Genomic DNA, 51,177 nt, shown 5'->3' with positions numbered 1-51,177 from the left:
ACCCCACATGGGCTCCAGACCCTCGTGGCGTCTCTGCCCCTCGGTTTCACCTGGGAGAAGTTTCCCCTCTCAATTTTCCTGTTGTTAACCCATCTTCCTGATGCATCAGGTAACTCCTTGACCACCTTATGGGTGTATTAATCCCCCCCTTCTACTTAAGAAACCCAGTGTCGCTGAAGTGTGATGAGGCTGAGAACACGGTGCTTAAGTGGGCAGGGGAAGGGATTTAGGGCTTATGGGGTTCTGTCAGGCCACATCAAGGCTTTCTGGTCGAGGGCTCAGCATTATGTAAATGCGACTTGCAGGTGGTGTCAGTCAGGATATTTACCCTTTTCTGCCTTCAGAAGGGAACTTCAGTTTAGGAGGTGGCTGGTTTTCTCCAGGCAGGGCACACGGAGCGGCGCCGGGATGTGCAGCGTTTGTCAGACTTGGTAAAACTCAGAAGCAGTGCAGGAAAACTAAGGAACGCGTTACTGAGTATTTGATATGTTTGAAGTAAGGAAACTGAAATGAAAAAAAAAACAACTCGAAATACATAGAAGTATTCTAAACTACATATCGGTCTATCTAGCGTCTGTAGGTCCTTGTACGTCTTGCTATTCGTATAAAGCATGTGTTTTGATATTAACCAGAAATAAAAGGCTTGCATATACTTTGTATCTGAGGATCTTCCCCGTAGAAATAAGTGGTTGCTTTTTTTCTGCAGGACCTGGGATTTTATGTAACTTTTCTGAATACTCATGGTATTTCACAGCCTTTTATGTTAGCTTTACGTATGTGGACTGGAACAGAAACCACGGGGAAAAGTTGCTTGGATTTAACATAGTAAAAATATAATGCCTGTTGAGATATTATGTGAAATGTTGGCATTGGAGAGTTGAAAATGTGTTAGTATATCCAAACCTGCCAGATTACGATGGTTTAGTTGTCTGTGTGAGTAAATAGTAAGTGTTTTTTAAAAAAAATTGTGCTTAAAACTGTAAACATTTGAAAACAAATTTTCAGCAGTCCATAATACTGGAAGACTGGGGCATGGGTAGGTGTTACAGTAGTACTGAGAGGGGCTGTCTGAGGTTATAGATTCATATTTTGACAGGAAAGTTTTCTGTACTCATTGCAGTCTGACTAGCATGACAAAAGGCACGTTAGGACTACAAAGTTTTCCTCTTAAGTAAAGAGCAAAGCCTCAGAGATTAAGGGACTTGCCCAGGGTCGAACAGGTAGTCTCTGGATGAATTGGGACAGAACCTCGACCTCCTGAGTCCCAGCTCTGTGTCCTGATCACAGAATGGGTCAGGACTGGGTGCTGGTGAATAATTTCTCCTTCGCAGGCACAGAGAAGCTGCAAAGAGCCCTTCAGGGAGTCCATTAGGCTTTCATTTGTGTGGAAAATATTGAAAGGGATGGCTCCTGTTTAAACAAGAACTTTCACACCTGTAAATCTGATCTAGATGTCTGGAACTTTCTGCTCACAAATCAGCTTTATTCCTAATGTCTGCACTTACAGGTTGTTAAGAGAAAGTGGTCGTTTAGCAAGAAAATTACTTACAGGTATTTTTATTGCTGTCACTGAATTTTACGGTTGTTATCTGTCTAACTCATACTTGGTGACCAAGGATTTTACTTTTTCTGTCAGTTTTTTCTGTTGTGAGTTTGAGGTTTGTTTTTGATCCATTGAATTTTTTTTATTGACTCTTGATAAAAGGTCATCTCATCCAGGGAGAGGAAAGGGGTTTTGTGTTTAGTGGGGGGGTTCGGTGGCATTTGGTTTTTGTTTCCTTTGTGTGTTTCTCTTTTACACTGCAGTTGGGTTCAAATCAGTATAGGCAGGATTTATAACAAAATACAGGATTTTCTGATTCTTTTGGCAGGTATGTTCACTTTCTCTCAATGCTCCTTATGTTTTGTTTTGATTTGGAAACTACCATGCTATGTACTATGAAGAGGAGCAGGGATGTGCCTTTAGCACATGGATAATGAGATGACACTCGTCTCTGCAGATGTTCAAAAACGGCCTGTGCAGAAGCAAGGCTTGTGGCTTGTGGCACTTCTGTGGCTTTGGCAAAGGGCACAACACACAGCTGATACATGCCTGGGTACAGGAAAGACAGATGGAGGAAGGGAAGCTTTAGAAAAGAGGAGACAATAGCATATTTCAAGTAAATACTGCGAGTCAAAGAGAAATTGAAAGAAAGCCCAGAGACACAGGTGTGCTTTTTAAAAATTAGGTAACCACTAAGATGTGATGCTAATAAGGAAACAGGAAGAGAAAAAGTCTTCACTTCCCCAAATATTTCTTCCTGTTTTATTTTCTTCTTGTTGTCCGTGCTCATATATTGAAGATTAAATTTATATATGCAGTTAGTAGATCAAGTGGAAAGACAAGCTGAGTGTAGCATCATAAAGGATTCCTAATAATCGCAGCAGAAATCCATATAGTAAAGTTGCAGCTGCTTCCTTCATCACATCACCCTTTTCCTTTCAGTTTTGCTTTTCTGTGCTGCTTGCCCCACCCTCCTCTGCTGGGGTGCTCACATTGCTCAATGTTTTGCCTTTTGTGTCTTACGCTGTAATTCACTGCTAGTATGTATTTACTTGGTTACACTTCTTCTATAACCCTAAATTATATTACTTACACACTGGCTGTGAACTCTGAGGAGGACTGGCGTGGATAAGATGAAAGGAGATTAATGAGCTAGCCTGTTGCTTTCCTCCCATGGAAACTGCCGGCATCAGTGTCTCTCTCTGAAGCGTTGCTGTTGTGTGCTGGTGAACACTGGCTTATTTAGACTGCTATTGCTGTGAAGTTCTGATCCATCAGGTAAATTAGCTATTAAGCTCATTGGAGGGGTGGAAGCAGCCCTTTCTCACCAAATGCGTGAAAGTCAGCAGCGCGGAAAAAAAAAATCTGAACTTTTGTAACCGAAGGACTTGGGAAAACATCTCATTTAGATTTTTTTTTAAATGCTTTAAAGTAGGAAAAACATGAAGGAACACTTTCTTACTAGATTCTTTCTCTTTTTGATGCAAAGCTCAGGGCTTTGTTTGCAAGCAAACACACATAGAAATATATAAGGGATATTGTAAAATAGCTTTTTGTTACTTTAAAACTCTTTTATGTGTTCGTTCTTTTTATCAAAACGTGTTTTGCTTTTAACATTGCTTTTGTGAACAATGGCTGTATTATGCTGTTTAGTGAATTGTACTGGTTGTGTCTGCTTACCACATCCCTCAGAAGCTCAGAAAGAGTGGAGCTCCTCTCTCGTGGTTCATTTTCACTTATAGCTGCCTTGTGTCTTTATTACCTATCCCAAACGTTTCTGTAGGTGATCGGGTGTCATACAGACTGGCTAAGCAGTGGTCAAAAGGCACTGTTTTGACATGTGTAGTAGGAGTTGGTGGGTGAAGCCAGCCTGTTTCCTACAGGCAGCCCTTTTGCTGAAACAGAATTTCGTAGTACAGTCTGCACTGAGAAAAAGAGAAAGAAGATAGCCTTGGCTGTGTTATGTGTAGATCATAACTAAGGTTTATTGGCTCATTTTATTTTTTTTTTAAATAAAAAATAATTTTAAATCGTGTTCCGGTTAGGGTTTTACTTCTGCAGCAAGAACTCTATGTTCTGAAAAATGCAGTCCTGGCTCTTCTCCTGGACTGAGAATTGTAAGAAGAGTGGCTTGTTTTATAGATGTACTAGTCTTGTAAATGTGTGACTGTTTTCATGCCTCAAACTCCACTAAGTATGGGAAAATATGACTTGGAAAACTACAGGAGTAACTAGTTGTGTGCTCTTTTTATAGCATCTACTTGCAGAAAGGTTTGCCTTCCCCCCCACCACCCCGCAATACATTGTAATGTCTAGTGTGTCTAAAATCCTGGCAAAACATGCAGGATATAATTTAGAATGTGTAGCTTCATGTTAATAGTACAAATTGAACTTCTTACTGCTCAGGAGACTGCAATAGCTCTTGGCCTTAGGGAGATAGCTCTGATTTCCCCAAAGCACAGTCCACATGAGAAGCACGTGGTGATCTGTTGTAATGCTCCCCTTTGAAGAGTCTGTTGCATAAACAGTGAAGGTAATTCCATCTTCCTCCTCCAGAAGAAATCTCTACTGAAAATGCTAATGCAGTAGCTGTCAAGCAATGGCAAGGTGATATTAACAGCAGTGTGTCAGTAACTTCTGATTTCAAACTGCAGAAAAGGCTAAAATACCAGCACTGAAGTACATCTGCATGTTAAGCATGCAGAAAGTATTCCCATAGGAAAAGAGGGTTACTCTTCAAGAAAAGGAACTGCAAATTAAGCAGGTTAGATCATTAGTAGTAGTTAACTATGCTTATGGGCCTGTGAGGAATTCCAGAATAAACTGAACTGCTTTGGACTCAGTTGTGCTGTAGTGTCCTGGCTCAAGTGTGCCTATTATCAAATTAATTGAGAATGTTTTCTGTTGTTATAAATAAGCAGGCTTCCTGTTGAGGAGCTCAGACTTGATACAAATGTGTTGGAAAAACTAGATGCTCCGCTTGAGTAGAAAGATGCTCTGTCTTCTTATATGGTGCTTTGCACTGTATTGGTCATGTTCGTTTATAAGCACGGGTGGGCATGTGCCCTTTATATGGTATGAAATCTGCTCTCTTGGCAGCCTTCTAATGAAAAAAATCGTTCCAAGAGCAACCGAAATAGTCAGCGTCGTTTCTTGGGGGTTTGTCTTGTGTCAGCTCTTCCTCTTCTGCCAGTGGCAGGACACCATCCCTCTTCTACCTCCCAGACCTCTGTCTGCAGTTCCCACCCCAGCAGCCCCTAGCTCTCCGTCCTCAGTTTTCCTCTGTATCTGCTAAACCATTCCTGACGGCTCTGCAGTAGTTGGCATCTTTCCTTGGTCCCTAGTTACCAGCTGGTCAAAAAGAAGCACGGTGTGCTGACCAGTTTGCCCTTGCTCAGCTTGCTGCTGGGGCAGGCAGAAAATGAGCGCTGAGCTCAGAGCAGCTGGTTTCTAACACAGAGGGTGGGCTTGTCTCTTCTACCCATCCAGCAGCTTTGGTGAAACTTATTGGCCTGTACATAGTGTGAGACCTCCACCGAGATTCAAAACTTGGCTGAAGCTGGTCCATGGGCAGGATGGCTTTGGAATAGCGGAGGGAAGGGGCTTAGGGAGAGCAGGGAGCTGAGTCGAAGCAGGGACTGTGCTCATGTCGTTAGGCTTTTGTTGTAGCTGGGATCACCGGGTGCTGCAGGCTTCACAGATGTCTATAAAGCTTTTGTTCTTGGATTGAAAGGGCTTGAATGGTATCAGTACTTAAGATTATGAAAAATAACTTCTCTCTGACTTTTCTGCTCTCCAGTTTTTTCTCTGGTAACGAGTAGGAGCTTTCTGTTTGTCTTTTGGGTTAGAACAGTGAACTAAAAAGTCACTTTCATTTTTAATCAGGGGGTTTACATTACTTCATCACTTACTAGTCTCCCAGTTTTCCTGCAAGGTGCTACGGATTAAAGAATGATAATTTCAAGTGTATGTTTTCTGTAGATGTTACTTTGAGGTTATTAAGTCTCTGCGTGCTGTGCACTTCAGGTTCTGCTGTCTACTGAAATTTAAATAATTAGAACTTTGTTCTCTAGCAGCTCATTTTTTTACATCTTAATGTAGACGTGCTTTCTATAATCAAAGAATGTACAGTGTTACAAAGATCTGAGCTGAGTTCTTGTACACCTGTGGCAGGTGAAACAGTTGGATGGCACTGTACCGCTTTTTACTTTTGGAACTTGAAACTGGGAAAAGGGGAGTAAGAGAAATCCTAGTTGTCTGTCTAAAACTGTGCCTGTAAATGCTGAGAGTTCATGGTATTAATTTTTTGCACATTAAATACGTCAGTGTTTATCCAACTCTTTTTGTTTAACTGTTTCCTACAACTGCTAAGAGTTTCTGGTTTAACATTTGTTTTCCTTACAAGTGCTATAAACTATAGGTTCCTAAGTTTCCTGAAGCAGCTTTTATGGAGTTTTCAACTTGATTGTTAACTCCTCCTCACCTGGTGCATATTCTTTCTGTTACTGGACAAGAGTATCTGTTTTTCACTCATTACTATGTATGAAATGTGGTGAGAAACATTTGAGAAGTAACCATAGGTCACTTGTCTTTGTGAGCTGAACCTCCACCAAGATTAATCAGGTATAGAAGGGATGAGACTGCAACAAATACGTTTGTTCTTTTAGCCACTCCCCCAAAATTACTTCCTTCTGCTGTCACTTAAGTTGTTTTCGGTGGGATGTGCTTAATGCCTCCTGTTCTACCTCAAGAAAAAAAAAAGTTAGACTTTTCTCCCTCTTCTGCTCCCCTCCTCCTCATTCCTCACTGGAGTGCCTCCTATGTAACCTTTGACTGTCTTCTCTTACCTGTGCTAAAACCCAGGTTCCTTCTCGGCAGCATTTCAAATGTCTGCTTTTCCTTTTTTTCAAAAGACCGAATGACTCATCCATTCCTTATTCGTGCTCCCTTTTGACTATTAAAATTGCCTTCTGAGATTGTCAAAGGGAACCGGATCACGAGAACCGCGTGGTTTGCCTTTGCAGTTTCTGCAGCACTCTTTTGGATGCTCTGTGTAGTGCAGTGGTGTCTTAAATGTGAAGCACGAAACCATTTTAATCATATGATTTACAGAGAGATCAAGTGAGAGGTTGATGCAGCAATTTTTTTTGTTTGTGATATTTCAGTTGTGCATTCTGATGTGTGTTTGTCTCCAGAGCAGGGAATTCTTATGCATCTGTTGTGAAGTGCTAAGCAGGGAGACAGGCCAAAAAAAAAAAAAAAAGATTTAAAAAAGGCAAACAAGGCAAAAAATAAACAACTATTTGGGACAAAAAAGATTTAGAGATGGAAGTAATAATTCATCTGGAATTAGGCAAGCTGCTGCTGTAGAGAGAATGACACAAAATTTAGATTAAATCCAAGTAACTATGAGAGGAACAGACATGATTTGTTGTTTGAAGAGACCTAACTATACACTTATTTTATGAGCTGTTTTGCGTTTGTCTGTGGTAGACTTAAAATTTGTGTGAAGTGCTGTGGCTACTGCCTCATGTTAGCATGAATGCAAAAGGTCTATTATTGTACTAATCTTGACAAGCAGTCATTGCTTCTAGGTTTGTCAAGTTTGTATTTTACAAAGAGAGAAATGAAATATATTTCCACAATGTTGCAATTGATGGTACCCAAAGGCTTTCACATCTGTGGGTTTGTGACATGCAGACTTGCCTGGGCCTTGCAGAGGAGCCCAAAACAGACAAAAATTGAGTTCTGTTCTGTTTTGAAAGATCCCATCTAACTAAATGGAGGCACTTTTTTTTTTTTAAACAGTATTTGGGAAAGGATGCAATTTATACATTGCTTGTGTGTGTGTATTATTATCAGTTTAATCTACAGGTCCTTAAGTTTCACGTTGTTGGGTTTTTTTAATTTTTTTTTAAGCTTGAGGTCAGCCTAGTAATTACATCTAGAGATGTTACTTGTGTTGAGGGTAGGTACCTGCTGAGATAAAGAGAAAGCAGCAGCTGCTGCAGAGTGTAGGCCTGAACTTTTTAAATGACTTAGACAAAGGGAGTCTTAAAGACCATTGAGCACTAGATTCAGTCATTTTATCACTCTCTGACTTTTTTCTGTTGACTTTCTCAAACTTATAAAGATTCTATGTTTCTCCTTACTTCTCAGGATTGGACTAGATGACTTTTAGAGGTCCCTTCCAGCCCAACACACACTATGATTCCATGGTTCTCACACTTGCAGTGCAGCTTGGGAAACCCTATTGCCAAGGAACTGCTAGGAGTGGAAACAGCTCTGTGCTCCAGTAGGTCACCAGTAGAAGCAGATATTCTTGCAACTGTGTTATGATATGTGGTACCTTAGGAGGACGACAGCAAACGTTCTTACTTCTCTTAGTAGGTATCATGCCTGCATCACGCTCTGCTCGTTTCTTGCGAGGCCATTTGCCAGTTCTGCAGCGTCCAGTGCTTTCCCCTGGGAGCCCTGATGCATCCCTGAGGTGTAGGCAGCAGCAAGGTTTCCTCCTTTGGCACGTGTTGCATTAGGATTTAGAGTATTTCAGCTGACCTTTTCACAGAGTTCCGAGTTAATGCTTTCCAAGAACACGTGGTGAACTGTCGGCAGGCAGGTAAGCCCTGAGGATTTTATTTATGTACTGGAAGCAGTATTAACTGAATGAGAGCTATATGAATGATGGGCTATGCTCCTTTGTATGCTTGCTTCTCTTGTTTACTCTGGAGTACTTTTCAAGTTTTAGTATAGGTCTCTTGGAGTATAAAAAACCCTTCTGCAGTGGCTTGTGCAGTCTTTGTGTCATGACTTTTTCATGTTTCTAAGTGGTCTAGTAGTTAAATGAGACCTAGTGCAACAAACACATGTCCTTCTGATCTTGTTATTTAGCCAGAAGTTTCTGTCCTGTTATCTGTGATGTTTTTTCCCCTCTGCAGCACCTGGATCTTTTGTTATGTCCTGCGGAGTCACTGGTTATTTCTTCCTTTTTGCAAAGAAACTAGAGAAAGTAGCTTTAGCTAGAGTCAAGGTTTGTCCTGAAGTGTTTCAGTCCGAGTAAGCTTCAATGAGTGACATTTTGCAAGAAGCAGCAAAGCCTCCAGCATCAAAAGATGGCAGCGTTTGTTATCAACCAACTTGATGAGCCACATATGGACAGGTTCTCTAAATCACCATGAGAAGACTTTGAACCTTTATTCCATAAATATTTTAATAATAAAATTAATACAATACTAAATATTAATTAATATTTACAAGTCCAGTATGTTGAAGACATGAATTCCTCACCATTAGACTTCCCAGAACTAATAGTGTTTTTTAATATGTTCTTCAAAACAAAACTTCCTTAAAGAGCTTTATTCAAAAGCTCAGCTTACTAATACCTGAAGGGAGTTCATGTAAATTACAATACTGCTTGATATGTTGTTAATTTGTTTCTGGCAGAAAATTCTTCTCATCATAGGTAGTTCCATATTTAATCTCAGTTGCAAATACCAATGAAACCTGACTGACATTACCAAAAAAATGAACATAAAACTTCATTTGAGTAATGTAGTGACCTAAAGTGTGAGAGGAGGTCAGTTTGTTGGGCAGTTTGATTTCTCCCATTACCCAATGAACCTGGCAGCAGCAAAGTCCTGCTCTCGGAAGACAGAGCGCCTGATACTTTGTAATGAGATTTAAAAGGAGATTTTTATCCACAGAGTTTTTGCAAGGAGATTTTATCCTAATATTTGAGGAAACACTATTTGCAACTAGGGCCAGTAAGTGAGCAGACAACTAGTTTTGGAAGAGTCTAAAGCTAAATGTGAAGAAGGGTGCCCACTGAACAAAAACAGATCCCTGCTGTTTGGTGATGGTTTGTGTCTGCAGGTCACAGCAGCTGTGTCTGGAATTTCCCCACGAACTGACACCTCTTCTCTCCTGCCATCATACCTCACACCTCTGTAGAATAGCTAAGTATGGACTGTCACTCTATTTTCAGCTGTCTAGAGCAGTAATAAATGGATTTACAAGTAGCGTCCCAAGCCATAAGACTTTGACCTTAATAAGGCAGGTATTGACTGGCAGTCACAGCCATGCACTAGTGAAGAGTGGGATTTTTCTTTTTTTTTTTTTTTTTTTTTGGTTTGGTAAGGAAACTGTGACTCCTTAATTACCTGAAAAATTCTGTTACCAGAATGAATTGTATGTTGTTGGTTTTTGGTTGGGTGGGATTTTTTGTTTGGTTTGTTTTTCTACTTTAAATATTGATGGTTTCTAGTGTTACCTGCAGAACACCTAATCTTGTGCAGGGTGTGTAAGACAACTCCACGCAGCATATGATACTGGCGCCCTGTCAACACCAGCTGATTGCCCTGTTTGTCTCGACTTGCAAGTGTCCTAGTAGCATCTTAAGTACAGAACCACTGGAGTTATTCCTAACACAAAAAGCCCTTTCACATACCCAGATACTTGAGTGTAGTGTTACTATGAGCTTGATCTGGCCAGCCTGAGTGTAAATATCCCTCCTTCAAATGTAAATGTAATTAATTATTGTTGTGGACATAAGCTAGCTCCATTCAGATTCTTCTGAATTTCCAAGCCTTTCTGCCGACCCTGGTTTTTCCTATTCCCTGGTGTGCCTGAGAGAGCACAGCTCACTGACTCGTGCAAGTAAGAGCTCTCTTTGTCTTTCAAGAAGAAACCAGGCTTTCTTTTGGCTGTGTCTGATAGCTTAAAGGCAATATTGGAAACAATTTATGTGCAGCACTTACAAACTACTGAGCAATAAAGCTGTTATTGTTATGATAAAGTAGAATTTTTGGGAAAGAACTGAATGAAGAAAGTCATTCAAGTTATTCGTAATAATTTGAGTTACTAATTCTGAGTCATTACTCGAATTCATAATTCTAGTGAGCAGCTGAGGAAAGCATGTAGAAGTAATGCTAGGGTTTAAAATCCATCAAAATGCAAATAGAATGAGTAGTGGCAACAGTGATTAAATAGCTGAAGAAAATCAAATTACATTAGGTTTCTTTGGGCAAATATGGTAAATTGGAAGTGAATAGTGCTTCTCAGGGAATAGGGCTTTTCAAGCACAACAAACTTGATATGTTGCTGCAGCTGAATGCTAACTTCACATGCAAAAAAAGCCTCTAGTTATTTTGGCTGATATATCTCTTAGTACATTTTGGTTCTTAGTGCAAATACAAGCATGGGACTCTGAGATTAACACTTGGCAACACTTTCTCCTGCACGCTAACCAAGTGTAACTCTTGATTTTGAAATCATGTCAAACATGGAGGCACCCTCAATGACAAGACCATTTGGAGACCTTGGGTGTAACTTTCAAGAATATTTTGTAGAGGCAGAGGTGAGGAGCCAGCTGTAGAATTTGGGGAGTTCTGAAAGTCAGCTGCCTTCACAGCCATGTTTTTGAACTGTGGAAGCAGTAGCACAGAATTTACTGTTCCCAGAATATACAGCAGAAATCTTTACAATTTCATAGCTTAATTTGTCACTAAATGCAACTCAGTACCCAAGGAGTATCTTACATTGATTATGCTAATTTCTGCTGTAGCCCAGTTTGTATTTATGCATGTACTCTATGCATTGAGGCTGAAAAGACCACAGCTAAATAAAAAGCTCCTTTATTATTGTGATAAAAGCATGTTTTCTGGGCAGCAAGCCTCTGGCTGCTCTAAATTAGTTATAGTGAAAGAATTGTGTTAATATTGTTTTAATCATACAACAAATCGTAACAATGGCTGTTAATAAGTAACAGAAAAGGTCCACGCTGCAGCTTGAAATACTAATTAATTTCCCCTGTCCCTGTGATAATGCTTCTTTGAATCCTGAAGCAGTGGGAATGGCAGTCATCAACACAGAAAATGGGATGGCCACGAACAACAGAGCATCCCCCTCGCAGTGAGATGTCTCTTCCCTGGCTGCATTTTCTTCGTCCTTTCTCCTCCCGCCTCAGATTTCTCCCCCTCCACAGTGTCTTTGAAGGCATCATCTCATGATCGTTTGCGGCCGCGAAGTAGCTCACTCAAGTGCTGCTGCTGCTGTGCACGGTGCGTCTGAGGAGTTTGGGCTCTAGCTCATGGGCCTGAGCTCTGCTCTGAGGCATCAGTGGCCTCAGGAGGGGTTACTGTACGTAACCTAGCACAGCGAGAGGCCATTCACCCTTCGTCACTGCAATTCCGGGCTGGCTGTGGTAGCTCAAACCTGCATTCGTTTGTAGCTCAGACCTCACCTGAAGTGTCTGGGAAGGCAAGTGCTTGCTTTCGCTATCTTTGTCTGCCGCAGGGCTGTGAGTAGATGGCTAACAGGAGTAACTTCATACACCCCTGCAGCAAGACTTGCCCACCACAGGTCATGCCGGCGCAGTACGAAGGCCTGTGGAGCCACCTCTTCTGCCTCACTGTTCTATATAACATTACTTTCTGAATTACCTAGCACTGCATTGGGAGGAAACCTGTCTCCTATTCCTGGGCATGTGGAATGAAAAAATATAGCATTCTAGCACCATATGAAGGTAAAGCAATTCTAATTTTGTATGGCTCAAATTTCTGCAGTGGACATTTGCTCCAGCTGGTGGCAAGTCACGCGTGTGATTCCTGGGCCGTTGTAGCCTTTTGGCAGGGACCTGGCAGCATCTTTCTGCGTTGGCTTTTGGCTACGTGATGCTGTCAACTCAGTCATCTTGAGTCATTTGTCTAAAAACAACTCCCTGCTGCTTAGGGAGGAAAGCAGCTAGTGGGTGCCTACCAGCCAGGAAATGTGAAATAGCTCAATGTGGAAAGGTCAGATTTAAGAGAACAGCGGAGAGGTGCTGAGGTCTTCATGCTCTGGTGCTGCCCTCTAACAATGAGGATTTACTCATTGTCTGTCCCACTTGTGTCAGTAAGTAATGTTTCTACTGTCTTTTTGTGAGTGATTAGGGTCTGCATTTGCAAATGGGAATTTAAGTTATGTTTTCAATGCCATTCTCTGAATAAATGAAAAATTGGGATAATATCAGTGATGCCTGCCTTTGTAGATAGGCCCATGAGGAGTTTCTCTTGAGTTTCCTTACTGGTAACTTCTGGAACTACATATATGTGTGTGTATGCCAGTATGTGTGTGTGTGTATATATATATATATATATACACACATATTTTAACCCTTTTCCTTTAAAAATGAGAAAAGTTAAGGCTGTACATCTGGTGAAGGGATGCAATTACACATTTATCCCTCTTCCCACCCATGAAGAATGTCAGCCAAACTGTGAGTGTTACTCTTGAGATTGGTGGAAAGGCCATAATACCTGAAGTATGACTCCTGTTAGGAGCCATCATGGGAGAGGACAGAGGAAATGAACATAACACACCAGTAACAAGATCAGTTCTTTTCCTTTACTTCTACATTAGTTGCATTTTAATTTCTTGCTCTGCAAGGAGCAAGAAGTCAGCTTTGGTTGGAATATGCCTTTTAAGGGAGTAGGGAGATGTGTGGGTTTTGCAGAGCGGTGGGCTTTTTTTCTTCCAAGATTGAAGACAAATGTGTCATCTTTTAGCATTCCTCTTGCAAGGTCTTGGAAGATCACTCCACCTCTTTGCCTCAAAATAGAGAGATTCGGGTGGTTTTTTTCCTGTTATGCAGTGATTTGGAAGGTGCTTGAACATAGAATCCATAGAACAGTTTCAGCTGGAAGAGACCTTCAAGATCATTGAGTCCAACCTTTGTCCCAGCCCTATCAACACCACTAAACCATGTCCCTCAGCACAACATCCACCTGTCTCCTAAACACCTCCAGGGATGGTGACTCAATCACCTCCCTGGCCAGCCTGTTCCAATGGCTGACAACCCTTTCAGTATAGAAATTCTTCCTAATATCCAACCTGAACCTCCCCTGGCGTAACTTAAGGCCATTTACTCTTACCCTGTCACTCACTACTATGGAGAACAGACCACTCCCGCCTCTCTACAACCTCCCTTCAGGTATTTGTAGAGAGCGATGAGGTCTCCCCTCAGTCTCCTCCTCTTCAGGCTAAACAGCCCCAGATCCCTCAGCCTTTCCTCATACAACTTGTGTTCTAAGCCCTTTACCAGCTTGGGAGCCCAGCTCTGTGCCCTCTCCAGCACCTCAATGTCTCTCTTGTAGTGAAGGGCCCAAAACTGGACACAGCACTCAAGGTGAAGCCTCACCAAAGCTGAGCAGAGGGGAATGACCACCTCCCTGCTCCTCCTGACACCATTCCTGACACAGGCCAGGATGCCGTTGGCCTTCTTGGCCACCTGGGCACACTGCTGGCTCATGCTCAGCCGGCTGCCCATCAACACCCCCAGGTCCCTCTCTGCCTGGCAGCTCTCCAGCCACTCCTCCCCAAGCCTGTAGCAATCCGGAAAACAAGCCTGAAACTGAAAGCAGACCAGCTCCCTAAACAAATTTGTTTTCCCAAGATGTTCTGGGAGGTTATCTTGAAGCAGCTTAAAAGATTCTTCAAAACTTTCTGAAATTTGCACCCCATCAGTTCGGACTCCCAAGAGGAATGCTTCCAATGTATGACATGTGCCCTCCCAAATCTCATTTCTTACACAAATAATGATGTCCCTATGTCTGCACAATTTTTTCCTGTGATGTTCTGTAGGCTTCCTCCTCTTTCACTCTTGTGACATAGGTGAGGTCAAAGATAACCCACAACAATGTAAGGAAGAGTATCTGGGAGGTGTAAGGAACTAGTGGGGTCATGAAGGAAAAAGTATCTCTGCTGCCAGGGATGATGCTAGGTGTCCAGATGAAAACTGAGACAACTTTTGCCTCCATTAAAGTCATCAAGCATGAAGTTTTTGCTTGTCCCCTAAGCTGAGCAAGTTAAAAAGTGCATTTGAATCTAGCCTAATAAAAGGCTGTATTGTGTATTTTGGAGGTATTATTCTGTAGGAAGTGGAATCACATGCTTAGTTTTGTGCTTCATGTTGCAGTGACCCCAAAGCATTGGGAGGTCTGTTCTGTGAACCACTCTGCGGTGCGGGACCAGTTGGTGGAGCATGTTGGGTCTGTGTGTCCCTGGACAAGCTGCAGCAGCATGAAGCTCGGTGGAGGCCCATTTACCTCTTTTCACAGGCAGGCTCTGCTGAGCTCCTTCCGTAGGCAGGCCAGCTTTGGAAACCCTGAGGCAGCCAAGGTAAAGCTCTGCGCTGCAGTCAGGCTTCATCCAACCTCATCCAGTTTGGTGCTCTAGCACTGACGTGTTGAATCCTTTGAAATGATGAGGCCATGGCAGGAGCTCACCGTGTGCGTGAACACGAGTGCCAGCTTCTGAGCTCTTTGCGATGAAGTGAGCTGCAGCTTTCACTGTCTAGTAGTATTTTTACTCTTCCCTAGCAATATCGTGCTGGAATTTCTTAAGTCTTCTCAAGAAACTAGAAATCTAATATTAAGAACCCAATCCTAAGAACACTTTTGCTCTTATTTTTCCTCTTGTAGCTGATATATTTGGGGATATATTTTTAAATTGTTCAAAGAAGAGCTGTTTTACAGTGCCTACATTTCTGAAGTAGGGACAGGTTTGTGTTGACACAGTGCTGAAGGCACCAACTTGTGCCATTGTATCTAATCTGGTGTATAGTGCTGTTTCTTCCTGAGATGAACATATGAATCATATGCAGTGCTTATTTTGTTAAAAATATATCAATAAACAAAAAGGCAGTGCTGCTTTTTTTTCCCCCCTTCCAACCCCCGAAACAAGAAATCATGTTTTAGAAGTGTTTAAAGTGAAAATTGTATTAATTTAGCAGAAGCTGATGGCAGTATCTAAGTAGTTAGAAGCACTAGAGGAGAAAAGTAATAGTTTAAGTTGCAAGCTTAGCTCTACAGGCCAGGGGTGGTGAGCCACAACGGTAATACCATTTTCTGTGTTGTTTTTTTCCCCCGATGGGATAAAGCTGCTTGTTACAGCACTAAGACCTAGCAAATATTTAAAGGTCTGGTTTATGTAAAGATTAAATATTAACTTATGTAAAGGAAGGCTTTGCTCCTGTAAAACTGTTGATTTGTTATTTGCTAAGTGAATTTGGAAAAGCAGTAGGATTTCTGTTCATGTAGTCTCTCTGACAGTGGGAATAACAACTTTTTTGTATTTCTTGTCTAGGGAAATACATATTTGTCCAGCTGTGTGCAAAGGTGTTTACTTGAGATATATGAGGAGTGAAAGATAAAGTCTAATCTAAAGTACTTTTAGTGGGAGTTTTTTTGAAGCTGAACAAGCAACTCAGCAAGCTTGTTTTAATTTTCACCCTTTTTAATAATTTTATCTTCTCCTTCTGTTGCTGGAAAACTTTTAACTGGAGAAATAACACATTAGTAAAATTTCAAGCAGAACCACTCAGGATTTGCTTTTAAAACAATGCGGCAGCACGCAGTGGAGTAGTACTGGGACTGTATCGTGACACAGCTGGGCCTGTTCTTTCAGTTACATGCGTACTTGGCAGGTAATCGTGTGCTTCGGGGGTTTACTGTGCGGGTTGTGTCCCTGTTTCAGATGGAAACACGGGATGAGGATGTACAAATATGCATAACCGATGTGAAATTAAGCTATTTTTTAGGATTGACCTCCTTTAGCTTGAAGCCTAACTTGTTCTGTTCTAAACAGTAATTTCTTTTGTAGGTAGAAGGAACTGGGACCTTTTCCATTTACTTTGTAGAGGCTTCCTTGGACAGAGAGGGTACCAAGTGGATATTTTAAGAAAGTAGAATGGGGAGAAGCAAAAAATAAAAATACAAACAAAGAAACAAAAACCAAACACACACAAAACCAAACATATGTGTGAACAAAAGTAAGTCATCTGTACATTGAGACATCACCTCACTATGTCTTTTGTTGACTATAAAGTTGAAGACCTTTTCACTAGAGATACCTGCAGCTGGGAAACACACCACCTCTGTGACCAACGTAACCTTTCAGAAGGCAATCTGCAGTGCATACTGAAGCTCTAGTGTGCATCATGAAAAAGCTCTTTTGACCTGGCACATAGACTAGTGACTGTGGAAACGTCAGAGCTGGGAGAGGGGACAGTGTGGAGTGAGGTGAACTGCAGCAGGCACAGTGTGTGCTGTTAACCTTTTGCTCGTGCCGATGACCACAAGCTGTATAAGGTGAAGAGTCAAGTAAAGATCCAGTCCCCATTGAATTTCAGGAATTCAGTGTCTAAGGAAGAGGTCCAGCAAGAGGAGTGATAGGAACAAAGCAACCCAACAAGTGTAGGCAGCTCTCAGTACAGCATCTCACCTGAAATGATGAATGAAGTGTGAAGGTTTTGGAGAGAAGCCTGAGGGCAAGAGGGTGTACTACCAGTCAGGCAGTATACAAAGTACATCTGAACAATAGAATTTGCTGTTGGGATAAAAGGACATGAGGATATGACAGAGAAGGAAGTGGAGAGGTTTTAACTATGCCTGAAGAATTCAGGTCAGGGGGAAAAAAGTCAAAAATAGCATTTGACGGGAAGAGAGAAGTAGGGGAAGGGAAAACTGAGAGAGGGAGGTAGGCTACGTGTAAAACAGTTTAACAAAGACTTCTAGAAGAACTTCTTTTATTTAATTTTCTGCTTTGCAGCAGTACATCTGTTGGCCTAGTTGCTGACTGAGAAAACTTTGCTAGGTGCATATGCATGTGTAAATTACAATGTAATTAATGCCTGTGGAAAGGAATGTGCTTGCTTGGTTAGCACGAGGAACTGGATCTCTTCAGTTCTTCCACTGACTCACCAAGCTTCAGGGGCTGGCAGGAGCAGACTAACTCCTGTTTTACCTCAAAGTTCAGTAGAGAGACTCTACTAACACCTGAAACACACTTTGTAAAAAGTCACTTGTCTCATATATCTCGCTTCTAGCCAAACACTTGATTCAATGCAGATTTATTTACCATCTCTCTCTCTTTTCTCTTCCAGTTACTATTTCTTCAACTGCAGAAAAAGGTAACTTTTTATTATTTTTCTAACGTGAATAGTTTGATCGCACACAAGTCTTAAAGGACATAAATTTAAATGCACTTCTTTATGTGTAAGCTCTGTGTAGTGAGTAGATTAGTGCTAAGAAACAAGGTAGATATTGTGAGGTTGAGTCTGTTCAGCTTCTACTACCACAAGCTTAGGATGGTGACAAGACCTGTGAGTAATGATTTAGGTTTGCAAATGCTTTTAAATGGGTGCCTTCTAAGAGCAGAAAAAGGAGAAGAGAGAAGTGACTATAGCAGATCCACAAGTCCATTTTCTGTTTGTTCCTGAACACATCCTGTGACCTGAAACACTTCTGGAAGAGGAAGAATTGTTGTTCTGCTTGCTGTTTTCCAAACAGCTTACTAAATTCCTCAGAGCCCCATTCTTTAGGACTGTGCAAAACACAACCATTTTTAAGGTGGCTGCACATTATAATTTTAAATGTCCAAGTTATGTGGTTAAGGGCTTGTTTTGGCAAACTTAAGTTTTCATATTGGCTTTGGCAAGTATATGCCACGTAAAAAAACCCAAAAACTGACAAAAAAAATCCCAGCATTCTTGCTCTGCCACTTCTTAAAATTGCAATCAGAAACTAGTATAAAGGATGATTTGATTCCAGAAGTTCAAAATACAGGCGTTTTTGTTGGTTTGTGGTTTTTTTTCCAGTGAAAATACAAATTATTGATGGAATATTTGCTTGGGAGTTCATTTCAGCTTAAGGGGGGACATGAGTAGTAGATGAAGCATAGATTTACAATTTGACTATCCACAGAGGACTGTCTGTCTTCAGAGCGTGAGACCACTGGTAAGAAGTCTCTTTTTTGCAAAAGAGCATAGAATTTGGAGCTAATCTGGCAGTTTTCTCCTGGTGGGGCACATCCAGGAGAACACTGTGAAAGGAAGGAACCTTGATGGAATATGTCCTCTTTTGTCCTCTAATGAAGAGGTGAAAGATTGAGTAAATCTCCAAAATACACTGTAAGCACTTCAGGATGGGAGCTGTGTCTTACCCTAGATTTTTATATCATGTTGCACAGCTGAGCTTTGCCTAGACTTCACAAAATTCTGCAGTGCTTTGTTATTGACCAGTTTAAGAGGAAGTTTTACTTTCTAGTTTCTTCCAGAAAGGCAGGATCCATGTCTTGGTTAAGGAAGCCTGTCAGGGTGATGGTGTTGGTCTTGCATAGTCAGATTTCTGGCTTTAATACAAATGTGGTACCTGTCTGACTGAAGTAGGTGCTCTTAAATCTACCAGAGTGGAAAAAAGCTTGATTAAGTTGTGAGACAGACAGTATCATTGTAATGTGAGTGTTAGGCTTTTAATAGCTGTCACCTGAACACTTCTTGCACCTTCAGTTCTAAAGCATGTCATAGGTGTCCTGTGTGCACGAATTGCTTTGCCCTGGAGGTTGATCTTAAAATTGAATGTGAAGTCTTTTTTCATTTGAAATGAAAGCTATCATAAGTTTTCTGAAGTTCTTATGCGTTAACTCACAATAGCCAGGAAATACCATCAGAAGGCTCAAAAGGCCAAAGCACCAGTAACCCTGCTGTGTAAATCAGTAATATGCATCTCAGAAAATATATTTTTGTTCCATATTTGAATGTGCTGTGTTCAAATTCTTTTACTCCAGTACTTACTTACATCTTTTGATTCAATTAATGGTGATTTTTTTCCACCCCATTAAGGCTAACTGTTTGTAATGTCATATTGTTGTCTAGATTTGTATCCATTAGGACAGGGGAATAAAGTCAATTCTGAATCTTTTTTAACAGTATAATACACTTCTGTTATATATTACTACCTCTGTGTTATATGACTCTATTTTGAGAGTAGAATTAAGAATATTCATAAAAGGATATTAAGGGTAAATCTTAGGAGGGCTTAGCATATTTTAGAAGAATTCTAAGAGCATGTCTTAAGACATCATCCTCCTGAGGGCAAAAATTATGGTCTAATATGCGTCAGTGCCTTTAAAGAGAAGTGTTTTCACTTGGTCTGCAGCATAGTGCTAAGAATCCTGGATTTCCTTAGCTTAGCCAGGACTTCCTCTTGACTCTGAATCTGGCAGATATTGGGGTTTGAGGCTTTTGGCATAGTTTCCATCTAGCTTTTAATTACAAGAAAATGAGCTGAATGAGGTCGGTTTATATTTGTACTGGCAACTGACGCGAGGTGCTTCAGGGAGTAGTCTGAGGAGGAGATACAGCTCCCCAAAACTGGCAGATGGGCTGCCAAAGTAAAGCCGTCAAAAATTGCAACTTTCCTCCCTCCTATTTCTTGGGGAGCACTGGCAGAACAGATATCAGTAACTGCAGCAGGAGCTGAAGCCCAGGGCTGGGAGAAGAGACAGGAATGTGTTCAGTGCAGGGCCTGCCAGCCTGCCAGCAGCTTGCTCTTTCTGCTCTCGACTGAGTGGTGCCCATCACTGGAACAGCTGGGAGAGTCTTGCTCTTCCTTTAGTTGCCCCAGTTTGGCTATTGAGGACAGGCCCTTGGCTTTTAATGCTGGTGGCAGATGGCAAGGTCTCAGCTATTGCAAGAGCACTTTACCAGTTGCCTCTTTTTAGCAAGTACTGGTAGCACTGGCACAGACCTGCACTCTTGCTGCAGCCAGCCTCGGTGCCTGTTGTTCTGTGCACTCTTGGGGCATTTACAGCCTGTGGCGAGACTTGGAGGTTCTGCTGTTACTGTGTATGCACTAAAAATAAGCCCTGAAAATAATCTGAATTCTGGGGGTGATTTTTATAGACAGAATAGAACTGTTTACCATATGAGTTAGTTTTGCAGTGCCGTGCCCTCCTCTGCATCTCATTTCCTCTTTCCTTCTCTTCAGCTCCTCTCACCCCCATCTCGGCCAAAGCTCTGATCTGTGCAGCTGATTCCGCTCCAGTTTTGTGTCTGTTTCTCCTCTTTTCCAAATTGTTTTTCTCATGCTCTTAATTGCTTAACCGCATTATGTTTGCATGTGTATAGTATGTTTTTAATAAAAAACAGTTTCTAATTGTGTAGTGACTAGTACAATGATACGCAAGTTCTTTTCTATCAGGATGACAATTTAGAACGACTTTAGAAAAAGGTTTTGCTTCTTCTGTTTTCAGTTAACTCCACAGCTGAAAATTTGGCAAATCTGCCTGTAAGGCTGGAGGAGTCAGAGGCAAAGAAAAGCGTTAATTCTCTAAAGAAAGCTCAAATACAGTTTGTTTGGGGTTTTTACTGCAAAAAGCAATGAAAATTGTGAAAGATGATAAATTAAGACCACGGCTTCTGTGTCTGTGCACAAGCATTTTCTGAGCTGTTGGGAGCTCCCAAAGCCTGTTCTGCCATCTATGAAGTATGTCACACAGTTTCTTAAAGGTCTCTCTTTATGCTTGTAGGAGAGTAGATCCAGTTTCCTTCTTCCTGCAACTGAAGGTAGTGTAAGTGAAGATAATGTAAATATTTAGTATGGCTGATTTCTAGGGCTGGTTGTTCTGGCACAACTGATCTGTTTCCTCTGGAGAAGTGATAAAAGAAACTGCCAAGAGGAAACAAGATTGGAAGATGCTTCCTGGGTCATAAGATCTGCATCTCTGGTCTTTAAGGCAATTGTATCACACAGACCCATTCATAAATTGATTGAGCTCTTGACTAAAGCCGCTTAGGTGTTGCTGCCACTGTGACTGTAACAGCAGGACTCTTCCAGATAATATTGCTCTGATGCAGATAATGATGAAGATAATCAGACAAATTTTAGCTCATATTTTGGAGCATAGTCCTTTCCAAACTCCTGATTTGGACTTTTTACTGTCACTGATGACCAGTGCCTTCTGCAGTGGCCTAGTACTGTGCTGTTTCCATTAGAAATAGAAATTCAGTTTAATGCTGTAGGTCAATTATCAAATACTTTTTACTAGAAGCTAGAAAGGAATCATAGCATCTTCTTTATCCAAAAAGGTTAGTCTCTTACGTGCTACAGGTGAAGCAGTGTTCCCTTCTGGGGTTTTTTTGGTTTGTTTGTTTTTCTTTCCCTTCAAAGTCTGTTTTGGAATCATACATAAAAGTTATTCTTTCCATAAGGAATAGCGGCCCTCACATTTGGTGATATTTTTTGCTTATGTTTAATTTATTTATTTTTTAAATGAGCACTCCTAGAGTGAAAAGTCTAGCCAGGGAAAAGGGTTTAATATAGCATAATTTTATCAGGTGATTCATAGCATAGTAGATTAGCTCTCATTAAAGATCAGGGCTTTTATTTCTTGTTCTTTTCAGCTATATTCACCGACCTCTTATTTGTATTTTATTGCAGTTGTCTACCTTGTGGTTTTTCATCTGTCATTTGTCATGTTTGTATGGTCCTATTGGAAGACAATTTTCACATCTCCTGCATCCCCCTCTAATGAGGTAAATATAACATTGGAAAAATGTTGGTGCCTTTTTTATAAATAGCTGAACTGTTTTCAGTGATGAAACTTGTTAGCAGTACTGCATGATTCACCTTTCCCTTCTCATTATCTAAAATAGAACAGCATGACAGTGTATCATGAATGAATATGATCAAGTTACTTTTAAAATACTGTATATTTTGTGTAATGACATTTCCGTACATGAAATGTGCGTTTAAGTCATCACAAATGTGACAGTCATGTATGGTCTTTGCTATGAATTCAGCTTGCTTGAAACCTGGAATTGTTAAAACTGTCAAATACAGTGACAACATTTTTATATTTTCATTTTAGGTAGTTTTGACCTTTGTTTGAGGAAGAAAAAATAGTAATGCAGTGTATAGTCATAACCTGGAGGACGGAACCACATATTACTAAGATGAGGGTTCAGGGACAATTGAGAAGTAAATACGTAAAGGAGCTTTATATAGTGGCAAAAGAATGGATAATGACTGTGAGAAGTATTATTTTAAAAAAGAAAGAGTATTAATTGCAGTAAGCCAGAGAGGGATTACTTTGGTTTCTATTTTCTCTAGGGTGAGCGTAACACCAAATTTAAAATACTTTCCTGCCTTGGGTTTATAAAGCTTTTAAATTGGCGAAACAGTTTGAGGCTTTGGTTGCTCTATGGGGGTTGGAATTTTATTCTATTTTTGGCAAGACTGACTTTCAGTGCTAATGTCAGCCTTAAACATTTTTTAAAAGAGTGAAAAACCATGCTTCTAAGGAAAACCAAACACTGTTCTGCAGAGCTTAATTGCGTCTTAGAGATCTTTATCTTAAAGCTACAGAATAAAAAGTAAAAAAAAAAAAGAAGCTAAAGACTCTTCTGCTGTTTAGCTATGCAAAAAGAGAAGTACTGAACTGTTAAACCTAAAAATTCAAAGGGACTTGTCTTCAGGGTGGTTTGTTTTGGTTTTATCTGGAATGGTTCTGCAGGAAAATTAGAAAGCTAAGCAGTTTAGCTCATTAAAATGTGGTTGCAACTGTATTATTCCAGATTTTGTAAAGCTACATGAATTAGAACTGCTCATGTCTGGTAATTTTTACTGTCTACTTGGATTCTTCAGTAATAGAAAAGTTCTGATACTAGTTACCCTGTAGTTACAGCAGTGTTGTAACAAGCTTTTCATGTTCGGTGAGTAAAAGGGATACTTTGGGCATGTGGCATGTAATGAATATTTCCTATAACAAATGTGGAGGTAGATCAGATTTAATACAATTTTCTTCTACAGCTAGCTCTAAAAAGAAAAATAAAAACAGCCACCACCACCAAAAAAAATATGCAGAAAACCCACCAGTACTTTTCCTCTCGCTGAGTAAATCCCTTCTGTTTAAGTACCAGTGCGTAACTTATGCTGGTTATACTTAAAAACAAAGCCTGACTTGAGAATCTCCCCATTGTATGGGAGTATAAACGTGTATATTTTTAGTCATTCAAATTAGCCATTCTTGCAAAACAAATAGCATCCTGTGATCTTACTATTGAACTAAAAAAAGATTCTGCAGCTGCTGTTGTCTTGGTGTAATCCCTGTACATTTGTCATAAGAAAGAACAATCAACATGATACGAGATCCAGAAAGAGGAAGGAAACAAAGGGGCTCTTTCTGTTTTCAATAAGAACTGCTGGAACCTCATTGGAAATTCTGTTAGCTGTGTGGTAACAGGCAACTTCTGATGTCTTTGAACATATCCTGCCATTGTCCAAAGAGTCTGTGCTCTCATGGCACTGTTAATTTCTGAAATTAGAACAGAAAACCCAAAACCTTATCCAGGATTTTTGCAGTAATATTATGATGTTACTTGGATAAACTAAAGTTTTAGATCTTGTGGCTTAGTTCCTTTTTCTGTGGATTAGAGGTCTGCCATGGACATGTCTTCTAGAAGTAGTATTTCACGTGTAATAGAAACTCTGCTTGATTGCAGGTCATGGAGGCAGGTGTTGGGTCACCTAGCAGACTCCCAAGGACAGTAGGGAGGAAGGCATATGGCATCACTGTGTGCTGGCATGGTGCTTCACAGCTCTCTTAAACTTCTGGTGTTAGCATCTCCAGTTTTCATATTTGTGTAAAGATCTATCCTGGAGATTAAGATTAAAAAATGAGTTAAAACTCTTGGTGCTGACTGAAACATTCAGGTTCTTTAGTTTCACCCTTTGCATAGATTAATCCTAGTTTCTGATTATTTTAAAAGGGGATTGTGTTTCATGTTTCACCCTTGGATGCTGGGTAGGCTCAATAACTAGGATGATACTGGATGTAACAGGAGGTTTAACCAGATCCTGTGAGATAGGGGGCAACTTGTTTGCAGTCAGAGTTAGGAAATAACGTGGAGAAATTGCAGCAATGTCTTACTGCTTCCTCCTTTCTGTATGTGGAGTCTTTGTTGTTGCTTGCCAACTGACTAATCCCAAAGAGGGGAAAGTATGGGATGAGAGGAAAATTCATGTGAACTAATCATATATGTGTTCTTGGTAGGAAAATACAGTTATATTAAATCACACGAAGCCAAGTTTTGATCCAGCTGCACACACAGCATTTTCCACTCACTAACATGAATACTTTGTCTATGTGTGCTCATAAAAAGGGCTCTTGTAGTCCATGCAGGAAGCTCAAAGTTTAAAAGTCCTTCAGAACAGAAAAATACCAAAGGAAGTAATGAGTTCAGCCCCCACTCCATAGGGGCTTGTCAGCACACTGAGTTCTGCGGGGCTTAATGGTAAAGCTCAGAAATTCGGTGGGTACCAAACCACAAGTGCGTGAAAGCTCCCCAGGTTCTTCTGGTAAAGCTTTACATTGCACTGAGGCTTCAACGGGAACGTTCCTCATGCTGCACTCAGAATTGTAACTCTCTCAAACTGTACAGGCTTTGCTGACGTTGCTTTCAGTACAGCCTGTGGATTTTGAGACTAGTTCTGACTACACCCAAGTAAAAACTCCAGTTAAACTCTTTCAGCTTCTGTGCTAAAGCCGTGAAGCCACACATGCCCCTTTCTCCCCCGTGCTCTGGTTTGTACCCGTCCCTTAAGCCAGAGAGAGGCAGTGGGATAAGAGAACTTCAGTGCCCTATAGCAGCAGAGGATTGTTGCACCTTCTCATTCACAGATCACTTAATTTACGATTATCAGGAATTAAAGGAAAGGTTGTGCCTTCTTAAAAGTCCCCCAAGTCTCTGCCTGCCTTTGTGGCAAAGGGAAGATGCTATAGATAATGGAACAGAGATAAAGATAATTTTCTTTAAAATATTCCCAGGCCCATCACTGAGTTTTAAGGATCTCCTATAATTCCTGTAGTATTCTTTTTACTTTATGTGGGGCTTTTTGGGTCTGTGGGTGGAAGTTGTCCAAAGACATAGGATTAAGACACTCCGGGTGTCTTGTGCTTGACTAGAACACAAAGTAATGGTTAATCTCTTCCCTTCATTCCTTTTTCTCCTTCCCTCCTAGTTCTGTTTGTCAAAACCTGATAAAGAACAATATGAAAAAGAAGAAAGACCAGAATCCCAGCAGGAGATTTTGAGAAGAGCTGCTAAAGACTTGCCTATCTATACGACAACAGCATCAAGAGGTGAGATATATAGCTTAATTCAGTGAAATTAGTTTGATGTCACTGAATGAACAATTTATTAAGCACGTGTTATAAAGGCCATGACCTTGTTTTGTTATTTGTTTGGGCTGAGTGTTTTTTCATCCCCAAGAGGAACAGGTGTCCTTTGTCAGGGGATCTCAACATGTAGCCAGTATTTGAATGAAAAGAATGCCCTTCTAGCAAGCAGATGGATGCCAACATTTATCTCTAATTGCAGCTATAAAAATAAATGCATCAAAGAAATATAGCTAATACAGCTAGAAATAAAGAAAATTAAACTTTTTCTCAATTTTATAGTAATTTATATGCCCCTTTTAAACTTCTCTTTCTGAGCTATATCAGTTCAGCATGAAGAGAAATACCATATTTAAGGCTAGAATTTAAGAACGAATAAATGTTATTCCATTCTCATCTGTAATTCAGTACAAAGCTAATTATGGGCTATTTCCGCATTTGCCTTTAATATATATAGGCATTTTTATTCCAACTTAAATATGAGTGATCTGTGAAAATGCTGTCTTATACATATGTATATTCTTTTAAAATCTAGCTTTTATATGCATATATATATCTGTTTCTCTTTCTTGAAACTAGCAATGCTAAAGAGTTTTCCAAAACCATAAACTACTCAGAATAACCGTTAGCAAAGTTTACTGCTACTTTCCAAACAAAGTCTAAGGACACCTGGCTTTTCTGAGTACAAGCCTCGCTTTAAGGGAATCCCACTCTTAAGTTCCTGGAGTGGTCTGGGAAGCTCTTGCCAGCTCTTAGCAGTTCTGCTTAGCTGTAGGTGTTGGCTTTCCTCCTCCTTTCAAACCGTCTATGCTGGTATCTTATTTCCATTGAGAAGAGCCTGAAGGCTTGTTTAAAAATACCCAGGAAAGATGAGGAAGAGCTGAGTTACTGATCAAAGTCTGGTACATCACTATTTGAAGAGGTTATGGAGAAAGGTTGGCTTGCTGAAAGAATGTAGTTTCATAATGGGCTGCTTGAGTACCCTGTCCAGAGGTGGAAGAAAGCAAATGATAGGGCATCAGTGCCTGAGGATGAAGGATGGGAAGAGCAGGGAGCACAAGAGTTAAATGGAAATAGATTCAGTACAGTATTAACAGATATCTGTTTTAAATACTTTAATGTGTTGCATTTGTTGAAAAAGTCAGAAGTACGTATAGTATGAGAGGAGGCACAGAAAGGTCTGTGAGAACAGGTGTGGCAGGGGAGGGCAGGAAGCTCTTTGAGATTCAGTTCATGTTAAGGGGGAGAACCTGTGTAAAATTAAATGAGTTCTAATGACTTGACCCTTGCCACTTGAATGCAGCAATCAGATACTGTGATCGATGCCAGCTGATCAAACCTGACCGTTGCCACCACTGTTCTGCATGTGACATGTAAGTTACTGAATCTGAAATGATGGGTCGCTTCAGTGTGTTTGTGTCTGGAGGGTATCAGTCCTTGCCTAACAGCAATTTTTACTGTTTGTTCCTCTCTCAGACTCTCTGTACTTGAATTTCATAAAAGAGCAATCCAATCCAGTCGTTGTGCAAAGTGGCAGAATTTCTTAGGAAACCTGCCTGTAGCTTTGTAAAATAGTGCTTACATTAAAAATGTGTATATTAAAAAAACCCAGCAGTGATTGAAAATAAAAAAGGCAGGTCTGAGATACCAGCATCAGCAAATGCTTATTGCAGGACTTTTTTATTGTATCTTGCTTCAGCAGCCTTGAAACAGATGTGTGCTCCTGATAATGCTAAAAATCTTTATCTCAAAAATTGACAGTGGAATAATATCTTACCCATTTCAAAGACATCACTGCTATTCCCTAGCTTCATTCTGAAGTGTGTGTGAAATCTGTAGGGGCACTGAAGACTGAGGCTATGAGTGAGGCTTCAGGAGGCTGAGCTTGAGGAAATCTAGTTGACTGAAAAAACGAATACACATCATTTGTCTAAAATCACATTTATTAGCAAATACAGTGAATGTCTGTGTGTTTGAAAAGTGTAGTATCTGTCTTTATACTAAAACTGGATGCAAACGGCATGTTGACTCTTTGTATTACCCACTCTGCGGCTCTTTTCCTTGGTTAGCTTTAATAAACAAGCAAGCAACAAACAAAAAAAAGTAGCACCAACAGCCTTAAGGTAGACTTAGCTGAAGTGCAAACCCACAAAGATGATTAAGGGAGTGGAAAGGCGGAAGGAGCTGGGTCTCTTTAGCGTGGAGGAGAGGAGACTGAGGGGTGACCTCATTAATGTTTATAAATTTGTAAAGGGTGAGTGTCAGGAGGGTGGAGCCAGGCTCTTTTAAGTGATGTCCAGTAATAGGACAAGGGGCAACAGATACAAGCTGGAGCATAGAAGGTTCCACAAAATCATTAGGAAAAACTTTTTCACTGTGAGGGTGACACAGAGCTCTGGAACAGGCTGCCCAGGGAGGTTGTGGAGCCTCCTTCTCTGGAGACTTTCAAAACCCACCTGGACACGTTCCTGTGTGATCTACTGTAGGTGATCCTGCTCTGACGGGGGAGTTGGACTAGATGATCTTTTGAGGTCCCTTCCAACCCCTGACGTTCTGTGATTCTGTGAATACCAGGCTAACTACCTTATCCACACAACTCTGAAGGGTCCTTTGGATTTGTTTTCTCTCTATGTGCATGTAGAAGTGGTATGGCTTAATGAACTATTACATGGTGCTGTTCAGTAATGCTCCATGTGTTCATTTAAGAGACTCTTTCCATAATTCTTCTGAATCTTTCTCAGTCTTGTTGGGTGAAAGGATGACTGCTATAATGCAGAGAATTGGCATTATTGAGAAGGGCTTGAAAAAGATACAGTGGGGCAAAATACTTTAAAAAATAAAAAACAGTCCCCAAACCTGTAGAAGCTAAAAGCATGTGTCTTAGAAAGAAAATGCATTTTTTTGCTTTAATTTACTAGAAATTATCTCTTTCAGATGTGTGCTAAAAATGGACCACCACTGTCCATGGTAAGTTTATGAAAATAAAACACACCAAAAAAAAAATCACCATAATAATGATGAAGTAGATACTGCCTCAAAAATGCAACTTTGAAGAAAAACTTGATTTTTACACAACTTCTTAAGGCTTTATGTGTAAATAAATCCTGTTTCTAATGTGTGTGATGTCATAGAGTTGTAGGCCTGATAGCTCAAAATGCATTCAATTTCTCCTTACATAGGGAAACCCTCATGTTACCAAGACCTATGAGAAATGGCATTTCTTTTGTTGCATTTGGTATTTTTATCAGCTCTAGGTGATGCATAAGACATACTGTAGTGGTTTAATGCCAGCCAGCAACTGAGCACCACACAGCTACTCGCTCCCCACCTCAGTGGGACGGAGTAGAGAGTCAGATGGGTAAAAGCAAGAAAACTCATAGACTGAGAGAAAGACAGTTTAATAGAAAAAGCAAAAGCCACACATGCAAGCCAAACAAGGGATACACCTGTCACTTCCCACAGGTAGGCAGGTGTTCAGCCATCTCCAGCAAAGCGGGGCTCCGTCATGCGTAACCATGACTTCAGAAGACAAACACTGTCACTGCAAACATCGCCCCGTTCCTTCTTTCTCCTCCAGATTTATTTGCTGAGCAGGGTGTCATGTGGTCTGAGATATCCCTGGTCAGCTGGGCCTCCTCACAGCTCCTTGTCCACCCCCAGCCTGCTCACTGGTGGGGCGGTGTGAGGGGTAAAAAAGGCCTCGGTTCTGTGTAAGCGCTGCTCAGCAGTAATGGAAACATCTCTGTGTTACCACAGATCTTATTAATGTACATAAATAGCTGAGGAGTAGGTGTCAAGAGGAAGGGGACAATATCTTCTCAGTGGTGCCCAACAATAGAACAAGAAATAATGGGTTTAAGTTAGAACACAGGAAGTTCCACCTCAACATGGGGAGAAACTTCTTTACTGTGAGGGTGACAGAGCACTGTCCGGACCGGACCGGACGTGTTCCTGTGTGGCTGCCCTAGGGGATCCTGCTCTGGCAGCTGGGTTGGACTAGATGATCTCTAGAGGTCCCTTCTAGCCCCAAACATTCTATGATTCTACGATTACCAGCAGTGGTTTTGGCGCAAATCCAGAACGTAGCACCATACCGGCTAGTGTGAAGAAGCATTAACTCTACTCCAGCCGAAACCAGCACACTCACTCAGGCAGTTACTTCTCTGCAATTTGTATTCACTGGTAACCAGCAAAAATATTATCTGCTATCGCTGTAAAAGTACTGCTGTATGCAGTTGACTTAAAGGTGGCTTTGTAACGAAAGCAACATCCACTGAAATTGATGAAGAGGCTTGTATTTTATTCTGAGATGACTGCATTTAGTTCACAGTGTGTGAGAAGCTTCCTATACAGACTGTATGTGTCATGCACTTTGCTAGCTCGTGTCCTATCCTGTAGAACTTTGTGGGGGGAAAAATTTATGGGAGGGGCCCAGATCGTTTGGCCTGAGGAAAGATACTTCATTCAAAATGGTGACTTGAAATGCTTTCAGAACACTAATGCTGATATGTTTTGGACATATCATTGACATCATACACATGTTATGCTCTGTAAAAGCTGAATGTATTGGGTTTTGTTTTATTTGATTTTATTTTTTGTATATTGTAGTAACCTCTTTCTCTCTCCCCTCCTTCTAGGGTGAATAATTGTGTGGGATTTTCTAACTACAAATTCTTCCTCCTGTTTTTAATGTATTCCTTACTGTACTGTCTGTTTGTTGCTGCTACAGTCTTGCAGTACTTCATAAAATTTTGGACAGTAAGTTCTAAGGCTTTTTTTGGTTTGTTTATTCGTTTGTTTAATCCTGCATGTGTTACTGGAGGCTGCATCAGCATGTTGTCACTCACTGTTTACTCTGTTCCGTAGTTCATTACCATTAACAGCATCAATTGAAGTGACTGAAACAGGGGAACCTTCCAAATATAAATGAGTTAAATGTATTACACTGCCCAGGATGAGTAATTGGGGGAAGAAGTTTGGATGAAGACACTGCAATTTCTCCGCTCCATCAAAATCGAGCGGCACAGCTCAGAATTTTGTTGAGGCCGTTAGATACAGATGTAGATGTAAAAAGAACTGGCTATATCAATCAATCACGCATATGTCTATGTGTATACAGACATACCTAGATATAAAAATATTGTCAAATGTGAAACGTAAATAACAATTTTGTATATTCCTAGTCTTGTCTGTGGATAATCTGCTACCAGATAAGGCAGGTTAATTTCCTGGGTACTGATTGAACTCTGCTCTGGAGTCCCTACACAAGTGTGTCTGAACTTCAGACTAGTGGCTTTCATCGATCTGATGTGGGTAGAATGCTAAAATATGTACAGCGTTAATGATATGCATTCTCTTTGCAACTATTATCAGTTGTTAAATACGTGTGTCTTAGTAGATTTAGTAACATTTATGTGAAAGGCAACCGCCCCTGTACTTTGGTGTTATCTTCCTCCTGCCGGTTTTGTTGCGGTCACGTTCCAGGCTGAACAGAATGTCTTCTGGTGCTGTTCCCTTTCATCTCCGAAACCTTGTACTGCGCCTTCCTGTCTCTAGGCAGAAGAGCTAGTGTCAGAATTTCCTTAATCAATTTCCATTAACTAGCATGGGAAAAATCACTGTAAGTGAAAGACTCTCTGTCACATCTTTATAAGTAAATAACAGCACCTATTTCTTAGATGCTAGTTGCTGTCAGGGTAACAGAGAAGAGCAGTCATTATCTGTAGCTGTAGAAATAATCTTTACTGGAGCAAAAAGATGTTGCCACGTCAGGGTAAGAGAAGCTTGATCATGTATTCAGAATAGCTGTACTTTCAGACAGTTGGCATTAGACAGGTAAGATGAATGGTGTAAAACGTATGTTTGTTTGTGTTCATCTAAGCCTATGGGTCTGATCTGCCAAAGTACTGTGTCTTTCTTAGTCTGTCAGTTCTGTATAGTGGCCTGTCACCGGAGAACAAGGAGCTATGTGGGAATTGAGCTGTCAGTCTTGTGTGAGATGAAAGCCATAAATGTATTTATCAGTCAGAACTGTGGCTTGACAGATATTTCAGATGAAACGCTCCAATTCTGCTGTTCAGTCTTGCTTGACTGTAAATAGTTAAATTTTTAATTTGTGAATGTGCCACTCCCAAACATCTGCCTGGCTGCTTTCCAGTGCTTTGTATGCAATTTCTAATGGAACTGTAGATGCACTCTTTCATATTTACCAGTTGGTGCTTGATCAATAAAAATGAATTTGCTTTGTCACCTCACTTCATAAGGGTTAGTGCAACAAAATTCTGCAGGACATCTGACCACAATGAGGATTTAATACCGGCATTTGCAGCAAGGCTCTTCCAAAGCCCATTGGACACAGTACTGAAGTGGACCCTTGAGCAGAGAAAGCAAACTTAAGAAGGATTTTTAAATTTTATTTTATTTTTAATGCTTTCTGCAAGAATGGGCTACTTCTGAAATGTGACAATAGACAACATAGTTGTGTGCTTGTTGCTCTCACTTCCCATTGCTTCAAGGACAGATTCTGGTGATGCCGTGACCTCGCCAGTAGTTTAGGTCTCTGACTCACTCTTACTCATAATAAATCGCTCATTCCATAAAGCTAATATTTCTCTGGTCTTCTAATAGTCTGGCAGACTTACAGGAAGAAGAGGTGGCAGCACCATAATCATGCAGGCTTGCAAAATGTAGTGTGTCTCTAGAAAGAGAGTCCTGGAAGCTTCTCTCTGCATCTGTATCTACATGGGAGTGGAGTACCACTAATGTGTGCTGCCTGTAGACTCCTTCAGTACATTGCTAATGCTCAGCCTCAGGAAGTTACTGTTCTGAAGCGTTCTGTTGAGACTCTCTAGATCTTGTTTTCTCTCCCCTCCAAAAGCTCAACTATCAGAAATATTACATTATACCTTCAGAAGCCAGTGTTTCTTTTTGACTTTCAGAGGAAGTGTGCAACAAACTGCTGTATATATCCAGTGCTGGGATAGAAAAGGAACTGCTTCCTGGGGAGTGTAGCATTGATCACTTCAGAACTTGTAGCAATGAGGTTGTGACGGCGTATGTGCTGACCACACAAATTTCAGCAATCTGTTGTTTTACAGTGTTGGTAATACCTGCAAACACTGTGAGATGTGCACACCTACCTGATCTGTTGAAGAAAGCCTTTGTGTTTCCTGCTTGCACATGCAGGACTTTTTGATAGCATCTGTCATGCTCTATGCAGAAGTGCTGAAGAAAGATCTTGATGCTGTTCAGATAGCGATGGAACAGCCACACTGGCTGTAAATGTTTACTACAGACTTCCCGTTGGGTCCCCATGTGTTGCCTGATCTAGTTGAGAGGTGGCATCCCTGGCAACAGGGAGGCTGGATTAAAATGATCTCTAAGGTCCCTTCCAGCCTAGGCCATTCTATGACTCTATGATACATACTGATGTGGATGCTAAAATCTGATTTGTAGATCAGGGGAATATGAGTGACGCTTTTTTTCTTTGTTTGTTTACGCAATTACTTTTCCTATACTTGTAAAATTTTTATTTCTACCTAGGAAGCCATTAAAGACAAGCAGATAAAAACTCAGTTTAACAAAATGTATTTGACACAAACACCAGCACTGGCTGAATGCCCAGTCCTTGATGCCTTGTTTACATGGCGCATGGTGGTACTTCCTAGCATATATGTGTTTCTAACTCCCATTCTTGCTGCATTCCCCCCACTTTGAAACCTGTATATTTCCCGGATATTTTCAGTGCCTTTCATTATCCTCCAAATCATCTTGGCAATCCTGAGAGTAGCTAATTCAAGAATGTGATATGTGTTCTGGGCAGGTGGCACACGCTTTTGCAAAACCTTGGTTGTATTAACAAAAAAAACCCAAACAACACAACAAATCAAACAAACAAACAGCAGCAACAAAAAAAGAGAGTGATTCCAGATTCTAGTTAGAACTCATTCTTAGATCTGAGTATTTTCTAGATTTAGACTAGACCTAGCTACTAAAAGATAAACAACAAGACAAGCTCTGATGGAATTTTTTTTGTCATGGGCTTTCTTTGGGTTTTTTGTGACCTGATATGTGCTCAAATGACTGTGCTTTTGAAGGAGTTTGTAGGCAACTCTAGAGAGTAGAGACTGGCTTCAGTCTCTTACAGGTGCCAAAAAGCCCGAATTTTATTGTGCAGATTGCTTCCTTTTGTAAGCTCTGCAGCTCTGTTACCTGCAAATCTCTGCTTCTGTGCTGCTGCTGAGTGTAATGATTTTAAATAACGAGGATCTGAAGTTTCACTCTCCTTTCATGTGCTGTGGCATGTGGACTGCTGCTACAACACAACTGCGAATAAGCTTGTTATGCACACTCAGAGCCTGCATTGGCCTTTTTTGAAAGAGGCTTCAGTTCTGCAACTGTCATTCAAGACTTTAACAACCAGTGGCTGAAACTGAGTTGTCAGAAGAGGTAAAGGCTCGCTGGGGATCATATTAATCATGCATAATTCAGAAAAATCTTTCTGCAGGTTATAGAGCTGCTGTTTTAGGAAGATGCAGCTGAAATAAACTTATAATTTCTGGCCCATAGAAAGCACAAAGACTAAGCTGCTACTGCTTTTTGAGCTTTAAAATCAACTCAACTAAGGCTTCTTTATAGTGAACTGTTTTGTTTAAATATGCCATTCCAGAAGAGTCATAGAAGTTACAAAAATTGATTAGGAAACTAGGGAACACTGCAGTGTGCTCTCAGGTAGGAAGAGTCATCATAGTTTTAACCTGAAGCTTAGGAATAAGCAGTATGTATTTTGCTACCCTTGATTTCAAGGGATCACAAACACAACCTATCCCCACGGCAGGGGGAAAAGCGACTGTTGCACAAATTGGCTAAGCAAAACTGCATCTCCCCCAAAAAAAGCAGTAAATAAGGAAACTGAACTTTGATGGCAGTTTGGAGAGCTGGATTCTGCTCTCATATGCTTACTGTAGCATGATCTGATGTAGGTGGCTTTTCGGAAAATACCCGACTCCAAGGTAGACGCTTGGGCTCTGCCTAGGTTTTCTGCATGGATGAGTAAAACTTAAAAGGCATACATCTTGCCTGTAACAGATTTGTAAGTTCTAGCATCTTAGCTAAGACAGCTAATACAATTCTTTGGGTATAACAGAATTTAAAAGCTAATTTAAACTAAGCTTTCCTGTTTCTTGCTTTGTATTCTTAAGTACTGGTTCAATTTCAGGTGTTACACCAAAGATACATCCCACAAACATATCTCAGTATTGAAAGATATTGAGGAGAAGAAAAACTGTACAGATGTGTTATGGATTCTTTTTTAATTCAAAGAAAATTGTGCAAAGAATGCCTTTTTATTTTATGGTTTTGACTGAAACTATATCTCATGATAACAGATATATTTTCGAATCAGAAAGATTTTGTGATTTGTAAACCATTGCTTTATACCTCTGGAGTATTCTGAGCTTTTCAGACCTTTTTGAGTGGTTTCATCATATGAAATATTTACATAAAACTTACTTGTGACGGGAGCAATTAGCAGAGTGCACCTGGTGTAGTCATACCATTCAAGCTGAGGAACCACGTGAAAGTGATCCAGCCACAATCTGAATAGGAATACTTGAGTGCTTTGGTAGAAAATTTAATTCCATGAAAGTTAGTAATGTGCTCTTAATATTTCCCTCCTCCATTCTCTTGGAGAACGGGGGCTAAAGCTGCTGATGAGCATTGGGACTCAGCACATCCGATAGCACGTGTGCGCACCAACCATTTTGTTCTTAACAAAGCCTGTGCTGTTTTCAACCACTTCGTCTTAACGTAATACTAGTGTTTAATAAACTGTCTTTGTTTGCGCAAAGCTTTGCCGCAGGAAAGCTGCAGAGAATTGTCCAAAGGTAAAATCCAATATTGCTGTAATTATTTAAATGCTGTTCCTACTATATTTTTTTTCTAATCCAGTCATTCATTTTTATGCCATTGCAGAAGGAAGGAGACTTGTGATTTGTTGCCTGTGAATGTTAATAGGCAGTGTACAGAGATATAGATATACCTGTGTACACTTGATCTTATTTAAAATGTGTCTTAGTCAACAAAGAAAAAAAACCACAAAAATCAGCCTTAGCTAAGTGGGTATACTGAATGAGCTAATGGAAAAGTGGCAATAATGCTAACGAAATCACTGAATAAAAATAGCCTCTTGGCTTTCATAGTGCTGTTGAAGGTCAGCTACTTAAAAGTGCTGTGATTTTGAGGATACAGAACTGGAATAGTACTGTTACAAATACCATTAGCCTCTTGAAAGTGCAAGCCTAAAAATAGTTGGGGTTAAGGGTGGAACCGACTATCCGATATGAGCGGGAGTTTATTTTTTATATGGCAGTTGTATTGAAATTGTTTTTCACATAGATCATCTGGTGAATGATGTCTGCCTGGTCAGACATGGCAACCAGCACATGCTGGTTGTTGCCTAAACCTTAGAGATCATCAGAAATTGAAGAACTGTCCCAGGCCTCGTCTAGGAGTTGTTCAGTCTTGGAAACACAATATGACAGCCATTTCCCTTTTATGTTCCTTAAACCTTAACCACAAAGGGGTTTGGATGGTTTTGTTTCATTTTCTTCCCTTCAAAGAAAGTTATTTTGAACATGTTTTCCTCGTGTTGCTGTGGCTGCGCAGTTAACATTTAGTGTAGAAAATTGCTTTCCTTGCCCTTGACTGCGTTTAAAAACCAGCAGATGAACCCATGCACTGATGCTACTAAGCTGGGTTGGAAGGGGTCCCCATCAGTACTGTTACACTCCAGTTTAACTTGACACAAAAGGAAAGCTGGGCTGGCAGGGTTTTTTTCTTCATAAAAAGTGAGGTGAAAGACCTATAGTAAAATGGGTGTGGCAGAAGTGTTTAGCGACAATACCACATTAGTTGCTAAAATGTGCTAATGTATTAATCTGTTCCTCTCTCCTCAGAATGAATTGCCAGATACCCACGCAAAATTCCACGTACTGTTCCTTTTCTTTGTGGCAGCCATGTTCTTCATCAGCATCCTGTCGCTCTTCAGCTACCACTGCTGGCTGGTTGGCAAAAACAGATCAACCATAGGTCAGTTAATTGGAAGGTGGAACTGTTCCTTGTCCAGAAAACCGAGTCGATGAAAGTGTGAGGCCTACAGGATATGCCATCAGCTATAAAGGGAACTTTTAAATCTTGTGCAGTAAGAAACTCAGTGGAAGTAATTAAAGGTGAAACATACAGGAAGAAAAAGCATGTGTAGGGGTCCTCTGCTGGAGTCAAGCATTTGGATTCAGATGAACGTTAATTTATTTTGTTTGTATTTTTGAGATCTGTGAGGCGCTGTGCATTTTTGTTGTGGTTTTATAGTGTGTTAAGTATGTGACACAACTGTTACTTGCCAGTAACTCTGTTGTTCTAATACTTTGAGTAGGTGGGTGGCCCCCACCAAGGTGAAGGCTTTACTCTATATGAATATACTAAATTTTGAACCAGATCCAAAAGAGTATTCTTAAATCATTTGAAGTAAAATGGACCTCACCACTAGGAAGGAGCTTCTAAAAGCAATGTGATAAAAATGGAAACACCAATGCATGTTTCCTAAATAATGAAAGAGATTCCTGTAATTTTTATGCCCAAATATTTTAAATGGCATTGACCAGCCCAAATGTTTTAAATAGCATTGACCAGCATAAGTGAGTTACGTGCATTAGTTAAAAGTTCTTGCTAAAGCATTTTTGAAAGTGTTTGTTGCAGAGGGAGGAGAGGTGGAGACTGGCAGGTATTTCCACAACGAAGTCAAAATCTTTCAATGGAAGTTAAATTTCTGTCCTCAGAAATAAGTGGAATGGTTAAAAATGAAAAAATATTCAGTTTGCTCAATTTTTTTGATAGCGGAAAAAGAATTTTTTTGACAGGAGTGTGTTTACAGCCCTTTTTCTTCTGGCATATCTACAGCTAAGGAATATTCCTAGTCTCTTTTTACTGTTGAAGAAAATTTTAGCATGTTCTGAGCCCAAAAGTCAGTGGTCATAACGGGCAACACAGTCAGTACTTTATTTACTTTCTGAGTCTGTACAAAGACAAGCTGTTGGTATAGGGAGAGCAGTGAGTCCTCTTGGTTCTTGGCCAAGCGTGTAACCGGACTGTCTAGAAAAGTGGTGGTTTGCTGCAGTTCATAGTGTGTCTGCTCCTAATGTAAGAGATCTCATCTTATTTTGATACCATGGGATGCTCTTAACTCAACTTCAAACCTTGGCAGAAGTGGAAGAAACTTATCCTGTATGCGTTTAAGTCCTGTAGTGCTTATGGTAAGTTACTTCTGGAAGAGGAAGTCTTCTGCTCAAGGAAGGCTTCCCAGGCCAAAGAGTGAGGTAGCCGTCAGTGAATAAGGGATGAGGTATCTTTGGCATGCTGATGATACTTGGCTCTGTCTCAGACCTTAGGTTAAATGTGAAGAGAAGAAGATGACTGTTCTGCTTACGTGACTGACTTACCTTTCATTTCTATTTTCATCATTAACCCTGTGGTATTTTTTTGTGCTCACTGATTACTTGAGATTACTCTTTTTTTCCATAATACACATAAAGTTTGTCTCAGCTTGCCCAACATTGTTTTCACAATAGAGAAGTTTGAATCTGTTTATTCATCTCTCCTGACTCATTGCTTTAGAGATATTGCATGTTTTTCTTTTACAGAAACATTCCGTGCGCCCACATTTCGAAATGGCCCTGATAAAAATGGCTTTTCTCTTGGATGCAGAAAAAATCTGAGGGAGGTTTTTGGGGATGAAAAGAAATACTGGCTACTCCCTATCTTTACCAGGTATTCAGTCTGAATGGGAATGAATTGGGGAATAAATTGTTTCTTTGACTTTCTCTTCTTCTAAAAAATAAAGCACAACTGAAAAGCGAGCTTGTAAATCCTGCACAGTGAATATTGATGCAGGGAGAATGTGCAGAACAAAACTGAACAAATTCAGGCTTGTCATTCAAAGATAAGGGTCTCATTGACAAAGGCCTTCTAAATATGGAAGTCTAAAAAGTTTTGAGAGGTCTTTTTCAAAAATTGTACACCTCTTGGTGGTAATATTAGTATCTGATTATAGTGCAGAAATGAGCAGCTTGGAGGAGATCCAAATGCTTCAACTTCAGATACATAGAAACAACGTCAGTTTAAAAACACTTACCCCTGAAAAGCCTTACCATAGAGTACTTCACTGTAGATGGCAGTTTCAGTATTGAAAACCACTTGAGAGCAGCAAAAAAAAATAAATTCCGATGCAAAATACTGGGCCAGTGTTAAGGAGTTGCAGACAAGTGTCAAAGAAGCTTGATGAAGCAAGACTGACTTGCTGCTGCCCACTCCGACCACTCCCAAAAGTCAGCCATACAAAGGAGGAGCTGTGTTTCTACTCTGGTTTTGGGGGGTTGTGTATTAGTTTAAAATGTTGTTGAACCCATTTGTGAAGCTGAAGTCTGGTAGCAAACAGCAAAGGTAATAACAAGATCTTAAGTTGCCTCAGCTGTTTGCTCAACTACCATAACTCTTATGTGGTTAAAGACAGAAGCTGTATTGTAGATGGATCAGTCTGATTGGCCACCGCATTTTATCCTGATTAAACTTGCTTTCAAAGAAGGCTTAGCTAACTTCACAATGATGGGTGGAGGGGAAAGCATGGCCACCAGGATATTATTTGTGCTACAGCTTCTGGGGTTGTAAATACCAGGTACTCTGACTACGTGTGCACAGTGGTTTGGGAGAAGACTAGGGCTACAGTCTACAGAAACACAGTAATGACTCTGAAATACATAGGCTGCTGCTGTGCTCATCAATCTATACTGGGTGATAAAGTGGGAATTGTTTGAGCTTCAAGATTTAATTAACTGATATTCCCACTTATTGGTAGAACTGCCTTGCTCAGGTGTGGAGTTCAGTGCTGCACTCAAGTAATTGATTTGAGCCTGTAGCATTTGTCTTTTGCATGGGGGGCTGCCTGTTGAGTTCATTTAAGTCAGCTACAAACAATGATTTGAATCTTTGTTTCTGCTTTAGTTTGGGCGACGGGTGTAATTTTCCAACTCGTTTGGTGATTATGGATCCAGAGCAACTTACCGTCTCAAGCCAAAATGAACCTGCCAAAAGGTAACTGTAGCTTTTAAGATACTGACTTTGTACTGTTCTGTGATTCATTTGGAGAAAAAAAAAAAGTTTCCTAATTGTTTTTTAACTTTTTATACTTATTATCTTCAGAACAAGTTTGTAAGACTTAGAGAAGGACAGGGTCATTTACAACTAAAAAGTGCTGCTTAATGCAGAAAGTCTGTTTCTTGGTTTTGACCTATAACACGATAATGGTTCTAAGGAAACAGTAATACAGAAAGTAAGAGAGCATACTGGCTCTTAACAAGAATCAAACAAGTCCCAAGGAGAACTGAATAATGGTCCATAAAAAAAGTTTTAAGATATTTTTTGGAACGAGAGAAAGGCAAGGTATGAGTTATATTTCCCCTCCTCCAGCATGCTTAAACAAGGGGTGCTGAGATACAGTTCACAAGAGGTAGATCACTGTGACTATTGCTGCTTTTTAGCACTCGAGGGTTTTTAGCTTATTACTATTTATCTCTGCAAGTTGGCATGTTTCCGGGGGTTACATTTGTCGTTTTATAAGTCTTCTGTATGTTTCAGTGAATTTGTAGCCAAAGGTTGTTGTCAGTCACCTGAGTTACCGGACATTAGAGGGGTTAAAAGGCAGTACTGAGAAGTTATTGCTTCCAGTGCAGCAAAATCTGTGGAATTTACACAAGAGCAGGATCCTTGTGCAAACAGCAGAGTATCCTCTTGCATTAGGAACATGTTCAGCAGAAGGTCCAAGCGTTTACTGATGGGATAAGATGATATTAGGTTGTTCTTCCAGACAGCACTGGTTAGGTTTTCTCTTTAACTCCATGGCAGTAGCACTGTTGTCAGTCTGTGATCTCCTGTCTCTCGGTCTCTGCGTTTTTCCCTTATAACTGGGAGTAGCCTCTGTCAGGTACAGGTTTAGACTTGGCCTACAGAGAATTAGGGTTGGGAGTGGGGGGCCATTTCTAGTTGGCAATGTAGTTGCTTTGCTCTTCAGTAACTTCACTACTCTACAGATGTCTGAAATAAGCAGCTACTGCTATTACAGAATTCCTGTTGACTTTGCTTACTTTTGAGCTCTGGAGCAAATCAGTCCTTTCCTACTCGACCACTGAGCGAATCACAAAATCGATTGCTGGCCAGTGACAGTCAGTGGGTGGAAAGTGGCCCTGAAGAGGAAAATGTTAAGTCAGGTAGGCTGCATCATAACCCTTCTGATGATTCTGTGGTTTTGTTTGTGGTGGGGTTTTCCCTATTTTTTAGGCCTAAAAAATCTTTAGGAATTGGTTGAAGGCAAGTAGAAGAAAATTTCTTCCAGAGAATGAAGTCATCACGTTTAGAAGTTAAGGTTAACTTGTGCTCTTCTTCAAAATGAGTTATTGCACTAAGGTAATAGATGGATAATTCTCGCTTTCACACTTACTGTTTTGAGATTTTGGATCTTTTTTTTTTTTTTTATATTAGGGAGAAGAAAATATTCTTCTAAAGTAGGCACAACATAAATATGCTTTCTGGTTTGAAGGCTTTTCTGTTATGCAAGTCTGCGAAAACAAGTAATTGAGATTCTCTCATATTTTAGGTGCAAAAAAGCATATTATAGTTTCATTGGAAAGCTGATCTCAGCTTATTACTGACCAACCATCTCAATGAGAAACAGGTAAGACCAACATAATTGATTGCCATTTCTGTATATATATGACTAAACAAAAATAAAAGACCTGAAGTCAAAAGGCACTAGTCAGGAAATGCAGAGGAGTCCTCTGATGTTGGATGAGTAATAGAAAGTCTAAATAAAACTCAGAATGGCTGTCCAGAAGACAGGAATAGGAGTAATGCTGTAGTGCAGGAAACGTGGGCTAGTTAGGTCTGAGTCAGACTAATCCTGTAATTCAGACTGAAGAGGATAGTGCTGGATTTGTTACCTGACCGGGGGAAAGAATCTAATCTGCTAAATAGGCAATTTCAAGTTGAAGTGCTGTCTTGAGGAACAACACCTCGGCTGTCCTTTTCTTCAATGTGTATCGGTGGGCCTTGCTCTGCTTTTCAAGAAGCCACATGCACATGAGGAAGGCAGGTCAGCAGGTAAATGGAGGTGTCTGCGTACAGACCACTTCGTCACACTTGGAATTGACAGGGACTTTCTTTTACGCAAGAGCTCTGTGCACACTTTGCATTCAGGAAATGCAGTGAGTGTTGCTGGATGCATGAAAACTTCCCTTTGTGTGTTTCCAGTGACTAAATTAGACTTCTTTTAAGTTGACTTAGTACTGTAATGAGATTATAAGCTCCTATTAATTTTTTCTTTTTAGAATAGAAGCAAATCTTGGGCAACTAGCAACTCTAGATGCTAAGAGCTGAGCCACTCCTTTTTTTCTTTATTTTTTTCTCAAAAAAAAAATTGACACAGAACTTAAAGGGAATTCCCTTTTTTGAGGGGAAAAAAACCACAATACTTTAGTTTTGTGAATTTAGTAATCTTAGAATCACTTTTTATTTTTAATAAGACTTCTCACCTAGAGTCATTGTTTTTGGCACATGTCTAAAAGGTCTTTGTGGGAGATGGTGTGGTGCTTGGACTGATGTTGGTCAGACTGCTCAGTGTAAACTCATACAAAACCAAATTAAGACTAGTTACGGGTACTTCTGAAGAACTTAACCACGAGAACCCACCAAAAATGACTGTTCTCTTTGCAACTTTTTTCAATGCTTTATACAAAAGTGCAAATGAATGCCTCAAGCAAGGGACTCCTTTCAGCCTCTGCCTATATAAAAACTAATCTGACCTAAACAGGTTACTAAGGCTTTTCTTTTCCTCTTTGAAAGGAATAGATATCTTCTGAGAGCAGTTCATCCCAGCAGCCTTTGATATAGGGTATTATAGAAAGGTCTTAATCTTTCTTTCCACTGACCTAGAGAGGGAGCTTAAGTGACTGGCTTAAAATGGACAATTAACTGGTAGTAGTTTGAGATGGAATTCCTTCCTATCCTCCCTCTCTTCCAAAAGTCAGGCCAAATTTAATGAAAAAAGATTGCATACTTTGTGCCACAGTTGCCCAAAATGCTGTATTTTTAAAAGTTGTATAAATAAATAGTGCATAATTGCACTCAGTGCAAAAGAATTTTGGTATGTTTTATCTTAAATAATGGTTAACTCAGTAGCATGATATTTCAGCTGTTCTGAGTTCAGTTGGATTTGATCTCAGTTTCTGTAGGCCAGGGTGGTTAATTCCGGTCCTCCTGCTATTGTAAGCAACTGTGTGGTAGCTATAAGATCAGTATCTGTTCTGTGCACTTTTGTGTACTCTGTAACAAAGTGATAGTTGTATTTTTCAATTTTTATGCCTATAACATGAAGCAGAAGCAATGAAGGTCATGGCTGACAAGTAGAATTCCCAGATTATTCCAGAGAAAAGAGCATAATTTGTAAAAGAAGACCAGTCCTCCAGCCAGCAGTCTCCCAGGCTCAACTAAGCAGATATGATTTGTGTCCCCATATCTATCAGTTTAATTCAAAATGAATGATCAGTTCTTGCCCATCAGAGTTTCAGGAGACTTCAGCCACAGGTCAGTGGTGATGGATTGACATTCTTAGTGTAGATAATCTTCTGAAACATAAGAGGTTTAAAACAAAAACAAAGCAAAAAGCCCCACACCTCCCAGAAGGCTGATTATGAGTTGAAATTACCCTAACTGCTGTCCTGAATCAGGAGTATAAATCATGTTACCTAGCTGCATTCTAGTAACACACTATGATCTGTTTTTTCAAAGCTAATTCCACTAACTATCTTTTTTGTTTCACTAGGTTTCTGCAACACATTTTGTGCTTGAATATTACTTTATTTTGTTTGGAAGAACTTGATCATTAAAAAATGGAACATGAACATTTTAGGAAGAGACAAGAAATTCAAGTTTCTGCACAGTACAGTGGATTCTTGTAAGCACTATTGCAGAGCAGGGAAGTTAAGACAGATGCCTTAAGATTCTTAATGTGCATTTATGCAACACTGAATTAAATACTGCTACCAAAGGGCCAAATCCTGAAGTGCCCTGCTTGGATGCACAAGGTCCAGAGTGGGAACTATGCATTTCTGTTATGCTGCACTGGTGGGGGTAGATTGCAGAGACTCCAACCCCTCCACAGGCAAACTTCATACCTTAGGCACTGCAGAAGTCACTTCCACAGCAGGTCTCCAGGGTACGGAAATAAAGAAAAAGGGAAGGAAAAAAAAAAAAAAAAGAAAAGAAAAGAAAAATGAACATGGCCGGTGAGTCTGAAGTGTGACTATGCATAGTTCAAACAGCAGGTGATGAGGAAGGGACTGGATGATGTCTTCTGCCCTCTTTCTGTTAAGCAGTCTGTCCCATGATCACAGCTCTCCCGAGTCTTTTGCGACTGAGGATTCCTTCTGCTGGTTGGACTTAGGAGCAAGGCCGTGCCAACAACATGAAAGCCTTTTACTTGGGCATTGGTTTTTTTGCTATAGGATTGAGCCCCCCTCATGATTTTAACTAGGTTTATTTAACCATATCAAGAGCAGAGCTCAAAGAAGCAAACTTTAGGTTTTTTTGAGAAAATGTGGATTATTCCGTCCAACAATTGTCTGTCAGCATATAAAGAAAAACCAGTCTAAAAAATGAATTAACAGTTGTAATATTTTCTGTTAGTATTTGCGATGTTCTCTATGAGGCAGTAACAAAATGGTGAAGTACCCTAGAGAAAAGAAATTATGTGTTGTTAGAAAATGCAACTGGAAGAGTACTGCTTTTTTGTGAAACTCTGGATGGTTTATAAATACTGTTTTATATTTTTGTTTTATCTTTTTTATGAAGGCACAAGTTTTTATTGGTTCCAAAGTACCATATAAACCAAGCGCTAATGAGAACGTTGGTGTTGGATCATACATTTGCGCTCACACTGAAAATTTCTATGCTTTAGTCTGTCACTTTCAAGTCCGGTTTAAGTGACGCTGAGATTGCTAAAGCTGGAGTGCTTTGTGCAGTGATGTACGTGCTCAGGAAAGGCAAAATGCGTTTCTTGTGTGAGGAGTAAAGCCCACTCTCAGCTTAAGACCTACAGCAAATAACATGGCAGGGGGATTTTTCCCATACAGAGAAGATGGCTAACTTGTCTTTGGGTGGTATTGGAATTTTGCACCCAGAAAAAGTGACAAATACTGTTTTCCTATCTGTAACTCTTCTGATGTTCAGCTGATGCTGGTTACAAATAGACCTGAGCCCTTTTGAAACATGCTGCAGGTAGTAGCTGAGTTGATGATCTGGACTGAAAGAACCGGTGTGGTTTCTCTCCCTGACTGATTGATACTTGAGTAAAAAAATATTTACAATGGAGATGCTAAAGTATTGAGCATACTGCAAGATTTAAAACAAGTTTGTTTTGTCCTTGGAATGAATAATTTTTTCTTGGCTATTAATGTTCTAGAAGAACATTTTGAGAACCTGTGAACATGATTGGGTCACTATTGGATGTTCTTGAGGCAGAAGCAATGGTCTAAACTTGCATATTTTATGAAAGTTGCAGAATGTTTCTTCAAACTTTGTACAAGAAATTTTGCATTTGTTAATTTCAAGACTTACAAAAAAAATATCCGTACACATTAATCCGAAAGGTTTAGCTTTTTCTTCTCAAATGTCATGTGACAAGTGCTTATGTGCATATGAGCTCTCAGCAGTACTGCACCGGCAAAATTTCTTGGGGAAGACAGCAGAGACAGACCAGAAATTCCAATGGCTTCTTCTGAATGCTAAAATCTGCAGTCCCAAGCACTGGTGGAGCTGTATCGGAGGGCCCGGGACAGCATCTGGCTTTTACTGCAGCAGCGTACGACAGCTGCGCTAACGACAGACAGACACAGTCGTTGTCTAGCGGAACTTTAAGCAATATGGTCTCTGCTCCACCTCACCCCACAAAGTGCTTGATGCACCCCCGTACAAATGTATATGTACCGCAGCCTAACATCAGGATAACTTGATTTCTTAAGTCAGGATAGTTGATCTACAAGAAAAATGCAAGTAAACAGACTGGGCTAGCTCCATGTGTGTTCTCCAGCTAGTGCTGGTCTTCTGAAACCAGTTCTTTGTGTATCTAATGGACATTTTTGTGGCTTTTCATGAAGAGCTGGTATTTCTGACGTCTTTATCCAGATCATGGGTACATCGTCCCAGATTTTTCTCATGTTTCAGATGAGAAAAGGAGAGCAGTGTGCTTAGGATGCTCTCGAGGCCCGAGTTGCTGTTGGTGTAAAAGCAGGTGTTACTGAAAAATCACTTTGACAAATACAAAATGTAGTAAAATGATTCAAATACAATTCCTGCAAATTTACCCCCCACCCTCCTTTCTTTTTTCCCCCAGGAAAACTGGTTACTAAGAGAACGCCCAGACTGACACTCGGGAAATAAGTTCTCTAAGGAATTGTCTTGATGAGCTCTTAAGGACACACCAGGGGTGGGGGGAGGGTGTCAGGTTTTCCTGACAGCTCCCTAGCCGTAAGCAAGGACACCCTGTGCCAAATGAGGGAGCAGACCAGGAATTAAAAAGTCAGTGAGGACAAAGAGCAGCTTGGCTGTTGAGTTGCAAGCAGATGTGGGTGTCACAGCTGGCAGAGGCAGAGCGGCTGTAGGGTTGCTCCCAGAAATAGGTTCTTGGTGCCCCATGCACTGCAGAGCTGGAAGCTTGGAGGGAACGCAGCAAGAAGAGCAGCCCCGCCAGTTCAGGAAGCCAGGAGGGAGATGGATCCTGAGAAAACAACTGTTCATGTTGCTGGGGTCGTGTTGTACCTAGTGGTTTTGTGCTTTAACCTACTCTTTATCAGCAAGTCTTGAAAATGCCTAGATGGTCACTAAAAATAGCAGCCCTTAAGCTTTTAGATCCATCAAAATAATTACTACTGCAAGCCATAAATAGTATCGTAGTTACTGTAGGATAGTTGGCGTTGGCTGCAGTTAGAAACTATGCTTTAGTATTTCTTACTGCTTTTTTCTTTTCAAAAAACACATTTACACAAGAGTCATGTGCACAAAATGACATTAAACTCCCAGTGTGAGGACAGAAGCCTGACACAGGGCAGGATTTCTCTCAAGATTGCTGAAATGTCTTTGAGATGATAAACCTGTCCCTCTGAAGATGAGGCAGAGAGATCCATAAATAGAACATACTTAAAACTACACAGCTAGTACTGTTTCTTACAATTATTTATTTACAGAAGGTACAACATACACAGCATTGCTGTTCCTTCCAAAGGCGTATTACAGGAGGAGGTGCAGATTTCTGTCATAACTGACTTCCTGCAGTATTACCCTGAGATAGACGCATCATAAGCCTGTGATTAAAAACTCCCACGTTAAATATTCAGAAGGTTATTTCAGAGGGGGAGTTTGGGCACTTCTGTTTTTAGTGATCTGAGCAGGAATTACAGTAACGTTTTTGCTAGAGCTGCCCCTTGAGTGTGGAATTTGCAGGCACCAAGCTACTTTGGGTATGCTCTGCTTAGAAACTGGTCATTTTCCAGAGCGCTAAATGCCTATAGACGTCAGGTGCTGTTTCTTCCCTCATTTGATCTTGTGTGGCTCTTCTGTATCGTAATCTTTAGGGGTTTGGAGGTGTTAGTTAAGTTCAATACCATTTGATAGGCACTCGAATAACTTTTAATCTATCTGAAGGATGGTCTGGTTGTAGCTCGCCAGAGCCCCAAGAGGCGGCAAAAAGCAGAGCTCGCAGCAGCATTAGTGCCTGGCAGATTTCCCCGAGACATGCATTAACTCTGACATATATTAACCGGATCTGCCTAGATCTGGAGCACTGACTGACCATATTTATTAAAAATAAATAAAAATAATCAAACCAAAAAAAACACCACACCCCACAGCTTTGAGCTTCATGCTGTATGGCCTCTGAGTAACCTATCGAAAATTGTACGTATCGGGGATTCGGGCATGCATTTACAGAGACTCCAAACAGCAGCTTCTTTAACTCAGTGCAGATCAAGATCACACCTTTCACAGTACCTAACATTGGAGGCTCTTCTATCCCTAAATTGCACCAAAGAGAGCAGCTGCGTATAAAGTGATTTGTTATAATACAGAACACATTTACTACACTCATTTCTATCAATTTATTTTGTATATATAGACAGCTCTTTTTATGCATTCTTTTTAATTATGTAACTGTAATGAAATGTAATGAAACTGCAAGTTGTAGTTAGTTTTAATGCTTATTAAAACTGGTGTTTGGCCATTTGTTTTCTGCAGCAGTTACTTGAATCTTGTTTCCTTTAGGTAGTGAAGTCCAATAATGTTTACAGGATTGCTTGGTTTTTTGGAGGCTTCCCCATCTTTCTTCCTGTCCCCTGCCCCAAGAAACAAAGCACATGCCCGGCAGTGAAGCAGATGTGTTGGGGATGAAGTACTGGGATCAGCTTTACTGGCACCAAAGCATTAATGGTGACATGCGGGTTCCCTTCCGTCGACGTTGCTTAGCTGACAACTCAGATGCTGAGCGTGTTCTGCCCTCACTTCTGTCCCTCAGCCTGTTGCTGTGATCAGCTTTATTGGGAGAAACTTAAATCTTTCTGAACAACAATCATAAAACCATCACAGGAAGAGGCAGCATTACTGCTGTTAAATCTGCCTGTCCTGTCCCCTCTTTAACTTAGATGAATTAAACGTCCCTGAATTATCTCTGCAATTATTTTTGTATTTGCCAGCAATGGTCATCAACATTTGCACTAATCACAATGTCCTGGCTGTTTTGCTTCCACATAGTTATTTTTTAATTGCAATGCCTAAACTTGTAACGAGGTGTATTTAAGTTTGAGATGAAGTGTAAAAGATCTGCGTAATGACACATTTATTGTATTTTTTTTTGTATGTTACAGATAGGACTAGTCCTATGCACCGAGAAAACAAACATGTTGCCATTTATAGTTTAATACTTGAAGTAACTTTTTAAAACGAGCTTTTATAAATGAATTAAATATAAAATCACATTGCTCTGCCTGGAAGTTCCTTCATGTTTTAATTGTATTGTGAAATTTCCCCATATGTGTACTTTCCATAAACGTTATTTTAAGCCATTTATAACCATTGAAAGTGCATTCGAGATTTTGTACATCAGTGTTGAGACCTGTTCATACTTCTCTGAAGTACAGTTCACGTTTAAATAAAAAGTTGTACCGTTTTAGACTTGTTTTCCAAAGTGATAAAATATGGACTTGACACTCGAGTTCGTCAGTGAATGCAACATCAACTTAATAAAAGTATGTGAAAGAAACTGAAAATTTCATAGCTGTAGCACGTGTGTATTAGACTGCCTACCTGGGAAACATTTTGTAACTGTTCCAGTTTTTACACTCCAGCTACAACAGACCTAAGATTACACTCACTCTTGAAATATCTTCCAGGTCACTTGGTCATTATATTCTTTCGGGACACTAAACATGACTTGGAAATGAGACTGCCACTCCCAACAGCGATCAGCTCTGTTTCTTTTAGATCAGAAATAATCTCTGTAAGAGGGCACTGACATTTAAATTCAACAACTCTTCCCAGATTTGTTTTTTAATGGAACATTTTACTCTTTCATGAAAGAGTTCCAGCCTCATTGTAATTCTAGTTCATCTTAGTCCTTGCATGCCTGCAAGAAAGTGCAAGCTATGCTCAGATTTAGAATCACAGAATGGTTTGGATTGGAAGGGACCATAAAGATCATCTAGTTCCACCCCCCTTGCCGTGGGCAGGGACACCTCTCACTAGATCAGGCTGCTCAAACAGCATCGCACAGCATTAGCTGTGTCCCAAGTACTGATGTATACTCCAGCATCCCTTTGGAGGGGAAAGCGAGCAGATAATCCCTTGGAACACAGCAGGTGTGTTCTCCTGCCTTTCAAAAGGAAATGAGAGAGGCTACAAATCTATTTCAAATTATTATCATTGCACTTGGTGACTCGTGCTGTTTTATGCAAAGCCCCTGAAGAAAAGGCAGGCAGATGGTATAGAGCCACAGAAAGAACTGTCCTTTTCTGAAGAGACAATAATAACAAAACACATACTGTTCTGTAGGACTACTTTAATGTAAGATTTTGTATACTGAGCAAAGTCTCACTTGTCACTCAGTCTTATACTGAATTACAAAAACTTCCATAATAGGTACGACAGCAGATCCCACGGCAGTGCATAATACATGCCAAATATAAATATGCTGTATTATTCAAAACGTCCACTTTCTTGACACATTTAAGTGGTTTAAATGATCACTAATATATCTGTGCTCGGGGAACTTGGCTTTCATCCGGATTTTGAAAGCTTCAAATCTTGCACGTCTCTCTTCTGTGTTATGTTTGTATTCCTGCTCCTTTGTCAGGTAAGGTCGACTCAGCCAATATTCATTCTCTGCTTCGATCTCCAGCCTTCGGATCATTGCTTGCTTCATTGCAAGGGTAACTGGTCTTGGTCGCCTGTACTTTCCAATCCATTGTTTTCCAGGGATTCTCTTGCGGAGTAACACTGTTGTTAAAAACATTATGCCTCAAAATATAAACAAAAATATAAAATACTTGTTACCTTAGGGACAAGAATTAAAAACTTCACAAGAACAAATAAAAACTCTGCACACACTCCACTGCCTTTCAGCTGGCTGTTCTGAAGTCAGAGGTTCAGAATCTGATACAACCAATCCCTACATCCAGTACAATGACAGTCATATGGAAACATAAGACCAGAAAAGGGAAACAGAAATCTTTACTTAGCTCAAGAGTACAATGAGATTAAAGCACGTCCTCCGTAAATTATCTATGAAATAAATACTCCAAGATACTACTAAACAAAGGATTCCCTTTTTTCTTTATTTAAATTGCCAACTGCGTTGTTAAAATGGAGTATTGCCAGGTCTATCTTCTAGGTCCAGATCTGGCCTTTCTTCAGTGTTAACTTTTGACCACAGTCTCTCCATAAACTACTTGGAATACAATTACCTAATCTTGTATTCTAACTATGGGAAATCTGTTTTGTAGAGACAAACAATATCCTGCATTAGACCAACTAGTGGTTGCAGAAAGTAGAAATAGAGCTTCCAACACAATACACGTGTAACAAAGAGGCAAGAAAGTGCAAGCTATGCTCAGATTTAGAACCATAGAATGGTTTGGGCCGGAAGGGACCATAAAGATCATCTAGTTCCACCCCCTGCCATGGGCAGGGACATCTCCCACTAGATCAGGCTGCTCAAAGCCTCGTCCAGCCTGGCCTTGAGCACTTCCAGGGAGAAACCTGACATTCATTAACCTGTTTATTAGTCCAAAACATGCCTAACTCCTAGCTCTCCCATTGCACAGCACAGTACACTCATCAACGAGTAAGCCAAGCACTTTAACAGGGCACAAACCAACTCCAGGCTGCCAACAACCGCCACCCCGCTCCCGCACTGCACCCGCAGGCCGATGCTCTGCGCTCTGATCGAGCCCAGAAGCAAAGCTGCGAGGCTTCCCGCGGGAACTGCTGCTTCAGCC

General features: G+C 40.4%; 2 protein-coding genes across 2 annotated transcripts; one reads left to right on the top strand and one right to left on the bottom strand.

The window, feature by feature from the left end:
* Positions 1-17,470: 17,470 nt before the first annotated feature.
* Positions 17,471-43,857, top strand: ZDHHC20 (zinc finger, DHHC-type containing 20). The gene is made up of 12 exons (XM_009872392.1): positions 17,471-17,489; positions 21,799-21,893; positions 25,381-25,501; positions 26,841-26,910; positions 28,472-28,504; positions 30,175-30,295; positions 36,493-36,625; positions 38,233-38,359; positions 39,590-39,679; positions 40,736-40,851; positions 41,238-41,315; positions 43,461-43,857. The coding sequence occupies exons 2-11, from the start codon at positions 21,834-21,836 to the stop codon at positions 41,273-41,275; spliced, it is 909 nt and encodes a 302-aa protein (XP_009870694.1). The 5' UTR covers positions 17,471-17,489; positions 21,799-21,833; the 3' UTR covers positions 41,276-41,315; positions 43,461-43,857.
* Positions 43,858-49,880: 6,023 nt separating this feature from the next.
* Positions 49,881-50,192, bottom strand: MRPL57 (mitochondrial ribosomal protein L57). Its single transcript, XM_009872393.1, has one exon. The coding sequence runs from the start codon at positions 50,190-50,192 to the stop codon at positions 49,881-49,883; it is 312 nt and encodes a 103-aa protein (XP_009870695.1).
* Positions 50,193-51,177: the final 985 nt, after the last annotated feature.

This window comes from Apaloderma vittatum, unplaced genomic scaffold, assembly GCF_000703405.1.
Source record: "Apaloderma vittatum isolate BGI_N311 unplaced genomic scaffold, ASM70340v1 scaffold1217, whole genome shotgun sequence".
NCBI lineage: Eukaryota > Metazoa > Chordata > Aves > Trogoniformes > Trogonidae > Apaloderma > Apaloderma vittatum.
Note: the sequence above shows the minus strand (reverse complement) of the source record. Positions and strands in the feature narration are given on the sequence as shown.

Bases quoted from the DNA above. Each gene is read 5' to 3' on its own strand.
- ZDHHC20 (XM_009872392.1), top strand. From the start codon at position 21,834: ATGTTTGTATGGTCCTATTGGAAGACAATTTTCACATCTCCTGCATCC. The intron at 30,296-36,492 runs GTAAGTTCTAAG...CTCTCTCCTCAG, and splicing joins ACTTCATAAAATTTTGGACA to AATGAATTGCCAGATACCCA. The intron at 38,360-39,589 runs GTATTCAGTCTG...TTTCTGCTTTAG, and splicing joins CTACTCCCTATCTTTACCAG to TTTGGGCGACGGGTGTAATT.
- MRPL57 (XM_009872393.1), bottom strand. From the start codon at position 50,192: ATGTTTTTAACAACAGTGTTACTCCGCAAGAGAATCCCTGGAAAACAA.